Source organism: Salvelinus sp. IW2-2015, linkage group LG33 (assembly GCF_002910315.2).
Source record: "Salvelinus sp. IW2-2015 linkage group LG33, ASM291031v2, whole genome shotgun sequence".
Taxonomy (NCBI): domain Eukaryota; kingdom Metazoa; phylum Chordata; class Actinopteri; order Salmoniformes; family Salmonidae; genus Salvelinus; species Salvelinus sp. IW2-2015.
Window position 1 is genome coordinate 13,361,163 of NC_036872.1, and position 71,126 is coordinate 13,432,288.

The window sequence follows — 71,126 nt, forward strand, 5'->3', positions numbered from 1 at the left end:
TAAAACTCACCTCACTATGATTGATCAATTTGAAGAAAGAAGTTCAACAACCTGTTGAAACTGAGTGGAAAACATGGTTGTTGTGGATGTTGTTTCAAAGCCAACGAAATGGACAGTGCTTTCTAAGGTGACGATTAATTCAAAACACCCATACGCATATTAGAGCTGATGCATACTCATATGCCTATATACTGTATGAGATCAAGCCTGAAAAAAACGCTGAATTTAAAAAATGATTGTGCCATTATATAATACATAGCCTAATAGCGTACCGCATATTACGCATGGCAGAAAAACGAAATTATTTTAAGATGTAATTGGTCCAGCCTATACTCCAGAATTAGTAATCACCTTTGAGTGTGGACTGTATTATCATGCATACTGGATAGACTGGTTACCTCATGCTATACTCCAATCTTTCTATCCATGAGTCTGGGAGAGAACATATAGGCCTAGGCGATGCCGTTGGTTCATTGATTGTGCAGGGTGGCTTACAGAGTTAGCCTACAAGTGTAGAGGATTTGGATTTGATTTTGAATAGCTTAGTATTATGGATTTTTATAATCAATAGGCTGACCTATTACCTTTAGCTACAGAATATCTCAAACCTCCACTGATATACCATCAGGTGATGAAGGGGGTCTCATTGTCATGGAAACCCCTCACAGCGAAGCCTTTTATCAGACTGGGACATTTCCAGGAGCCTGTATGGAGCTTGCTCTCCGGTTTATACAAGCCATGACCTTCTCTCCTTTATACCATCCCCTCCCCTCTCTCCTTCATTCCTTTCTAGAGCGAGCAGAGAGTCAGGGTCTCAACAGTTTAATGAAATATGTTTTGTTACTATTGATGTTCCCGAACAGATTTCACTTGGTTTCCCAAATTTAAGCACTGGGTAACTGCACGAACAGGGTTAGAGAGCCCATGGCATAGAGTTTGGGCGGAATATCACCTGTCATGCAGCGAGAGGCTGCATGCTCCTCAAACAGTAGTTGATGAAATAACCGGAGTATGTTACCCGGCATGAGTGGAAAATGAATTTGAGTGCATACAGGTTACATCTATTTGTTCACCTGCTCGTGTTCCTGCCCATTTGATAATGGGCCATTGTAAATTTAAACAAATTTAACATAATATTGAAGACAAAATTAAATTGAGAATAGTCTGATGGGTGAAAATATGATCACTTGATGAGAGAACAGCTGTGTGTAGCCTGAGGCAAGGAACAGAGCGCAAGCTTTTTTTGCGACTTTCTCAAATCATCAATAGACTATAGTCYCATCATGCAGCCCATATATGTTTTGATTTCTAATACATTTGTATCATTCTCAACTAGAGTTACCAAATAACTCTAAATCTAGCATATATAGGACCTGTTTCAAATGATAACTTTTACACTCAACATAGCCACTTCAAATGCACACTCTCTCCAGAATGGGAAAAATATCCTTCCTATTTTATTCAGCTAAGTTCAATTATATTCTTACTACTATAAAGTCATATAAAATAATGGCACAGAACTTATAAGCATATCTTGTCTGATAAATGATCAAGCCTATGGCATGGCGCATAGCCAGATAACATACAGTAGGCCAACTCGTATTCTGTTCTTCTAAAAAACATTTTCTTCATATCATGTTTTTTTAGGCCTGCCTAAAATACTGGATTTATTGTGATGGTGTATATTAAATAGATTTATTTGAATTTTTAAAATGTAGATGTTCCAAAGGCACGCATCAGTGACTTGTATGCCTGGAGATGCTAAACATGTTTAGGCTAATTGACGGTCAATTACCGTGAGACTGGTAGTCTATTGCATGACGATAACTGGCTGACAAAATGTAAGGACCGCCACAGGCCTCCATCTGAGTCATGTGCTTGTTTTGTCTGTACAGGATATAGGCGACGCCACGTCTCTCTCCCTCCTGAACCTGGCACCCAGTGAGCACACACCAGAGGTAAATGATAAACCTCACTCCTAGTAGGCTGCTAACTGTAGAAAAATGTCCTCTCACAGCATCTGGAGCTTATTCAGAGGGGTGCGACATTCTCCTGTCCTATTTGCCCCTTCTCTCCAGTGCAGTATGTGTCATGTATGTAATGGCTTATGACTCTCCTCTCTCTCCTGCAGGTGAGCCCTCAGACGCGGCCGCGAGCGCGGGCCTCTCTCTCAGACATCTCCAGCCTGAGGGACATCGAGGGCCTGTCCGTGAGACAGCTGAAGGAGATCCTGGCCAGGAACTTTGTCAACTATTCAGGCTGCTGTGAGAAGTGGGAGCTGGTAGAGCGCGTCAGCCGCCTGTACAGAGAGACTGAGGAGAACATGAAGTCATGTGAGTAGCAGTGAGCCTGGTCCCAGATCCGTTTGAGCTGGCTTGCCAACTGCTATGGTCACTACCACACCATGTTTGCCCATCAAAATGGTGTGCAGTAGTTATTTTATCTAAATGTTTCTTTCTTTCCTTTAGTGGAAAACGTGAACACAGCTATAACTGCAGGTAAAATGTCACTCCTCTGTCTGTCTTTTGTGATGATATGTATCGTCTGTGGAACAGGAATGGAAAGTACAGCTACTTGACATGTAAACCCTTCAGTCCTCGTCAATGATATTCTAGCTCAGGATGTACAGTATCTTCATTACTGTATTGTAAAATTGTACCATCAGAGTTCCTGTATACCATCAATGCTTTGTACCAGGGGTAGATGCTGAGTTGATTTCTTTAGTACAAAAATAACATCAGTATTTACTGACTGTTGCTTTACTCCTTCCACACAAGTGGTGGCCTTGCCCCCTCCTCCCATCTGCAATGGAGGGATTGGAGGTAAGGTATCTGAAAAGGGCACATTTTCCCCTGGTCTCTCTTACTGTTGACCTCGTCACTCCTACCATCTCATGGCCCCTCAGCCTGCATGTAACACCGGCATCCAACCTCATACACAGCCCTCAGCCCTCAGCCATGCATGCAGGAAGTATCACCTTACTTACTACATGTGGTCCCACTACTACTACAGCACATCCATCGTGCTGTCTTTGTATCTCATCCATACCAAAGGTACCTTCATGCCATCTGAGCATGTCTAGTTGTTGGAGGTTCTCATTGCCCCTATTCATTGCCAAGTAAGAACCAGTCACCCAAGTGCCATCTTTAAGTTTATTACCTAGAAAGCCAAGATGTCTGTTAATAACTTCACACACACATTTCTAATAAAGCTAAATCTATACAGCTGCAAGAAGTCTGGGGTCTGAATTCACTGATACACCGTCAGGTGATGAAGGGGGTCTCATTGTCATGGAAACCCCTCATAGCGAACATTTCCAGGACCCTGTATGATGCTTGCCCTCTGGTTTATACCAGCCATGACCTTCCTAAGATAAGGCACTCTGGATACAAGAGCGAGGAGATATTTTAGTGAGCTCTCTCACTGACAGTGCCAGTCTCTTCTACCTCTTCAGGGCTTGACATCATCATTGCTCTCCTCCACTCTGATCTGTATGGAATGTCCTGTTCTTTTGCTTTCTTCTCTGATTCCTCCCCTCTGTCTTCCTCCAGATGGGGAGAAGGCCCAGCTGACCAACGTGGATGACAACCTGTGCAGGATCTGCATGGACTCTGTGATCGACTGCGTCCTCCTGGAGTGTGGTCACATGGTCACCTGCACCAAGTGCGGCAAGCGGATGAGCGAGTGTCCCATCTGCAGGCAGTACGTCGTGAGAGCCGTGCACGTCTTCAAGTCTTAATGTCTCAACCCACCACTTCCACCATGTCCCATCTTCAAAACATTCACCTCCAGAGAAACAGATCTGTGTTGTTCTGTCCTAGTTGTGGGTGTTCTGTTGTCATCCCCTGAAACGCTTACATTATTTGTAAACTTGATCATGAATTTGAGAAATGCAGTGTGTTCATTTTTTTCTTGGGACTAATCACTGTTTGACCAATGAAAAGAAGGGCAGCAGTCTACCCTTTATATTAACCCATTCCATTTCTAAACACATCCTTGACGTTTTCTCATCTACCGTATTTTATGTTATGCGTTTGCTTACTTATGTTGACTTTTAAACAAGAATGTGAGCTGTGTGTGCGTACCATCGTTCCCAGGTACCTACAGAGTGAACCACTAATTGTGACTGGTAACTAACTCCCTGTCCCAATGAACAAACCGTATCATGTAAAGTCTGCCCATATAGAGGTCTGTTTTGATTTGGAAGGAAGTCTCACATTTTTTTAAATTCTGTCATAACGTCTTAGCACTGAATGTTAAGATAAGAAAACGGGTGCTAAATACGTTCAAATGTTTTTCCTGTTTTCCGTTTGTTAGTATACCAACTTAAATTGTGGATGTCGTCACTGTCTGAAAACCTTACCTCCAAAACAAACTTCAGGAAATGACCTTATTTTCCCATTAACGAACATACAATTATGAAACTTCAGAAGCTATTTCGAATACATTTTCTTGGTCCTAGAGTCAAATGTTCAGAGTACAACATTGAGGGGAGTTACTGCTTTCAATAGATGAAAAACATAACACTTTATTTTTTTATGCATTATGAGCATGTAATTCCATCAGACAGCAAAAATATGCTTAGAATATTTTGTTATCTTTTCTTGGAAGTGGAGGGAATATTGTCTTTTTAATTAATACATTGTTGTAGTTAACACAACTAATCAAATATATAGCTGCAAGTTAACTGCCACTTGTGGAATATAAAGTATATTGAGGAAAAGTGACTTGCTGTACAGTTGCATATAATGTTTCATATCAGTATGAGATGTACATATCTATTTTTGTCCATTTGATTTGAATGTGTAATTGAATTGAAGATTTCCCTCAGATTAGTTTATTAAAGAGTAAGGTTTCACTGTCAGGTGGATTGAAATGTGTTACTACATTGGTTTGCTTGAGTGGTATGTCCTCAAATGAGAAGCAGAGCATGATGACGGTCTATGGGTGCGTCCAAAATGGCACCCCATGCCCTATGGGTCTTTGAACAGTAGTGCACTATATAGGGTTCCATTTTGGACATAGACACTGAGATTGGGTGGAGAGGTTTCCTGTATCACACAGTCAACTACCCTTTGGAAAGGTATGCTAAATAAATTGTGCAAGGTCTGGTCTTTGTATTTGGGAATGTTTAACCTTTTATTTTGGTAATTAAAGATGAATTATATTAGTTTGACTTCATCTACTTGTCTGGTATGTTGTGATGCCCAGACCAACTTGTTCTTGGCAGGCCTTTGAAAAATGCAATTAACAATTTGATAAATGGGAAAATTAATGCAATCCTGTAGGATGAACTAGTGTTGAGTGCTAGATTATTCCGTTGCCTAGGAGAAGACAGCTGCAGAGAGCAGCTTCCATGTGACAAATGCTGAATGGAAAAATACAAGCATGGTTGATACATGATCTCAGAGTTGGGTGAGGGGGTTCCAAAAATATGTTCACATGCCAATGTTATTTCCTGCTCATTGAAAGCGAAGCCACCCGAGGTCACCAGTGACCCTGGCATTTAGTAAATACTCTGCTGTGCCCTATCAAAAAGGTCACAACTGAGGGTAAAAAATGTCATAGTATGAAAAGTCAGATTTTATACAGAGAAATATACTTTTAATGACAATCATTACAAATATAAAACTACATCATGTGCATCTGTGTGGCCAATAGCATTCACTTGACATTGTATGCCACAACACATAAATAATGACAATTATATTATTTGCACAAAACCACAGATATGATTATGGATGATTACTCAAATATAAATAAAGAAAATGTAAAACAATGAGTAGATCTGTCAATCTTGGAATTAATGATTGGATGAGCAAATGCTCTTTCAAAAGAAACTTACTGCACACCAAGTCTGGAGGCCACTTATTGTATGCATGGGTGAAAAATGATTCAATTACTTTACACACTCACATTATGGGCTCTTGCTAAAACATGTTAAACACGAGATTGCATTTTCCTGTTTCAAACAAATTTCAAAATGTATCACAGAGATTTAAAAATACATTTGACTAACTTTCCTTATGTCAATATTGATTGACTGATTAATTTCAAGCTGTATTAATTTAATCACTTGTGCAACATTTATTTAAAGATGCAGAAATCGCCCCGCCATTTCCTGGTTGCAAAAATTCTAATAGTTCACACAAATTTTAGTTTGTGACAAAATAAGCAAGTATAGTCTAGAATACCATCTAAACCACTGTGAAATATATTTTCCATAATCAAAAATATTGTATTTTCAGCTGTTTAAGGCTGGTGCACAAAACCGAAAGCAAAAGACAAAAACAAAACTTAAGAACGGGAAGCATAGAAAGAACTGAACTCTACCGCTTCTTAGACTTGCTTTCAATGACAGGTCTATAACTCACATTTCTATGTGAAATTGGTCAGGTCACCCCAAAAGTTACATTTTGCAGCTTTAGACTTTTATAACATGTATTTTATCATGGTCTTATTTGCATGTTTTATGTAAAGTAAATCCAGTCCAAGTCAGTAACTACCGTTAAACTGTAATGTCAACTTCAGAAATTGGCACATATCAGGTAAAACACAGCATCCAAAAATATATATTACCATCGGTGTCAAGGCAAACTGATATAATGGATCTGTAGGTCAATATTCAGTTCTATGACATGTCATCTGGGGTCTGTTCATTAGGTTGAAATCTGGAGTGTATCTGGTACTGCATACATAAACTTTCACTAACTTAAAAATGTTTTGCCCAATGCATGAATTGTTGTATAAAACAAACCTAAATAATAGAAAAATTCCCCAACAAATTCAATATAACAAACCTTTAAAATATATATTTTTTACAAACACAAAAAGAAACACTCACGCAGGATGTTTTCCTTCACCATCTCCTTCTGTCCAGTAGCTTTACATCTTCCCCTTTCAGTACAAGGATTCTACAACATCCAGAAAGATCGATGCAAAAATCTGCCCAGTCCATTTACACACCTCTGCTTCTCTCATCAACTCATGTGACATTGTTCGTTCAGAAATCTAACACGGTATATTCTCCATGAAGAGGAAATAAACATACAAAACCAACCAGTCCAGGCTTGATGGGGAAACCTTGTCTTGCTCCATTTAGTGCAAAAGGTAGTTCTTATGTTGTGTACATTTTGGCCCGTGTAAGTGTCCCTCAATGAACTAGCCGAGTTTCTGCAGTAATTTGTCCTCTTTGAGGCCAAACTGTACACTCACGGACATCTCTGCTATGAACTGTTCACAGGCCGTCTTGGTCACCTGTTTGCAGTAGCGTAGGTCAATGTGACAGATGCTCCCACAGCGCTTGAAGAAGGTAAGGGAATGGTCTGTCACCCTATTACAAACTGGAGGCGGAGACAAAAACACAGCCAGGCATGAGGAAACGTGTACAGAGCCGGATTGAATATTATGTACGCTAAAATGCAACAAAGACTACAGTTAAACTCTTAATATAAAATCGAGATAACAGTTTAAGAATAAATACCTTTTCTATACCCTCTAATATTAACAGACATTATAAAAAGGGAAATAGCAGAGTAACTAAAAACATCCTCTGTGCTGTTGTCTTCGCCCCCATTGCTCATAGTGACTGGCTGAGGGTTCCTACCTGACAGGTTGATCTCTGTGAGGGAGTCTCTGGTTGTGGTCCCTGCGGCCGTCAGCAGGTTGACCGACTGGTCGTTGACGTGGTTGCAGTAGCTCAGGTCCAGTTGTGAAAGTACCGGCATATGTCTGATAATCAGACGCAGAGAGGCGTCTGTGATGTCCAGTCCGGCCAGACGCAAGTCCACAACGTTCCTCAGCTTACAACGGTTGTCCAACTGGCCTGAGGGTGGAGAGGAGGAATAAAATAGGAGTGATTTCCTGTCTCGCAGTCAAACATGGCAAGTAATGGCCTTCATTTTGGTCCTTTTAATAAACACATGTGAACTATCTAAAGATCCCCTCACATTTTCTTCCTAATGGGTTTTAAAAAGAGGAGCCACACAGTCCTGTCACACCCAGGATAACCACCAGGGGGTGGTTATAAGGTAGCCGCGTCAATTTCATATAACTTCCCCTCCTGTTGCCGGTGGTTACCTGGTCTGTTGTCGGTCGGAGGCGAGAGCAGGTCCCTCATCTGGGCATCTTTGAGCCCCTCCACCCACTGCACATCAAGGGTGCGCAGCAGAGGGCAGCTAGAGGTGCAGAGGGCAGACACAGCCACCCATGAGCAACCTGAGAGCAGCAACACCCGCAGACCTGCAGGACAGAGTGGAGTAACGTCAGAAGAGTTTCAACGCCGAGACAGAGAGGGGTGGACAGTCTCTAATCTCGACCCAAACCATATTTCGCTCCCATAGATCAGTGTGACATGGCCATGGTACATACCCGGTAAGCGGTTTATAAGCCAGCTTAGTTGCTTCTTGGAGATGTTGGTCCAGCTGAGGTCCAGTGAGAGGGGCTGTCTGCGGATGATGCCACTCAGCATAAGGGGAGTAATAGATTTACAGCGGTTCAGATCAATTATGGTCCACAGTCTTTTATCACAGCACCTGTCAGAGATAGAGACAATGGAGACACACACTCACTATTTGTAATGGACAGATTAAGGTTTTAGATACCTAGATTCAAATATACCAAGTGTTTATGTTTTTAAAAGGCCTGCGATGTGAAGTAACACAGTTTGAGTAGAATGGAGCTCTTACCATCGGTTCCATGTCTTGCAGACACGCATGCAGACACACAGCTCCTTGTGTGTGACGTGTCCGAAGATCTTCACCCAGACCTCTCGCTGCACCGCGTGGGTTTTCCCGTCCACCAGGGGCAGTCTATCCGGTGGGGGGCTGATGGGGGGCGGCCGGATGACGTGGCGCTCCATTTGGACACACTTGGGTGGGGAGCGTGGGGGCAGGGGCCGGGTGCCAGGGGAGCTCCTGTTGAAGCCCAGAGGGGTGATTTGGCTGGGGTAGAAGTGGCGCAGCTCCCAGGGAGTGCCGTTAATTTCCTTGGTCCAGAGGTGTGGCCGCTCCCCTCCTAGGTCACTGCCATTGCGGAAGCTCCTCTTTGGCTCTTCATTCTCACTCTCTGGCTCCACCTTCAGGGGCTGGCGGTTCTCATTGGCAAGGCAGTCCTCGGTCTTCTGGATCTCCTGGTTCAGTGCTTTGCTCAGCTCTTTGCTCAGCTCTTTGTTTGGTAATCGGCGTTTGCGGCACGCTTTGGGACGTGGGCCCTTCTCCTGGGGTTCACTGCCCCCCTCGCTACTGGGGCCAGCCCATGGAGAGCTGCAGTGAGACTGGTCACTGTCTAGAACAGAAGTTTTGAGAGGAGGCCTGGGCAGGCTTGTCTTTGTGTCCTCGTCATCCCCGTCCTCTGCCTCCTCCTCGGTATCTCTTAAACGCCCTCTCCTCTCCAGGCCTCGCCGGTACAGAGAGGCCTTCTCCTCTTCATCTACCTCCTCCTCCTCTTCAGTCTTGATCTGATTAATGAACAGATGTCCATCTGACTTTCCCTGTGGGAGATAGGAAGGTTTAGTTAGAGAGTATGTTCAACTATGTATACCAGAGCACATAGCATCCAGACATTTAACAAAAGGAGTTGCTTGACATAGCATGAAAATTGCCACCCATAGTGAGAGTGTAACGTTATACACTGCTCAAAAAAATAAAGGGAACACTTAAACAACACAATGTAACTCCAAGTCAATCACACTTCTGTGAAATCAAACTGTCCACTTAGGAAGCAACACTGATTGACAATACATTTCACATGCTGTTGTGCAAATGGAATAGACAAAAGGTGGAAATTATAGGCAATTAGCAAGACACCCCCAATAAAGGAGTGGTTCTGCAGGTGGTGACCACAGACCACTTCTCAGTTCCTATGCTTCCTGGCTGATGTTTTGGTCACTTTTGAATGCTGGCGGTGCTTTCACTCTAGTGGTAGCATGAGACGAAGTCTACAACCCACACAAGTGGCCCAGGTAGTGCAGCTCATCCAGGATGGCACATCAATGCGAGCTGTGGCAAGAAGGTTTGCTGTGTCTGTCAGCGTAGTGTCCAGAGCATGGAGGCGCTAGCAGGAGACAGGCCAGTACATCAGGAGACGTGGAGGAGGCCAACAACCCAGCAGCAGGACCGCTACCTCCGCCTTTGTGCAAGGAGGAGCACTGCCAGAGCCCTGCAAAATGACCTCCAGCAGGCCACTTGGAGTTACATTGTGTTGTTTAAGTGTTCCCTTTATTTTTTTGAGCAGTGTACTAACAAACACAAACCACATGATGAAATCGGAGTATCTCTACCTTCTTCCTCACATCAAAGTCCTCTTCGTAGTCATCGTCGAAGAGCTTTCTCTTCTTCCTCAGTTTGTCCTCAGGTCTGGGCCGAGGCAGGGTGCTGGGGGACAGGACAGGGGGTTGTCTGTGAAGGGGCTCCCATTCCTCAGGTCTGTGTCTGGGAGTCTCATCCCTCTCAGGCTTCCTCTTGACTGTAGACGTAGAGGTGGACTCGCCCTCCTCCTTGACCGCCTTCTGCTCCCTCAGCAGAGAGCCAGGGAGGTTGGACGCGTACTTGAACCCTGGTCCCCTTTTTTGCTTGCAGACCAAAAGGAGGAAAAAACAGGAGAGAACTTTATACCTTTTGCTTATCACAACGTTGTCAACAAACTGAGCTACTGTTTCACAAGAGTTAAACTAGATAGACTGTGACTACCACTTCTAGAGAATTAGGTGTTGGTTTCCCCTGTAACAGAAAGGGAATTGGTAAGTAGCACAGTAAGTAAATGAACAGGAAGTAAAAACCACAAAGTAAATGCATTATGAAATGCCTCAGACTTGAAAGAATTTAACTCTTTGGGGAATGTTTTCCAAAGTTCACAGCCCTGTTTATTAAGTCAATGCAAATCCAACACCAGACTACAAAATATGTTGTGGCAACTGAAATCAGTAAAATACGCAGTAACATGTACATTTTATATTTCTGCATATACTTGAGGATAAATGATTAATTCATATAGGTACTCACTTTTCCTGTTTTCCCAGCTGAGTTGCATTTGGGACATTCCCAACAGTTGGGAAGTTCATCATTCACCACGCCAGACGCATCTTTAACCTGAAAACCATGAGGTAAAAGAGTTAGTTGACAAGAAGGGCAGACAGGGAGTCAAGACTAAAGTACAATGTTTTCACCACAGAGAGAAAGCGGGAACTGAAAGCATGACCGTGTCCACTTAACGTGAGGCGGTGAAAAACAAGTCATTTTTTCCTCAGACAATTAAAGTGAGAATCTCTGGACAACCGACAACCTCCAACATCTGATATAAAGACCTTCACACAAATTCCTATTATCAAAATGAAAAATGTATATTCTTCAGGAATACTTTACCTATCACTTTAGAGTATTATGTGCATGGAATACCAAAGGCAGTCACAACTTCCCTTCATTAGAACAGGTTTGAGCAAGATCATGCTATGGTTTGGCAGAATGGTTCCTAAGAGTGCATGAGTCACTTTGCATTTTATTTGCATCCGGCTCGACCTGGCAATGTCAACAACACTGCAAAGTTGTATTCTTATGCCATGTGATTTCAGCTGGACACTTCTCCTTCCCAGAGACTATATTAGCCTTCTGTAAGTCAATCTGGAGGAAGGAAATTGATGAGCTGGTTCAGTCAGTGTCAAACAACAACAGGAAGTCCCCACCACACCAACGCCTCAAGCTGCCTTGTAAAACTGTCTGAAAGTCAAACACAGTGAATCACCTACCACTGGTACAGCAGCAAACATTCCAGGATATAGTATTGCCCTCATTTCAGTCACAAAGGATATAAAACATTCAGGTGAATCTCACTCACACAAATGATGAGTCATCAAACTCATAAAGTGGAGGCTTGGCCTCGTGTTCAGTCATGACTTGACATGCTCATCCTAGCTCACCTTTAAGCAGTTGGGGTGAACAATCTCACTGCAGATGGAGCACTCCATGAGCATGATGTTGAACTTGTCCTCCTCTTCCTCCAGGGAGTCCTCCTTACCTGCTTCTCCACACACAACACACACAGCCGTGTGGGGCAGGACAGGCTGCAAGGGACAAACACACATTCAGTGAAACTCATTGAGTCAGACACATTGGGTCTACTATGCCAGTGTGCAATAGAATTCAGAAATGGTGTCCATAAGTTGCAACTGGTCATTCTATGTTTCCTGTTTTAGGAGAATCATTAACAGACATTGGCGACGACGCCAAGCTGTAGACAAATATCCACTGATTGGACTCAACAGAATCTAGAGACCATAGACACATGAATGAGTCATACTGTGCCAAATAAAAATGTTAGCACTCACTTCCTGTTGTCTCGCTCTGTATCATTGTACTTCTGGTTGGTTCTCTTACGCTGACCCTTGTTTTAAACCCTGAACCTATCATTATGGTTTGTATGTCAAATGCACAGTCTTGCATGTGGCACAGCACTGCATCATTGAATAAGACAATATTGGCTAACTGAACTCTCTGCTAAATAGTATGGATAATGAAAAGCCTGTGTGGTTTCTTTGGCTTTACTCACTGCAATGCACTGCCTCATGATACAGGACTGCTTCATGCGCCCTGGTCCTCCAAACTTCTTCATGTCTTTACAGAAGTGACAGTCTCCACACTCGGTTCGGAGGCACGCCTCACACTTTCGGCAGCGTGTTCTCCTGCGTCTGGCGCCAGACGCACTGCGATTGGACGGCAGCTTGACCGCTGCTGACGTCCCCATCTTGGGCTTTGGCCGGTTGGCTGCATGCTGCTGCAGAGAGAGAAATTATACAATTCAAGTTGAGGTGGGAAATTTAATGGACACTGTTGCCTAAGACAGTAAACTACCTTCGACTTCATTACTGAACACAAAACATTTAGTACTGTATGGTCTAATTCTGACATTCATAAAGCTAGTGAGACAGTAGTGCAGAGGCCACCGGCTGTGAGCCACAAACATTTCTAAATGACAATGCCAAATCTGTGAATCAGCGTTTGTCCCCCCCAACAAAAAAGATTCTCCCAATGCTCTTCACCCAAGCCTAGAGCCACCAGAACAATAAAACCATCCAAATGAGAGATTCCCTATGCAATTACTGAGAAGAATTTTTGTGCTGCAGAGGCTAGTGTTTCCTTGGAAACACAGTCCCCCTGCTTTTCCTAACCATTTGAATAGAATAATGAGAGAAGGTGGAAACTAGCAGAGACATACTGTACTTTAACGGGAGGGGGGGGGGGGGGGMTYGGATTATTTTGAAATCGATCATTTTCATGACTCCTCTTGCAGCAGTAAAGTACACATCTGGAGGCCGTGGGAGATATGCTGGGGAAAAAGTTAGAGATGAATGTGTTGTAGATTGGGTTATTCATTCCCCTGGTGGCTGTTCTTACTGGCACTAAAAACACTTTGTTGTGGGATCGATGAGTGAAAGAGCAGGTAGATCCTAAGAAAGGACCATTCTCCTTCCCTGGCAGGCTATAGCATCGGGAGTGGTGGATATGGACCTATAGTGATCCCTGAAGGGAAACTAAACCGAATAAAAATACACCTCAAGTAGAATCTGCTGGTTGTCACAAAGAGCCCGCAGTCCCAGTCGAGCATGGTGTCCTGCCTACCATCTCCTGCAAAGGACATCAGTGACCAGCACAGCTCATCTATAAGGCCTATACAACGTTTAAAACAACCTACCAATTGCATGGTGTCAAATACGACAGCTTTAAAATCAATAGACACCAAATCAGTTTTTATCTAGAGGTTTGGAGGAAATATATTCTGTTGAACATACAGAACATGACTCTTGATGACATAATCAATGCTTTTCAATTAGAGAACACAAATAATGAAATAGCACAAGCTCAGTAACAAGAACTTCAAGGCACAGGGAGGGGTGGGAGGACAGTTGACTGCAGAAATCCAAAACAACCACAATCTATTATCAAGCACTGCAAAATCAGAAGGCTATCACACTCCTGTTAGGCTTAAGCACGCATGTCAACACTGCATGCATGTGTATTTATGGCCCAAGAATATCTGCCACTGTATTAGTCAGTAAGTCCATCAATGAAAATAAACATGAATCACAAGACAGCAACACACACAGGTTCACCGAAAACATCTTACCACCTAGCAATGCTCCTCAACTAAGGATGAATCTACAACAGTGAAAACCTTCCACCCCCGAACTAAACACGTCACAGCCCTTACATAATCATCCTCCTGGACTATCCTGGCTAATAAGGACAAAAAACTCCGTTTTATAAAAGCAGATGGAATTCTTGCTGAGGGCTTAAAGAGAGAGAGAAATACAAACAAAAACACTACAACGGGGTCATTGAGAACAAAGTGTCCCTTCATGAATACCAAAATAACATTTCACCGGGGACGGGAGACATACCACAAGAACATTCTTTATCAGGAAGCTTTTCTTCAGGTTTGGAGAGAGAGTTGTTTTGATGACATTTCATCTTTGGCCATCCTCAAGCATATTTCCAGATCCAAACAGATTCTCAAACGTATACCGTTGTTGACGACACAACATCTAACAGGGATTGGGAAACACAGACTACAATGCTTTTCAGAATAAATAGGATTGACCAATAAGTGTATGTGAAGACATGAGAAAAACGCTGTGACTATCAGAATTGCACAACATTCAAGTGTGATTGCAACATTTTCCTGGCATTGTCTTGAACTGTTGAACTTCCTAGAACAGATCATTTGAGACCTTTGAGCAGAACTCTACAAAATGGTATCCAACACATCAAACGGCACTAATAGACCCACAGGATCAACGTGTAGGCCCACTAGAATCCCATGTGTGCTGCATGACCTCTTTTCCCCCGGGACACCCTCATCTTCACCCTGACAGAGTCCTTGAGTAAAGTATCTGATACTCTCTTACTCCAAATATTCAAGCAATGTGTGCAACAGCGTCAGCATGACAAAATGCTTGACAAAGTCTTCTGTGTTTGATGTAAATAAACGTTCTTCACAATTCTGTTCGACCAAGGGGGCATGAGTTTGTGTTGGTTAAAACAAATAAAATGAGTACTTACCTAACAAGTGGGTGAGTATAGTCTATATAAGCCATGTTATGTAAAACATCTAAATTACAAGAGAAAGCAGCAAACAGTGTGGCTAGATGACGAGTGATCCTCTCTGGATGACACATCCATGAGTCAGGGGAACTGGTATTCACTGAGCCAAGTTATTCTCCTTCTCATTTGACCCTCTTCCAAGAAACACAAGTGTAATCTTTAATCTTTAACGACATAATGCAATCCAACGTGATTTTGCTGTGTTTATGACACACACACACAATTGCCAAAGGTATGTGGACACCTGCTTGTCGAACATCTCATTCCAAAATCATGGGCGTTAATATGAAGTTGGGCCACCCTTTGCTGCTAGAACAGCCTCCACTCTTCTGGGAAGGCTTTCCACTAGATGTTGGAAGCACAAAATTGTTTAGAATGTCATTGTATGCTGTAGCGTTAAGATTTCCCTTCACTGGAAATAAGGGGTCTAGCAGGAACCATGAAAAAACAGCCCCAGACCATTATTCCTCCACCAAACTTTACAGTTGACATTATGCAGTCGGGCCGGTAGCGTTCTCCTGGCATCCGCTAAACCCAGATTCGGAGGGACTGGTGCACTTCACAATAGATGACATCATGAGGAAAGCAAAATGATGTGGATATATTGAAGCAACATCAAGACATCAGTCAGGAAGTTAAAGCTTGGTCGCAAAGGGTCTTCCAAATGGACACTGACCCCAAGCATACTTCCAAAGTTGTGGCAAAATGGCTTAAGGACAACAAAGTCCTTATTGGAGTGGCCATCTCAAAGCCCTGACCTCAATCCTATAGAAAACGTGTTGGCAGAACTGAAAAAGCATGTGCGAGCAAGGAGGCCTACAAACCTGACTCAGTTACACCAGCTCTGTCAGGAGGAATGGGCCAAAATTCACCCAACTTATTGTGGGAAGCTTGTGGAAGGCTAACCGAAACGTTTGACCCAAGTTAAACAATTTAAAGGCAAAGCTACCAAATACTAATTGAGTGCATGTAAACTTCTGAACCACTGCGGAAACTGTGAGAAATAAATAAAAGCTGAAATAAATCATTCTCTCTTACTATTATTCTGACATTTCACATTCTTAAAATAAAGTGGTGATCCTAACTGACCTGAGAGAGGGGATTTTTACTAGGATTAAATGTCAGGAATTGTGGAAAAACTGAGTTTAAGGTATTTTGCTAAGGTGTATGTAAACTTCCGACTTCAACTGTACACACACACACACCAAATAAAAAAGCAACATGCAACAATTTCAACGATTTTACTGAGTTACAGTTCATATAAAGAAAACAAATAATTGAAATAAATTCATTAGGCCCTAATTTATGCATTTCACATGACTGGGAATACAGATATGCATCAGTTGGTCACAGATGGGCCTCAGGACCTCATCACAGTATCTCTGTGCATTCAAATTGCCATTGATAAGATGCAATTGTGTTCATTGTCCGTAGCTTTTGCCTGCACATACCATAACCCCACCATGGGCACTGTTGACAACGTTGACATCAGCAAACTGCTCGCCACACAACGCCATACGTGTGGTCTGTGGATGCAAGTACGGTCGCACACTCCCTCAAACAACGCACATTTTAGAGTGGCCTATAATTGTCCCCTGCATAAGGTGCACCTGTGTAATGATAATGTTGTTTAATTAGCTTCTTGAGATGCCACACCTGTTAGATGGATGGATTATTTTGGCAAAGGAGAAATGCTCACTAACAGGGATGTAAACAAATTTGTGCACAACATTTGAGACAAACAAGCTTTTTGTGCATCTGGAAAAGTTCTGGGAACTTTTATGTCAGCTCATGAAAACATGGGACCAACACTTTACATGTTTGTGTTTATATTTTGTTCAGTGATCTATGCTCGCTTCGAGGCAAGCAACACGGAGACATGCAGGAGAGCATCGGCTGTTCCGGACGACTGTGTGATCACGCTCTCCATAGCCGACGTGAGTAAGACCTTTAAACAGGTTAACATACACAAGGCTGCAGGGCTAGACGGATTACCAGGACTTGTGCTCCGGGCATGTGCTGACCAACTGGCAGGTGTCTTCACTGAAATGTTCAACATGTCCCTGATTGAGTCTGTAATACCAACATGTTTCAAGCAGACCACCATAGTCCCTGTGCCCAAGAACACACAGGCAACCTGCCTAAATGACTACAGACCTGTAGCATTCACATCCGTAGCCATGAAGTGCTTTGAAAAGCTGGTAATGGCTCACATCAACACCATTATCCCAGAAACCCTAGACCCACTCCAATTTGCATACCGCCCAAAGAGATCCACAGATGATACAATCTCTATTGCACTCCACACCCTTTCCAAACCAGGACAAAGGAACAACTACGTGAGAATGCTATTCATTGACTACAGCTCAGCGTTCAACACCATAGTACCCTCAAAGCTCATCACTAAGCTAAGGATCCATCACTAAGGATCCTGGGACTAAACACCTCCCTCTGCAACTGGATCCTGGACTTCCTGACGGGCTGCCCCCAGGTGATGAGGGTAGGTAGCAACACATCTGCCACGCTGATCCTCAACACTGGAGCCACCCAGGGGTGCGTGCTCAGTCCCCTCCTGTACTCCCTGTTCACCCACGACTGCATGGCCAGGCACGACTCCAACACCATCATCAAGTTTGCAGATGACACAACAGTAGTAGGCCTGATCACCGACAATGACGAAACAGACTATAGGGAGGACCTGGCCGGGTGGTTCCAGAATAACAACCTATCCCTCAACGTAACCAAGACTAAGGAGATGATTGTGGACTACAGGAAAAGGAGGACCGAGCACGCCCCCATTCTCTTCAACGGGGCTGTAGTGGAGCAGGTTGAGAGCTTCAAGTTCCTTGGTGTCCACATCAACAACAAACTAGAATGGTCCAAACACACCAAGACAGTCGTGAAGAGGGCACGACAAAGCCTATTCCCCCTCAGGAAACTAAAAAGATTTGACATGGGGCCGGAGATCCTCAAAAGGTTCTACAGCTGCAACATCGAGAGCACCCTGACTGGTTGCATCACTGCCTGGTACGACAATTGCTCGGCCTCCGACCGCAAGGCACTACAGAGGGTAGTGCGTACGGCCCAGTACATCACTGGAGCTAAGCTGCCTGCCATCCAGGACCTCTACACCAGGCGGTGTCAGAGGAAGGCCCTAAAAATTGTCAAAGACCCCAGCCACCCCGGTCATAGACTGTTCTCTCTACTACCGCATGGCAAGCGGTACCGGAGTGCCAAGTATAGGACAAAAAGGCTTCAACAGTTTTTACCCCCAAGCCATAAGAGTCCTGAACAGGTAATCAAATGGCTACCCGGACTATTAGCATTGTGTGCCCACCTCCCCCAAATCCGTATTTTACGCTGCTGCTGCTACTCTCTGTTTATCATATATGCATAGTCACTTTAACTATACATTCATGTACATATGTATATACTACCTCAATTGGCCCGACCAACCAGTGCTCCCGCACATTGGCTAACCGGGCTATCTGCATTGTGTCCCGCCACCCACTACCCCCTATTTTACGCTACTGCTACTCTCTGTTCATCATATATGCATAGTCACTTTAACCATATCTACATGTACAGTCATGGCCAAAAGTTTTGAGAATGACACAAATATTAATTTCCACAAAGTTTGCTGCTTCAGTGTCTTTAGTTATTTTTTTCAGATGTTACTATGGAATACTGAAGTATAATTAGAAGCATTTCATAAGTGTCAAAGGCTTTTTATTGACAATTACATGAAGTTGATGCAAAGAGTCAATATTTGCAGTGTTGACCCTTCTTTTTCAAGACCTCTGCAATCCACCCTGACATGCTGTCAATTAACATCTGGGCCACATCCTGACTGATGGCAGGCCTTTCTTGCATAATCAATGCTTGGAGTATGTCAGAATTTGTGGGTTTTTGTTTGTCCATCCACCTCTTGAGGGTTGACCACAAGTTCTCAATGGGATTAAGGTCMGGGGAGTTTCCTGGCCATGGACCCAAAATATCGATGTTTTGTTCCCCGAGCCACTTAGTTATCACTTTTGCCTTATGGCAAGGTGCTCCATCATGCTGAAAACGGCATTGTTCGTCACCAAACTGTTCCTGGATGGTTGGGAGAAGTTGCTCTTGGAGGATGTGTTGGTACCATTCTTTATTCATGGCTGTGTTCGTAGGCAAGATTGTAAGTGAGCCCACTCCCTTGGCTGAGAAGCAACCCCACACATGAATGGTCTCAGGATGCTTTACTGTTGGCATGACACAGGACTGATGGTAGCGCTCACCTCGTCTTCTCCGGACAAGCTTTTTTTCGGATGCCCCAAACAATTGGAAACGGGATTCATCAGAGAAAATTACTTTACCCCAGTCCTCAGCAGTCCAATCACTGTACCTTTTGCAGAATATCAGTCTGTCCCTGATGCTTTTCCTGGAGGGAAGTGTCTTCTTTGCTGCCCTTCTTGACACCAGGCCATCCTCCAAAAGTCTTTGCCTCACTGTGCGTGCAGATGCACTCACACCTGCCTGCTGCCATTCCTGAGCAACCTCTGTACTGGTGGTGCCCCGATCCCGCAGCTGAATTAACTTTAGGAGAGGGTCCTGGCGCTTGCTGGACTTTCTTGGGCGCCCTGAAGCCCTCTTCACAACAATGCGACCGCTCTCCTTGAAGTTTTTAATGATCCGATAAATGGTTGATTTAGGTGCAATCTTACTGGCAGCAATATCCTTGCCTGTGAAGCCCCTTTTTGTGCAAAGCAATGATGACAGCACGTGTTTCCTTGCAGGTAACCATGGTTGACAGAGGAAGAACAATGATTCCAAGCACCACCCTCCTTTTGAAGCTTCCAGTCTGTTATTCGAACTCAATCAGCATGACAGAGTGATCTCCAGCCTTGTCCTCATCAACACTCACACCTGTGTTAACGAGAGAATCACTGACATGATGTCAACTGGTCCTTTTGTGGCAGGGCTGAAATGCAGTGAGAATGTTTTTGGGGGATTCAGTTCATTTGCATGGCAAAGAGGGACTTTGCAGTTAATTGCAATTCATCTGATCACTCTTCATAACATTCTGGAGTATATGCAAATTGCCATCATACAAACTGAGGCAGCAGACTTTGTGAAAATGAATATTTGTGTCATTCTCAAAACTTTTGGCCACGACTGTACATACTACCTCAATCAGCCGGACTAACCGGTGTCTGTATGTAGCCTCGCTACTTTTATAGCCTCGCTACTGTTTTTCACTGTTGTTTTTATAACTTTACTTACCTATTGTTCACCTAATACCTTTTTTGCACTATTGGTTAGATTCTATAAGTAAGCATTCCACTGTAAGATCTACACCTGTTGTATTCGGCGCACGTGACAAATAAACTTTGATTTGATTTGTAGAGCCCGAACGGTTTGGCGCACAAAGTATTATGGAAAGATGAGACGCTCATGAACATGTCGGTTGTTTTGCAACAAATTCTTTCTGGTCTTTCATATATCTCTCTGATATAGGAGAGACACTTCAGAACAAACTTCCTTTTGAGACTATCTGTTCCATGTAGTGAATCTGTTCTTCAATGTGTTTATATAGGCTAATACAGTGCATTCGACAAGTATTCAGACCCCTTGACTTTTTACACATTGTATTCTAAAATTGATTAAACTGTCCCCCCCATCATCAAAATCTACACACAATACCCCATAATGACAAAGCAAAAACAGGATTTTAGAAATGTTTGCAAATGTATTAAAAATAAAAAACTGAAATCTCACATTTACATAAGTATTCAGACCCTTTACTCAGTTGAAGCACCTTTGGCAGCAATTACAGCCTTGAGTCTTCTTGGGTATGACGCTACAAGCTTGGCACACCTGTATTTAGAGAGTTTCTCCTATTCTTCTCTGCAGATCCTCTCAAGGTCTGTCAGGTTGGATGGGGAGTGTCGCTGCAGAGCTATTTTCAGGTCACTCCTGAGATGTTCGATTATGTTCAAGTCCGGGCTCTGGCTGGGCCACTCAAGGACATTCAGAGACTTGTCCCGAAGCCACTTCTGCGTTGTCTTGGCTGTGTGCTTAGGGTTGTTGTCCTGTTGCAAGCTGAACCTTCACCCCAGTCTGAAGTCTGAAGTCTGAGCGCTCTGGAGCAGGTTTTCATCGAGGATCTCTCTGTACTTTGTGCCGTTCATCTTTCCCTCGATCCTGACTAGTCTCCCAGTCCCTGCAGCTGAAAAATATCCACACAGCTTGATGCTGCCACCACCATGCTTCACCGTTGGGATGGTATTGGCCAGGTGATGAGCGGTGCCTGGTTTCCTCTATACGTGACACTTGGCATTCAGGCCAAATAGTTCAATCTTGGTTTCATCAGACCAGAGAATCTTGTTTCTCATGGTCTGAGAGTCCTTTAGGTGCCTTTTGGAAAACACCAAGCGGGCTGTCATGTGCCTTTTAATGATGAGTGGCTTCCGTCTGGCCACTCTACAATAATGTCCTGATTGGTGGAGTGCTGCAGAGATTGTTGTCCACCCTGACCAAGGCCCTTTTTTTATTTCACCTTTATTTAACCAGGTAGGCCAGTTGAGAACAAGTTCTCATTTACAATTGCGACCTGGCCAAGATAAAGCAAAGCAGTGCGACAAAAACAACACCGAGTTACACGTAAACAAAACGTACAGTCAATAACACAATAGAAAAGAAAAATAAAATAAAAATCTTTGTACATTGTGTGCAAATGTAGAAGAGTAGGAAGGTAGGCAATAAATAGGCCATAGAGGCGAAATAATTACAATTTAGCATTAATACTGGAGTGATAGATGTGCAGATGATGATGTGCAAGTAGAGATACCCTCTTGCTCTTTTGCACCCCAGTAAGTAATAATATGGGGATGAGGTAGTTGGGTGTGCTATTTACAGATTGGCTGTGTACAGGTACAGTGATCGGTAAGCTGCTCTGACAGCTGATGCTTAAAGTTAGAACGGGAGATATAAGTCTCCAGCTTCAGTGATTTTTGCAATTCGTTCCAGTCGTTGGCAGCAGAGAACTGGAAGGAAAGGTGGCTATACCTGCTGGAGCGCGTGCTACGGGTGGGTGCTGCCATTCTCCCCTGATTTCTCAGTTTTGCCGGGTGGCCAGCTCTAGTAAGAGTCTTGGTGGTTCCAAACTTCTTCCATTTAAGAATGATGGCGGTCACGGTGTTCTTGGGGACCTTCAATGCTACAGACATTTTTTGGTACCCTTCCTCAGATCTGTGCCTCGACACAATCCTGTCTCTGAGCTCTACGAACAATTCCTTCGACCTCATGGCTTGGTCTTTGCTCTGACATGCACTAACAACTGAGGTACCAACTAGACAGGTGTGTGCCTTTCCAAATCAGGTGGACTCCAATCAAGTTGTAGAAAAATCTGAAGGATAATCAATGGAAACAGGATGCACCTGAGCTCAATTTTGAGTCTCATAGCAAAGGGTCTGAATACTTATGCAGATAAGGCATTTCTGTTAATTTTTAATACATTTGCAAAAATGTCTGAAAACCTGTTTTCGCTTTGTGTGTAGATTGAGGGATTTTTGTTAAATCAATTTTTGTTAAATCAATTTTAGAATAAGTCTAATGTAACAAAATGTGGAAAAAGTCAAAGAGTCTGAATACTTTCCAAAATAATATTCATCAAATAATTCTATATATTTTTCATCATGGAGAATTAAAATTATAAATCAAATAGCTAAATTATCATTGGTATAACCTTCTTACAACAATTCCATAAAGCTTAGTTGACCCCCCCTCCCACCGGCTTAGACTGAAGGTTTAATTAAAGAGTTTCATTCCTCTCTGCCAATAATAGCTAGTTTTCAGGTTACAGATCCCTCTTGTTAGGCTCATCCAATTAGGCCCCTCACTCAGACCACTGCTAGACAGTCCTAGCAAAATTCTTGCTTGAGAAATTGCTCTTGGCTAAGAAGCTATTTTTGTTTCCTTTTGACCACTAATTCAAGAAACAAAATAACATAATTATTTTATTGCATTTGGACTTTAAGACATTTTTATAGTATTTTTTCTTTTTAACCAAAGTGGTCTCGCTGGTATGAAATATTACAGAATCTAGTCAAAAGTACGAAGACTAATGTGTTTGTCTACAGAGTCTTGACCTTTAATAGTTCCAGACAAGGAACAGAAACAAAACAACTGACCAGCATTTACTGTAACTTGGCTGACTAATGTGCTAGGAATGTTTGGTAGGTTTGTTTTGAGGCCCTCAAACACTAGGCCTAGATGGGGGCCTGATCTGAGTAAGGCCCTCTGACTCACAGTTTCACTGTGGATATCAGTGCTATGGTAGGAAGTCCCATGGTTCACCATCTGCCTAGCTCCAGTGGACCCCAGGACGCCACAAAGGGGAGGAACGTCTATGACATCTTTACAACTGTGCCAAAAGAATAAGATTGAAATCATCTCCTTCATGAACAATGACTGTGTGAGTGGGTGTTTAAAGGGAAAATGTCAAAATTGTTCTACTTCATATTCATCATCATCTTCAGCACCACCCCAAAATCACCAATGTGAAAATGGTGCGTTTCTGTGTGTTTTAAAAAAGATGGAGGAAGAGAAATGTTTCCAATGATGTCGGTGGGCATCATGTGATTTTAACCAATTATAAGTAGGCATGGCCTACTAATTGGTTGATGTCATTGGAATTGGATGTCACTCTTATCTTTTTTACTACATCACATATGTTAATGTTGGCGTTGTGCTGGAGATGATGAATATGAAGTTACATGTTATTTACATTCCCCTTTAATGTATTGTGCTTCCTAGCTCATATCCCCCCAGGAAAACAGCATTTGTCTTTCAATTCAAGCTGAGAGAGCAAGGAGTTAGAAGCTGGGTTGTGTTTGAATCAGTAGTCAATGAAACAATCCTCCATCTTCCTCCATAAGGTCCTGGATCCCACTGGTCTAGCGGGTATTTTCTGCTGGGGGGTAACCTACAACTAAAAGTAGCCAAACAGGCAAGAGCGGTCAAGTAGTGTTGTAAGAGCTAACCGTTTTTCTGTAAAAAAAAAAAGGGGGGGGGGGGGGGTTAAATCGGTTACGGAATTGGCGACAGAGAGAAAAGTAAATGATGTTTTTTTCTCCAAACATTTCCCCTTGGAGTTAAAGAATTTTGCAGTTTGAAATCTAATTACTGCAATTCTACATATTTGAGCATGGCTAATTCTGTGTTCTCATGCTCAAACATAACAAAACCAATGGGGAACCCAATCGGGGCCCCTGGGCATGTACCCTGCTTGCCCTGTCAGTAATCCAGTCATGCCAGAAATACTCCTACATTTGTTTTTAGAAATGTCTATTCTCCCTGACTGTTAAGCTTTTATTTTCGTGATTTCTAATTCTCAAAGATTGTACATACAAATACAGTGCATTTGTAAAGTATTCAGACCTTCACTTTTTCCACAATTTGTTACGTTACAGCCTTATTCTAAAATACATGTTGTTTTCCTCAATCTACACACACTACCCCATAATAACAAAGTGAAAACAGGTTTAGACATTTTAGCAAATGTATAAATAAATAAATGCAAATACCTTATTTACACAAGTATTCAGACCCTTTGCTATGAGACTAGAAATTGAGCTCAGGTGTATCCTGTTGCCATTGATCATCCTTGACATGTTTCTACAACTTGATTGGAGTCCACCGGTGGTAAATTCAATTGATTGGACATGATTTGGAAAGACCCACACCGGTCTATATAAAAGGTCCCACGATTGTTAGTGCATGTCAGAGCAAAAGAAACAAGCCATGAGGTCGAAATAATTGTCCGTAGAGCTCCGAGACAGGATTGTGTCGAGGCACAGATCTGGGGAAAGGTACAAAAATATTTCTGCAGCATTGAAGGTCCCCAAGTACACGGTGGCCTCCATCGTTCTTAAATGGATGAAGTTTGGAACCACCAAGACTCTTCCTAGAGCTGGCCACCCAGCCAAACTGAGCAATCAGGGGAGAAGGGCAGGCCTTGGTCTGGGAGGTGACCAAGAACCCGATGGTCACTCTGACAGAGCTCCAGAGTTCCTCTGTGGAGATGGGAGAACCTTCCAGAAGGATAACCATCTCTGCAGTACTCCATCAATCAGGCATTTATGGTAGAGTGGCCAGATGGAAGCCACTACAAAGTAAAATGGCACATGACAGCCTGCTTGGAGTTTGCCAAAAGGCACCTAAAGAACTCTCAGACCATGAGAAACAAGATTCTCTGGTCTGATGAAACCAAGATTGAACTATTTGGCCTGAATGCTAAGCGTCACGTCTGGAGGAAACCAGGCACCCCTCATCACCTGGCCAATACCATCCCTACGGTGAAGCATGGTGGTGGCAGCATCATGCTGTGGGGATGATTTTCAGCAGCAGGGACTGTGAGACTAGTCAGGATCGAGGGAAAGATGAACGGACCAAAGTACAGAGATCCTTGATGAAAACCTGCTCCAGAGCGCTCAGGACCTCAGACTGGGGCAAAGGTTAACCTTCCAACAGGACAACAACCCTAAGCACACAGCCAAGTCAATACATGAGTGGCTTCGGGACAAGTCTCTGAATGTCCTTGAGTAGCCCAACCAGAGCCCGGACTTGAACCCAATCTAACATCTCAGGAGAGACCTGAAATTAGCTGTGCAGCAACACCTCCCATCCAACCTGACAAGAGCTTGAGAGGATCTGTAGAGAAGAATGGGAGAAACTCCACAAATACAGGCGTGCCAAGCTTGTAGCGTCATACCGAAGAAGACTAGGCTGTAATCGCTCCAAAAGTGCTTCAACAAAGTACTAAGTAAAGGATATGATTACTTATGTAAATGTAATATTTCCATTTTTTTTATTTGATAAATTTGCTAACATTTCTAAAAACCTGTTTTTGCTATGTAATTATAGGGTATTGTGTGTAGATTGTTGAGGAAAAAAACAATTTAATACATTTTAGAATAAGGCTGTAACATAACAAAATGCTGAAAAGGTGAAGGGGTGAGAATACACTTTGAGAATGATATTTTCTACATACTTTGTGTGGTTTGAGTCGTTCAAGTTTACACTGAAAGCATTTTTCTGTCCCGAAAATGTATATTTTGTTTATGTGCGGTGCGCCTCTGCTAAATGAATACAGGGTAAACACTGACTCCTCATTGTTCCCTCTCCCAAACCCCCTTTTAAAAGGCACAGAACATGGTGAGGCCTGAGCAATGAGGGTCAAGAAAATCATCTTATGTGAGAACAATTCACAGGATATAAAGTATTTTCTTAGTGATCCAAATAGTTGAGACATGGAAGAAATATGTATGTGTGTAAAGCAAGCTAAACCTGAATGTGACATAATGGAGCTACAGCAGGCATGGTCTGAGGAAATGTAATCAATTTACTTTAGTTTAAGTAACAAACCAAGCCTGAGGTTAAGTGGAGTGAAAGGCCCCAAATGTAGTCATGCTGCCTCCTACACTACTCTCCCACACCCTCACTGTTCACACAAAAATACCAGTCACAATGGCCCATCATTTTCCATAATCACAGTCGCTCGACCAAGAACACAATCTGACAGATCAGTGTGTGACAAAAACATCTAGTAGTCAGAGAGACCATGTATATATTCACTGTGTCCTCTTCAGGTTTGATTTAAAACACAAAAACTGAGCTCTTAGGATACTGGATCACATAAGAAAATCAAGTATGGAGATCAAATAACTACTTTGGTGGGTAGCTCATTCCTTTCTTTCTTGGGTCTGTCTGACACAAGTCGTCTGGATACAATAGCCAGGGACAGGAGAAGGCCTATGTCTAAAACCTGTGAAATAGCTAAGCTAGCTCTTGCCCAGTGGATTAGTTACCGAAACAAAATATGTTTCCCTTTTCCCTCCATTCCGCTAATCAAATTACTACCCTATTCCTGCTCATGATGGCCAAGTGAGCAGAGATCGAGAGAAAACGAGGACGGTGGGGGGAGAGAAAATACGTTCGACTCACGATTACAGCTCTAAAGTAAAGCCCCTCTTGAAGAAAAACAACAGCATGCCGATTAGAAACCCAATGTGTTAATGTTCTGTTGTCTAACCTGTTCAGATTCTGATTCATAATCCTCTTCATCTGCACTCAGTGACAAGGCCATGGTTCCTCTCTTCTCATCGTCTGTCCAGCGTTGTAGAGAAAACTGACATGGCTGAATCCTCCAGCCCGGCTGCTGTTCTGTTCTCTGTTCACCGCTCTCTCTCTGTCGCCCCCCTCTCCCTCTCTTCACACACAGGAACAGGCAGCTGCATAGGCATACACAAGGCGGCAGGAAGCCTCATGAATATGCGTTGGGAAGGTCAGGGGGAACAGGCCAAGCCAATGGAGAGACAGATGGCATTCGGTTATAAGAGTTGGTTAGAAAGGGCGACCAGAGTCAGAAATGGTGGTGGAACTGGAGGGGGTAGGGAGGGAATGGTCAGGAATAGCACAGACCGATGGTCATTAGAGAAGACAGGGGCAAGGGTACGACATCCTGGTCGTTGGGAATGATGAGGGCGGTTGCATGTTCTAAGACAATATTTTTCATAATGATTGAGGATGTATTTTACTTGGTGACAGATACAGGAAGCCATCAGCTGCTCTGGGTTTGATTGCTCTTTCTTAATGTCTACGGATAGGCCATTTGCTCCTCTGACTATCTCGTGATTTCTTGGTGTTCCAGTAAGTACTCATGTAGGACATTGAGTACTTTCTTTGGAATAATTAAATGAATTGCTGCAAAAGTATTACCAATTTCACAAAAGTGTGTCATCATCAACGTTATACTGTATGTCTGTTTTAATAATGTCCATAACCTTATTTTGTTGTTGTTCAATTCATTTCTTGCATCTGTGCATATGAACAAATGAAATGGAATATTACAATACAATTGTTAGATTAAAAGAGACAGCTGCACACGCCCCCCCTCATCCCACCGAGTACCCCACAAAATAGAAACTACTGCGCAATGCGCATTATACTGGAAAACGATTCTACAAACCTCTGAAGAGTTTGTTTAGGTGAGAAAGACTCACGAGCCTTTGATTTTCTCATCTGCTTGTTCAGAAACATTTAATGTCATAGGAGACTGAAATGACACATTTAGTGCCATAGCCATCGGTCACACTCTTTAAATACGTCCATATGAAACTCTTGAAAATGAGGCAGTATATGCTGTTGTCCTTTTCTGGTCACAAGGGACTTCATCTAATTTCTGTTTCTGGGAGCTTTGCCAGGACATTTAGTTCAACACCGAGTTTGACTGGCTGCAGACTGCCCCCAACAACTGGCATTAACAGATACAATAAGATTGTTCTGCATGCCTAATTGAGCCTTGTCTTGTTTGACATCAGGGACATAGTACATGAGTGTCCTCACCCACCTTGTCTTGAGTACTTGGTCAGTGCATAAACCTGTCACCAAAACCAATTAGAATAATTTTAACTGGCAGATATGCTCAAAGCCAGCAGCAGCACTTGTGTGAGGTGAGAGATGAGTGTGAGAGCGCACATACAATCAAAGCAATATAAAAGGGAAGAACACATTGCACTAGTATAAATGTGCACACCAAATAGCTTAAAAAGGGAGACCAATAAAGATAAGTTAAACACATTAAACTATTTGATAAAAAAGCAGTCCTTACAGAATTATTTCTAAGCCTTCATTCTCAGGCTTCATTGATTTGTCATAATATAGGATATGGCCTCCACTAGGTGGGAGTCAAATAGCATGTTTCCTATCAAATCCAGTAATTGGATAAAACATTAATAAAATGTGCACTAATGAACACGACCAAGCCAATAGCACATTGAGACAGTTTACAACACGTCCAAAGTCACAGATGCATCGAACTGTTGCAGATGGAATTCTGGTACTAGAATCTTGTCAATCTTCTATGGCTGAAATGCAAGAAGTGAAAAAGTATGTTATACATTTGTGCAATTCTATAGACTATGGATGGGCAAACAAATATAATCATCCCATGGTATTTAACACATTGTATGCATTATTTAGACGAAGTTGACGTGGGCTATTCAAACATTCACCCATACAGATCTAGACTAGACACACAACCCACAAAGAAATGTTCATAGGCGCACTACAACTTCCGCAAGAAGGCAAACAGAAACAGCATTGGATTGTGGGTAGTATCGTGTCATTTCCTGAATTAGTTTAGAAGTACAATTGTATGTCAAGTCGCATGAGTCCGCAGCTCGTGTATTTTTAGTCGACTCTTCCACTTGGAAGAACTACAGGTTGACTGCTTGCAAAGTTATTACCAGTAGCCAGCAATGAGTTTGAACGAGCATTCTTTGCAAGCTCTGTCTTGGAGAAAACTTTACTTGAGTCGAGCAAAGCTGAAGGCTACGAGCAGAACTTCAGCTCTCCTGTCGGGTTTCGCAATGGTGAGTACCAGGACCCAGTCATATGGGTTGGAGCGGATGACAACTTTGACAAAATGTAGTTATGACGCACTATTTCTTAAAACTACACCTACCGGTAGACTATCCTACCAGCCCGGTCTCATAGACGACGTAACGTAGTAAAGTAAATTCTAGAAACTGAAATTAGTATGATTTGCAGCCTGGTCTCAGATTAGATGTAATATAGTCAAATAAATCAGACATTCAAAATAGTATGATATGTTACGTTTGGTATAGTTATAAGACAGCTGGTTACCTAAGGCAAAAATGAAAGTAGGGTTGTTGGATGGGTGGGTGTATAACGCAAGTTTAAATCTTATTACGGACAACTTTAGCATTTTAGTAAATTAGGAACTTTTGAACTACTTACTACTTTGCAACTACTTAGCATGTTAACTTCTCTGGGATATGTGGGACGCTAACGTCCCACTTGGCCAAAAGCCAGTAAAAATGCAGAGCGCCAAATTCAAATAAACTACTATAAAAATCAAACCTTCATGAAATCACACATGAAAGACACCAAATTAAAGCTACACTGGTTGTGAATCCAGCCAACATGTCAGAATTCAAATAGGCTTTTCGGCGAAAGCAAACGATGCTATTATCTGAGGATAGCAACCCTGCACAAAACGCAGAAATAAAAATATAATCCATGCTTTACCTTTGATGAGCTTCTGTTGTTGGCACTCCAATATGTCCCATAAACATCACAAATGGTCCTTTTGTTCGATTAATTCCGTCGATATATATCCAAAATGTCCATTTATTTGTCGCGTTTGATCCAGAAAAACACCGGTTCCAACTTGTGAAACTTGACTACAAAATATCTCAAAAGTTACCTGTAAACTTTGCCAAAACATTTCAAACTACTTTTGTAATACAACTTTAGGTATTTTTTTACGTAAATAATCGATAAAATTGAAGACGGGATGATCTGTGTTCATTACAGGATTAAAACAAACTGTAGCTAGCCTTCTGGTCATGCGCCTCTAACAAACAGGACACAACAAGTGACCCTGATTCAAAATGGCTGTACTTTTTCATTACACAAAGGAAAAACCCTCAACCAATTTCTAAAGACTGTTGACATCCAGTGGAAGCGGTAGGAACTGCAAGAAGGTCAATTAGAAATCTGTATTCCCAATGAAAAGAGAGTGACCTCAAAAAAAAAAATTCTGAATGGTTTGTCCTCGGGGTTTCGTCTGCTAAATAAGTTCTGTTATACTCACAGACATTATTCAAACAGAAAACACTCTGAAGTTTCTAAAACTATCCAAATATACTAACAATATGCATATCTTATCTTCTGGGGATGAGTAGCTGGCAGTTGAATTTGGGTATGCTTTTCATCCAAACGTGAAAATGCTGCCCCCTATCCTAGAGAAGTTAACTAACCCGTCCCCTAACCTTACCCTTTTAGCTAACCCTAACCCTTTAACCTAACGCCTAAACTTAACCCTAACCCCTAACTTAGCAAACATTAGCCACCTAACTAACATTAGCACCTGGCTAACGTTAGGCAGGTGGCTAACGTTAGCATAACAAATTTGAATTCTTAACATATCATAAGTTTGCAATTGTAATTTGTATCATATCGTATGATGGACAGCCACAAATGAATACATACCATACTAATTGGAGCGTCCTCGATTTACGTTTACTATGTTATGTCTACCCCTGAGTCCAGGTTGCAGCATCCTACCAGTATTTGACTACAATGCTGGATAAACCAAGACTGTTTTGATTGAAAATAACTGGCAAACATATTTAACGATATGCATTAGGCCTACAATTAAATGTATTTCTGTATGAAACTGGTTACATTGCAATTTTGATGCATAGATTTGCATATGCATAGTTGAGTGCATTTAAATGTCTGCAAGTTAAACCACTATGCAAGGCCAGATGCAAATTAAGGATGGCATTAGTGAGTCATATCTAAACCTTAACCTACCACAAATAAACTGCAGCAAATCTGACAGTCACTCACCCACCAGAAAGTTGGACCCAGTACAGTTGTCAGCTGGTCACAAACGCTAGGCTACATCTTCCTGTACAGTCCTGCACCCAATAGAGGGTTGCTAGGTGATGTACGACGCCTCCTGGCGGCCATGTTTGGAAGACCACCGCATCAGTTCTTCTGACAATAACAGCTGAGTGGCTACCCCAAGCTGCATGATAACAGTGCCTAAAACTACTTCATTCATCACCATGGTACATTTTTGTGCAGTATTTGGCTGCTCTAACAAGGCTGGAAAGACGACGTGAAAAAATATTTTTACAGATCATGAAACACCAAGGAGATAAGACTCAAGAACTGTCAAAAAGCAAAGACCCCTTTTTCCCGTCAAGACCTGAACTCAGACAGCTGTTAGTACAGGAGCTGCTCTGATCATTTCATCATTGGAAGAAGCTAATCTCTGCTTCAGTTCCACAATGCCAAGGGGCCTTTGTAAATGCCCATAAGGCTAATGTCATCATACTGATGGTCCAGTGGTTCCCAACTCCAGTCCTCAAGTAACCCCAAAAGTACACCTTTTTATTGATGTCCTGAACAAGCACACCGGATTCAACTTGTCAACTAATCGTCAGGCCCTCAATGAGTTGAATCAAGTATGTTTGTCCGAATCAGGTATGTGTGCTGTTGGGTTGCACTCGAGGACTGGAGTTGGGAAACACTGCTGTAGGCCTATGGCTGCAATGACATAGCCATTATCATCAGCTGCAAAATGGGTTCACATGGCTGTCACTCTCTCTGGATATCAATCAAATAAAACTATTTGGGGCACTTACAACTGATCAAAAAGGTCATGTTCATTTGAGAATACAACACAGCAACAGACAAATCAGAGACAGATTCCCTTCCCCTCTTTATTTCAGGATTGTGATCTGTGATTAATCAACACTGACACTAGTTCATCTTGTATAATAGTTTTAAGTTAAATTTAAACACTTCACTTCGAAGAATCAATACTTTGACTATATGAAATAAAAAGTGTACAGGTAAGCTAACTCGTATGTAAAGGTTTAGACATTTTAGTAACAAGTACCTAGGCTATTATTATGAAAGCATAATTTCATCTTTACAAAAAAGTCAATACCAGAGGTAGCCAACCTCACACCACTGATCCCCAATCTACTTGGTGAGCAGACTTCTATTCCAGCCCAGCAATAGCGCACTTGATTATCAACTAATTTGTTTTGAGAAGTTGAATCAGGTGTATTAGTGCTGGGCTGGAATAGAAGGGTTGGCTGCTCCAATTGTAATAGGTTTATTCGTGTTTGACTTTTTTGAAACTATTTTTATTTACAACATTTACACACAACACATGGTATACAAGGATGTACCCTTATTCTCTTGGGACATTCATTGGGACCTCTTCATCTGCATACAGGGTTTCGCAGCTTACTTTATCTGACGACAGAAAACATCACAAAGAAACAGGCTTAATCATACTCAAATAAGACGGTACTGAATATTATGTTTCTATATCTCTCTTTCCTCATAGTTTCTCTCGCTAGGGACTGGAGCTGGAGAATCTTTTCATAATGTCCTCCTACAACAGTACATACCCTATCCAGAGTAGCCTATTCTATCCCTTTGACAACTGGTGCTGTTAATCCTTTCATCCTCTTCCATGCCATGGCTGTTAGCTAGCTAGCTACAAATGGCTTTCCAGTTTGTTTTTAATTTACGACGATGATGATGATGATGATAAATACAGTGTGTTCGGAAAGTATTCAGACCCCTTGACTTTTTCCACATTTTATTACGATACATCCTTATTCTAAAATTGATTCAATTGTTTTTCCCCCCCCTCAACAATCTACACACAATACCCCATAATGACAAAGCAAAAACTGGTTTTTAGAAATTTTTGCAAATTTATGAAAATAAAAAAAACGGAAATCTAATTTACATAAGTATTCAGACCCTTTAGTCCAGGGGTGGGCAACGTCAGTCCTCGAGGGCCTGATTGGTGTCACACTTTTTCTCCATCTCTAGCAAACGCAGCTGATTAATCAAATTGTATTCTAAAGTGAAGAGCATGATTAGGTGATTATTTGAGTCAGGTGTGTTAGCTGGGGCTGGAGCAAAACTGTGACACCAATCAGGCCCCCCGAGGACTGGAATTGCCCACCCCTTTTTTAGTCAGTGTTTTGTTGAAGCACCTTTGGAAGCGATTACCTTGGCACACCTGTATTTGGGGAGTTTCTCCCATTCTTCTCTGCAGATCCCCTCAAGCTCCCTCATGTTGGATGGGGAGCATCGCTGCACATCTATTTTCAGGTCTCTCCAGAGCTGTTTGATCATGTTCAAGTCCGGGCTCTGGCTGGGCCACTGAAGGACATTCAGAGACTTGTCCCGAAGCCACTTCTGCGTTGTCTTGGCTGTGTGCTTAGGGTCGCTGTTCTGTTGGAAGGTGAACCTTCACCCCAGTCTGAAGTCCTGAGCGTTCTGGAGCAGGTTTTCATCAAGAATTTCTCTGTACTTTGGTCCGTTCATCTTTCCCTCAATTCTGACTAATCTCCCAGTCCCTGCCTCTGAAAATCATCCCCACAGCATCCCCACAGCATGATGCTGCCACCACCATGCTTCACCGTAGGGATGGTGCCAGGTGTCCTCCAGATGTGAACGCTTGGCATCCAGGCCAAAGAGTTCAATCTTGGTTTCATCAGACCAGAGAATCTTGTTTCTCATGGTCTGAGAGTCTTTTTAGGTGCTTTTTGGCAAACTCCAAGTGGTCTGTAATGTGCCTTTTACTGAGGAGTGGCTTCTGTCTAGCCACTACCATAAAGGTCTGATTGGTGGAGTGCTGCAGAGATGGTTGTCCTTCTGGAAGATTCTACCATCTCCACAGAGGAACTCTGGAGCTCTGTCAGCGACCATCGGGTTCTTGGTCACCTCCCTGACCAAGGCCCTTCTCCCCCGATTGCTCGGTCTGGCCAGGCGGCCAGCTCTAGTAAGAGTCTTGGTGGTTCCAAACATCTTCCATTTAAGAATGGAGGCCACTGTGTCCTTGGGGACCTTCAATGCTGCAGAAATGTTTTGGTACCTTTCCCCAGATCTGTGCCTCAACACAATCCTGTCTCGGAGCTCTACGGACAATTCCTTCGACCTCATGGCTTGGTTTTTGCTCTGACATGCACTGTCAACTGTGGGACCTTGTATAGACAGGGCAAACTACCTGCCCTGTATGACACCTACTGCACCCGATGTCACAGGAAGGTCAAAAACGACATCAACAACCTGAGCCACGGCCTGTTTACACCGCTATCTTCCAGAAGGCAAGGTCAGTACAGGTGCATCAAACCCGGGACTGAGAGACATAAGCTTTTTTTTCTAATCTCAAGGTGACTGTTAAATGGCCATCACTAGCCGGCTACCACCCGGTTACGCAACCCTGGACCTTAGAGGCTGCTGCCCTATATACATAGACTTGGAATCACTGCTACTTTAATAATGGAACACTAGTCACTTTAATAATGTTTACATACTGCTTTACACATCTCACAACTAAATATACTGTATTCTACTGTATTTTAGTCAATGCCACTCTGTTGGAGCTAGGAACACAAGTATTTTGTTACACCCGCAATAACATCTGCTAAATTTGTGTATGTGACAAATAAAATGTGCTTTTATTTAATTTTGTGTTCCTTTCCAAATCATGGCCAATCAATTGACTTTACCGCAGGTGGACTCCAGTCAAGTTGTAGAAACATCTCAAGGATGATCAATTGAAACAGGATGCACCGGAGCTCAATTTCAAGTCTCATAAGCAAAGGGTCTGAATACTTACAGTACCAGTCAAAAGTTTGGACACACCTACTCATTCCAGGGTTTCTTTATTTTTCCTATTTTCTACATTGGAGAATAATAGTGAAGACATAACTATGAATTAACACATGGAATCATGTAGTAACCAAAAAAGTGTTAAACAAATCAAAATATATCAGTGATTCTTCAAAGTAGGCACACTTTGTCTTGATGACAGCTTTGCACACTCTTGGCATTCTCTCAACCAGCTTCATGAGGTAGTCACCCGGAATGCATTTCAATCAACAGGTGTGCCTTAAGTTAATTTGTGACCCGATTTCAGGAAACTAGGTGTATGTCGCAAGTCACGACTTCACAGGAGAGCTGTTTGAACGTAAAAAATATTTTCTTATCAAAATGTGTTTTTTGCCAGAAATGCCTTATCGAACATGTGAACATTCAGGTGCCTTAACAATTTTTATGCCATCTGTAAATACAAATAAAGAAGTTAAATTACGATCCTAGTTGGTTTATGTTGCTACTGCTCTCAATAACATTGCTGCCCTGAATTTATCAGGCGCTATCGACAAAGGTCAGTGGGAAAAAGTTGTGATGGACTACTTTCTGGAGGACGATCGTGCCATGATGATCTGAAAATGAATCAGACGATGAGGAAATCCCTGATTTTAGGTAAAAACATTTTCATTTTGAAGAAGACATTTGTAGAATCTTCTGATGACGGTGATGGGGAAGAAACGGCGATCAACAGTGTTTTTGTCACGGAAGAAGTTGACCAAGTTTTGATATCCGTGGAACACAACGGGCCAAACAAGCTGTGCAAACTAAACAGAAACGACACAGGATGTCTTATTTAATGAAAGGGGTTGCAGTCTGCCCTGATGCTTTCATCCATGTATATGGGTAAGAATCTAGCTACAGTTTCAGCTATTATACATTTCTAATTTTGTCAGAAAGTTGTTTTTATTGCAAGTTAAGGCTTGCTGTTAGCTAGCCAGCTGGCTTTGATGGCTGATGTTAACGTTGAACCTAGTTTATTCGGGTAACTTTAGCTATGACAATCGGTTTGTATTGCTAGTAATGTTACTCTATGGATTGGGATTATAGTTACATTTTTAGCTAGCTAACATTAACTGGCTGGCTTGCTAGCTAATATTAATTTATGTGTATGAATTGTGTGTGTTTTTCTCAAATGCCATTTCGCATTGCTAGTTATAGCCTAATGTTAGCTAGCTAACATTGAACCTATTTGGTTAACATTAGGTAGCTATGACAATCTGTTTGTATTGCTAGTTAAAGCTTGCTGTTAGCTAGTTAGCTAATGTTAGATGGCTGGCTATCTAGCTAACATTACGTGTATGAACTGTGTGTAGTGATATCTCAGAATGCCATTTCGCAATCTATTGTATAATAATGCTAAAATATTTTTTTCTGGAATTTCTCTTTCAGCATAAGTAGAACACGACTGGTCTCCTCCACCAGTCATACAAGGAGAATGGTCTAATGCCTCCCATCAAAAAGAGAGCTGGCCCAAGCAAGCAAAGGCAGCAGCGCAGTCATCAACTACATGCACCATTTCTTCACCAACTACAGAGTTGGGGAAACACGGGTGGACCTGAATTGTGATAACTGCAGTGGCCAAAACATGAACACATTTGTGCTCTGGTATTGTGCCTGGCAGACCATGCACGAACTCCATCACAGTCTGGACCTTCACTTCCTGATCACGGGCCACACCTAGTTTGCACCCGACTGGTGCTTCGGCCTCATCAAGCAGGGCTTCAGAAAGACTAGAGTGAACACTTTGTCTGAGATTGCTGGTGTTGTGAAGGACAGCAGTGACAGGGGTCAACATCCAACAGCTGGTTGGACTGGAGGACGGTACGGTGTTGGTGGAAAGCTATGTCTGGCAACAACACCTGACTCCGTACTTCAGGCCGCTGCCACAGATCAAGCAGTACCAGCACTTCAGGTGAATGTCATTTTCATTGTATTGCATGAGGTTGTTCTTCTTGGGAGGTGAATTGATGTTGTAAAGGGTTGTAATGTCTTCAGATTTTTTTGTTGTTGTATTCCCCGTTTTACAGCTTCGATGCTCTGGAGCCTGGTGTTGTCGCCAAGGAGCATTCAGACTGTCACGACCACGTTTCAACTGCTGCGCAACGCTGACATCCTTCCTCCCATAGGTCTGCCTGTACAAGCACCACCTGGACTGGACACAGCTAGACAAACTTATCTTTTTGAGAAGATCAGGGAGTTTTGTGACGAAGAGGCTATGGACATCACATGACCTTCACCAAAGTCAAGGGCAGAACAGAAACAGGCTCTCCGACTATAGATTCCCTTGTTCATGGCGTGGTTCGGGCGGACCAGTCATCAGCACTATGCAGTGCCTCTATTCACATGACACTCTCCTAACACACACGCATACGTTGCTGCAATTTTTTTTATCCTGCTGCTCCACCACTTTACCCCTGATTGTATGCGTGTAACTACCTCGTCTATCACTGATATCGTTATTGATATTGTTCTTGTACATACTGTATATTTTATTTTGACAATATCTATTTCTGATATTGCTACTATGCAAGTAACCATTTGGCTGTACCGTTTACACCTTCTGTTGAGACCCATCCACTTAGCAAGACTTTGATATTGATATACAGTTGAAGTCGGAAGTTTACATACACCTCAGCCAAATACGTTTAAACTCAGTTTTTCACAATTCCTGACATTTAATCCTAGTAAAAATTCCCTGTCTTAAGGATCACCACTTTATTTTAAGAATGTGAAATTTCAGAATAATAGGAGAGAATGCTTTATTTCAGCTTTTATTTCTTTCATCACATTCCCAGTGGGTCAGAAGTTTACATACACTCACTTAGTATTTGGTAGCATTGCCTTTAAATTATTTAACTTGGGTCAAACGTTTCGAGTAGCCTTCCACAAGCTTCCCACAATAAGTTGGGTGAATTTTGGCCCATTCCTCCTGACAGAGGTGGTGTAACTGAGTCAGCTTTGTAGGCCTCCTTGCTCGCACACACTTTTTCAGTTCTGCCCACAACTTTTCCATATGATTGAGGTAAGAGCTTTGTGATGGCCACTCAATACCTTGACTTTGTTGTCCTTAAGCCATTTTGCAAAAACTTTGGAAGTATGCTTGGGGTCATTGTCCATTTGGAAGACCCATTTGTGACCAAGCTTTAACTTCCTGACTGATGTCTTGAGATGTTGCTTCAATATATCCACATAATTTTCCTTTTCTCATGATGCCATCTATGTTGTGAAGCGTATCAGTCCCTCCTGCAGCAAAAGACCCCCACAACATGATTCTACCACCCCTGTGCTTCACGGTCGGGATGGTGTTCTTCAGCTTGCAAGCCTCCCCCTTTTTCCTCCAAACATAATGATGGTCATTATGGGCAAACAGTTCTTTTTTTGTTTCATCAGACCGGAGGACATTTCTCCAAAAAGTACGATGTTTGTCTCCATGTGCAGTTGCAAACCGTAGTCTGGCTTTTTTTATGGCGGTTTTGGAGCAGTGGCTTCTTCCTTGCTGAGCGGCCTTTCAGGTTATGTTGATATAGGACTCGTTTTACTGTGGATATAGATACTTTTGTACCTGTTTCCTCCAGCATCTTCACAGGGTCCTTTGCTGTTGTTCTGGGATTGATTTTCACTTTTCGCACAAAAGTACATTCATCTCTAAGAGACAGAACGCGTCTCCTTCCTGAGCGGTATGGCGGCTGCATGGTCCCATGGTGTTTATACTTGCGTACTATTGTTTGTACAGATGAACGTGGTACCTTCAGGAGTTTGGAAATTTCTCCCAAGGATGAAGCAGACTTGTGGAGGTCTACATAAAAAAAAAATTCTGAGGTCTTGGCTGATTTTCTTTTGATTTTCCCATGATGTCAAGCAAAGAGGCACTTGGTTTGAAGGTAGGCCTTGAAATACATCCACAGGTACACCGCCAATCGACTCAAATGATGTCAATTAGCCTAATAGAAGCTCCTAAAGCCATGACATAATTTTCTGAAATTTTCCAAGCAGGTTTAAAGGCACAGTCAACTTAGTACATGTAAACTTCTGACTCACTGGAATTGTGATACAGTGAATTATACGTGACATAATCTGTCTGTAAACAATTGTTGGAAAAATGTCTTGTCATGCACAAAGTAGATGTCTTAACCGACTTGCCAAAACTATAGTTTGTTAACAAGAAATTGGTGGTTCGGTTGAAAAACTAGTTTTAATGACTCCAACTTAAGTGTATGTAAACTTCCGACTTCAACTGTATATATAAAAATGAATATTGATATGTGGTCGTAACATTTTGTGACATACGGTCACATGATATCGTTGCGGTATCAAGTGTCCACCACACAAACATATGGCGCATGCATCTGTTTATGTACTGTACATGTGCACCTCACTCTGGTTTCAACTCAGTTTGCATGGCCTTAACTTATGTATGGAATACTATGTGATATGTGCAACAGTACTGGTGTGAAGGCATTTGGGCATACTTTAAAGTATTTTTTGAGGTTATCTGTACATTATTTATATTTTTGGAAAATTTTACTTCACTACATTCAGAAAGAAAATGTACTTTTTACTCCATACATTTTCTCTGACACCCAAAAGTACTTGTTACATTTTGACAGGAAAATTGTCCAATTATCACACACGTAGAGAACATCCCTACTGCATCTGATCTGGCAGACTCACTAAACACATGCTTTGTTTGTAAATTTTGGAGTGTGCCCCTGGCTATCCTTCAATTTAAAAAAAACTAAATAAATTGTGCCATCTTGTTTAAGATAAGGAATTTGAAATGATTTATACTTTTACTCAAGTATGACAATTTTGTACTTTTCCACAACATGATGTGGCTGGGGGTTATAGCAATTATTTCACATGACCCATCAATTCAGACAAGTGTGTCTGGGTAAGCGTCATCTAATATTTATAAACTATTTTTATCTGGACACTTTCTGTTTACCTGGAATTTTTTCTTGTAGGCTACCACCATTTTTAGTCTTAATCTTTACTACACTACTCACTGTTTAGTGCATGACCTCATGTGAATCCTTAAAGAGATGGGTGGGGCTTGCTTAAGAGGGTGTGAACAATGCTGAATGGGCGTAGACAAAGGAGAGCTCTCCAGTAGGTACCAAAACATTCAAGGGCCCTTTTCTCAAAAGTGAGTTTACAAATGTATCAACTTTAAAAGCAAAATTACTTTCCCATTGTTCCAAAATGCATGCTGTGTATAATATACCATTTTGTAGCTTTGAGTCTACTTTTATCCAATGTAAAAAAAAAAATATATTTTTTTTTTAAAACATCAAATTTTGCTACGTAAGACCGAAACCAGGTGGTGAGTCACATTTGTGGAATTTCTTTCCTTAATGCATTTCAGTCAATCGGTTGTGTAGGGGAGGTATACAGAAGATAGCCCTATTTGGTAAAAGACCAAGTCCATATTATGGCAAGAACAGCTCAAATAAGCAAAGAGACAACAGTCCATTACTTTAAGACATGAAGGTCAGTCAATCCGGAAAATTTCAAAAACTTTGAAAGTTTCTTCAAGTGCAGTCGCAAAACCAGTCAAGCGCTATGATGAAACTGGCTCTTATGAGGACCTCGACAGGAAAGGAAGACCCAGTTACCTCTGCTGCAGCCCAAATAAATGCTTCAGAGTTAAATAACAGACACATCTCAACATCAACTGTTCAGAGGAGACTGCGTGAAGCAGGCCTTAATGGTCGAATTGCTACTACTAAAGGACATCAATAATAAGAAGAGACTTGCTTGGGCCAAGAACACAAGCAATGGACATTTAGAATGGTGAAAATCTGTCCTTTGGTCTGATGAGTCCAAATTTGAGATTTTTGATTCCAACCGCCGTGTCTTTGTCTTCCAACATGGCGCCCGGTGTGGTTGCTAGGTGATTTGTAACACAACTGCAACCCCTCATATAGAGAAAAAACATGGAATTGTCACATGCAGTTGTTGAGATTTAAATTACATCATTGTCTTTGTTCAGATTGTTCTGATTCCTCATCCTGTTTGCACGTTGCTCTTTCAGTCAAGCTGTAACTGTGTGAAATCGTGTCTCTTTCAGGTGGCTATGGTGGAGGTGCAGCTGGAAGAAGATCATGTGTATCCCAAAGGGCTGCTGATAGCCTTCAGCGCCTGCACCACTGTCCTTGTGGCAGTGCACCTTTTCGCCCTGATGATCAGCACCTGCATCCTGCCAAACCTGGAGGCCGTCAGCAACGTTCACAACTTGAACTCGATCAACGAGTCGCCCCATGAGCGCATGCACTGCTACATTGAGCTGGCCTGGGCCTTCTCCACTGTCATCGGCACCCTTCTCTTCCTGGCTGAGGTGGTTCTGCTGTGCTGGGTCAAGTTCCTGCCCCTCAGTCCCTCAACCGTTAAAAATAGCACCGACAATTATGGAAGGGAGGCAGCCATTGTCTCCACCTCCATTATGGTGCCGTTTGGACTGGTTTTTATTGTGTTCGCTGTGCACTTCTACCGCTCTCTTGTCAGTCACAAAACTGACCGTCAGTTTCAGGAGCTGGAGGAGCTGTCCAATATCACTCGGCTGCAGAACCAGCTGGACTACAGGGCAGAGACAACCAGTCTGCAGCCCTCCTCCGCCGACTTCCCCTAACGGGAGCACACACAAGTAGGGAGTTGGAGCAGTACACAGCTGTAAGAAATGTATTATTGACTCGTTTTTTTTGTATCTTTGCATGAGCACCATGAAAGGATACTTTATATAGTAATATCATATTTCTTCAGATGTTTTGTATTGGGATTTGGACTCTGCTCTAGGCTTTTTTCTACTTGTGTAAATAGTTGGGGAGAGGTCAGAAGAATTTGCTTTGTATTGTTCACTAGTTTGGACTCAAGCCACTTTTTTTTTTATTTTGCTGCATGTCTATTGTCTTCCTAATGGCTTCAGAAACAGATCTGAATAGCTGAATGTGAGTGAGCATCTGTGTGAAATTGGTTTTTAAATGTTTTGTACATCTTCATTACATAGATGATATTTGTAGTTATGTCACATACACAACTACACTAAGTTCTGTCTATGGTGGCTGGGAAACACAAAGTGTGGGATGAACATACTGTAAGATAACATTTTGTGAAGTAGTTCGATTTTAATTTAACAAAATGATAACCGGCCAATTTCCATGAAAGGAAAACTGGTCAGGAGAGCATAATATGTAATAACTGCTGTAATAGTGCTGGTGCAAGGGAAGAGCAGAATTTAGATTTTTAGTCAGTCTGGAATATATATTTTAATATTTTAAAGTCAGTACAATTGATCAGATTTGCTCTGATGGTCATTTGATGAGTTAATGTATTTTAAGCACGCTACTGTTACATGATAGACAAATGCAAGTGTGGAATTTGAAATGTACACTACCGTTCAAAAGTTTGGGGTCATTTAGAAATGTCCTTATTTTTGAAAGAAAAGCAAATTTTTTGTCCATTTAAAATAACATCAAATTGATCAGAAATGACTTGGAAACGTCAGATTTTTTATGGAATATCTGCCCATTATCAGCAACCATCACTCCTGTGCTCCAATGGCACGTTGTGTTAGCTAATCCAAGTTTATCATTTTAAAAGGCTAATTGATCATTAGAAAACCCTTTTGCAATTATGTTAGCACAGCTGAAAACTGTTGTGCTAATTAAAGAAGCAATAAAACTGCCCTTAGACTAGTTGAGTATCTGGAGCATCAGCATTTGTGGGTTCGATTACAGGCTCAAAATGGCTAGAAACAAAGAACTTTCTTCTGAAACTCGTAAGGCTATTCCATGTGAGAAATTGCCAAGGAACTGAAGATCTTGTACAATGCTGTTTACTACTCCCTTCACAGAACAGCGCAAACTGTCTCTAACCAGAATAGAAAGAAGAGGAGGCCCCGGTGCACAACTGAGCAAGAGGACAAGTACATTAGAGTGTCTAGTTTGAGAAACAGATGCCTCAAGTCCTCAACTGGCAGCTTCATTAAATAGTACCCGCAAAACACCAGTCTCAGCGTCAACTGTGAAGAGGCGACTCCGGGATGCTGGCCTACACTACACTGTGTTTCTGATCTTTTTAATGTTATTTTAACAGACCAAAAATGTGCTTTTCTTTCAAAAACAAGGACATTTCTAAGTAACCTTAAACTTTTGAACGGTAGTGTATTTGTTTATCCTTTTCCTCGACATTATGTAATTATTAGACTGGTTGGGATATGGTTCCCAATTCCTCATGTCAGGTTGAAATACCATCTTCAATGTGAAGTACTTTTCTTAAAGATATTGTAAAGCTCTGTTTGTTTTGCATTTATGACAAATCACAAGTAGCTTCTAGAGAAAATACTTCAAACTAGAGGTCAAATTAATAAATGCATTTTTATGGAGGCAAAATATTCAGATCTTTGTCTTCGACCTTTTAATGTGATCCAAGTGCACATATTTACTTTCATCAAATAACGGCACATGATCTTCTGTTTTTATTATTTATGAGTCAATTGTGAATAAGTGTTCTCTATTTCATATGGTTCACCAACCAAAGGACATCCAGCCAACTTGACACAACTGTGGGAAATATTGGAGTCAACCCGGAACGCTTTCAACACCTTGTAGAGTCCATGCCCCGACAAATTGAGGCTGTTCTGAGGGCAAACGGGGGGGGGGGGGGGTGCAATTCAATATTAGGAAGGTGTCCTTAATATTTTGTACTCAGTGTATACTGTATGATGATTGTAACATCCCCCTTAAATGCCATTTGAGGCCAAGATTTGTAAGAGGTCTTTGAGTGCCTGGGGCTTATGAAACCCCACACAGTTATGTTTACTATATGAATACACTGCATTGTCTGGTGCCAAATCATTGTCTTATACTGTAACTCTGTTACATTGTGGTGAGACTCCAAAGGGCAGAGGATTGGAATGACCTCTTTATTAGACAATCATTATACATTTTGTATATTTGATTACGTTATGCATAACAACCCTATGCCTACTGAAAATCCGTCTTATGTTGCTTCATTTATTCATATTAAAGTTTTAAAAAATACTTATGCGATGTACTTTGAATTACTGTTTGAGTCAACCTTCTTTTGAATGAAAAATATTGGATGCATCAATATGGAAAACAATGGTACCTTCAATTATTTGCAATGTCCTGCTCATGTATGCTCAAATTGTTGAAGACCCAATTTCCTCATTTGTGGGTCTATAACTTGAGGGCATTGTCCGTTTCTTTTAAAGAAATACATTTTGAAGATATGTCAAGAAATAGCAGGAAGGAAAACCACACAAAGGAAGTGGGTTAGCAGAGGGGGAAATTCAGTGGACAGGCAGCATCAAAAGTGTAAGAGGACTTGTCGTAAGGGAGGAGTCATCTGTGTTTTCCCTGAGAGTATAGGGCTAGAGCACTGTCTATCAGGAGCTCACGGTGGTGGATAGCATTATCTCTTGGGTCACAGAAAGGCACAGAATCTTTTCCATTTTGTCTTCCTTGTTACTGCAATGGCTCGTTTGATAGCCTCTCTGAATATGTCCTCCACATTCTCCTTGTATTTGGCTGAACACTCCAAGTAGAGGTCAGCGTTGATCTTCCTTTTGGTCTCTTCACCCTGCTCAGATGGAGGGAAGAAAAAAAAAGTGATATTTTTAATTGAGAGAGGCCAACAAAACATTACATGACTATTCTGAGCTAACTCTTCCTGTTGAGTTTTTCATCTGATTTCAAATGGAAAATATTGCATGACAAAGGTTCCCTGCCTGACACAAACTAGCCAAAAATAAAATGTCAGAAATAAATTTAGTCCAGGAGAAAGGGTGATTCAGAATTTTGATTATCACTCACAGATTTGGGGTGAGTGGGGATTTGCATTGTCATTAACATCATCCCATTACTGCTATTGATCTTTTGAAGGTGTTTTTGATTCAACCCTTCTGCTCAAAGTCTACCTTTCCCAACAAACCACTTGTATTGCATTTTCAATAAACCCAATACTAATGAGATATGTAAATTGTACGGCAGATAGACATTGAATATACTGTATAAATTATACATAAGGCTATGTAGGAGATCTACCTGGATGTATGTGATGGGGTTCTCGCCTGAAGACCACAGTTTCTTTTCCAAGACCTTGTCTTTCCGCAGGTCTGTTTTGCATCCTACCAGGATAATGGGCACGCCACGGCAGAAGTGATGCACCTCGGGGAACCACTGAAAGATATGCTAAACAGAGTTAGATATTCGAAACATTCTATGTCATGCAGTGAAAATACATGTATAGTCAGTGGGATCTTTGTACAGTCCATAGAATAATCCCTGTGAGGGTGACTGCATCTACTTGAAATACATGTCTGATTGTCAGCTGACATTGTCACCTATCTTCAGGTACATTAATTATGTTGTAGATGTCATGAAATTTATGGCACTGTATGTTCATGTTTCTTCCTCCTGTGGACTGAAACAGACAGATGAGTAGTAAAGTATGAAGAGAAGTGAGTGCAGTACCTTGATTAGCAAATTGTCATAACTTGAGGGGCAAGTGACATCATAGCAGATCAATATCAGGTTGGCACTCTGATAAGACAGAGGGCGTAATCTGTCGTAGTCCTCTTGACCTGGAATACACAGAAATAGATGTGTATTATTAATCTGTCATGAAAATCGCATAGCAAAAAAAATAAAAACTCAAGACTAGTTGGCTACTTAAATCAATGCCAGCCTTATCTGTTATTCCTTTATCTTTATTTAAAATCTACTATGACTCAGTCACCCTCACTTAAAGTACAGTACATTATTATGATTCTTTAACAACCAGAGGGTGTCTGTTATTGCATTTCTAAGATACTGTAGATCTGACTACTTATGAGCACAACACGCCCACTAAAAACTCAGGATACCTGTTCAGCCAAGTGTTAGTGCACTGGTGCTCTCAAAAGCATGGATATGTAAGACCTAACCTGCAGTATCGTAGATGTTCAGACGAAACTCAGCGCCTCTGTACCTCACGTTGGCGACACATTTTTCGAACACAGATGGAACATATTTCTGAAAGATATAGACAAATTGAGTTAAGGCCAGTTATTTCAGAGATGGTAGCTAAAAAGGTTTAAGTTAACTTTGCTCTTTTTGTCATCTCATGTGCATATATAAAATTGTGTTGTCACTTACATTCCTCACAGTAATTTGTCTACATGCAGAGTAATAATAGTACCTGAATAAATAATGTAAATAGATACCCTTTTCCCTGAAAAGTGTAATAAGAGAAGAGAAGCAGCCAGCTTTGTCAGTTGTCTTACCTCTGGAAAGTCTCCTTTAGTGCAAACCTGGAGTAGAGAGGTTTTCCCACATCCACCATCACCTACTATCACAACCTTAAATTCCTCTCGCGTCCTGGTATGCCCACTGCTCCCCCCGGACATCTTCTCTGAGAAGCTAGATGAAAATGTGGCAAAAAAGCCTCCACTTGTTGAAGGAGATAATGGAGGCAGACACTTGAGAACAATAAATGGCAGAAAAACCTGAGTAAGAAAACTAGCTTAACCTAGTGAGTTAATAGCACTGGACTACCGGTCCATTGTCACCTTCTACCAGTGGTTTTAAGGAGGCTCCTCTTGATTGAGTACCTACCCCTCCTATGAAAGAAACCCCCCTTCTTTCCATTCCTGAATGGACACATTACCAACGCCTCATCAAGGAACACAAAAGCCAGAAAAGATTTAATCAAAAGGAAGATTAACCTATCTACCTGACAATCTCTTGTTCATTAGCTGCAGAACTAAATCAACTGTTAGCAGGAGAGTGAACAAGTGGAAACACTTAATCTATGTCCTGGAAACCAGCCAAGTAGCATTATGGCTATATGGTAGAATTGGCACTGTTCCTCCCTTTCAAAACAGATTGAAATCATATGTCACCTAGTGGATCAAATGTTAAGGGATGATGTACATTATTCAGATAGTAGATCCTTTATGTGCTAATGTCTAATGCATAGTGTACTTGTTTGTAGAATCCAATAATTTCTATCTTATATAAAATCGAATAAAAAAAAAACAGTGATCCCACCTCACTGTAAGATGTTTGTTTTCATTTTGCCACCTGATGAATGACCACACGGAGCGCCAATTCTAGGACCAAAAGGGTTCTTAACAGCTTCTACCCCCAAGCCTTAAGACTGCTGAACAATTAATCAAATTGACCCCCCTATTTAGCTCGTCCTCCCTGCAAACAATAATGAATCATTAAGATGTCCCCGGGACGTCACTAAATGGTCACCCAAAGTCATCAGGATGTTGAGTCCCCTGGAGTTTTTGTCTAGTTCCCGGTTTGTCTTGGGGAGGTTTTTAGAACATTCTTGGGATGTTGTGTCATAACCCCCTGGAGGTTTTTGTCCTAGTTCCCGGTTTGTCCCAGGGACGTCCCCTGATGGTTGCAAAGAAACGTTCTCCCCCCACCAAAAAAAAAGTTTTGCCCAGGGCACGCACATCCTAGTTTCATTAGACATCACCCCTCGTTACTGTCACCAAGTCTATCAAGGCCCTGATTGGTGAACCACTGATCCAGCTTTTAACATAGTGTTTTCAGCTTACATATTTGACACACAAGATTACATTGTGTATGTTTACATGTCCTTGCCTGGGATTCAACCTCACAACCTCTTGGTTCACAGCATGTCAATCTTCCTGCTACACCACCATGTCTGTATCATTGACTGATTTCATCTGTAGGCATTTTCCTATACTTTGCACTTCAAAGTACATCTCAGCTCTTAAAATACACTGAATAAAAACGAATATATCTATCAGACATAGGGATTCAGGAGTAACATTAAAAGAGAATAATATGCCCCACCAACATTAAACAACTATGCTGAAAACTCTAACTGAAATGCAGTGGTGGAAAAAGTACCCAATTGTCATATTTGAGTAAAAGATACCTTAATAGAAAATTACTCAAGTAAAAGTGAAAGTCACCCAGTAATATACTACTTGAGTAAAAGTCTAAGTATTTGGTTTTAAATATACTTAAGTATCAAAAGTAAATGTAATAGCTAAAATATACTTAAGTATTTCAAGTAAAAGTAAAAATAATTTAAAATTCTCTATATTAAGCAAACCAGATGGCACCATTTTCTATTTATGGATAGCCAAGGGCACACTCCAACATAATTGACAAACAAAGCATGTGTTTAGTGAATCCACCAGATCAGAGGCAATAGGGATGACCAGGGATGTTCTCTTGATAAGTACATGAATTTGACCATTTTCCTGTCCTGCTAGCCATTCAAAATGTAACGAGTACTTTTGGGTGTCAGGGAAAATGTATGGAGTAAAAAGTACACTATTTTCTTTCAGAATGTAGTGAAGTACAGAACCCCAAAAAACTGCATAAGTAGTACTTTAAAGTATTTGTCCTGAAGTACTTTACACCACTGCTGAAATAAGTAAATTAAATCAATGAGATAAGTGTCAGATTAACAGATAACTAAAATACACACGTATGTGGACACCCCTTATATTTGTGGATTTGGCTATTTCAGCAACATCGTTGCTTACAGGTGTATAAAATCGAGCACACCGCCATGAATCTCCATAGACAAACATTGGTAGTAGAATGGCCTTACTGAAGAGCTTAGTGACTTTCAACGTGGCACCGTCATAGGATGCCACCTTTCCAACAGTTCGTTAAATTTCTGCCCTGTGAAGTGGAAACTTCTAGAAGCAACAACGGCTCAGCCACGAAGTGGTAGGCTACACAACACTCACAACCAAGTTCCAAACTGCCTCTAGAAGCAACATCAGCACAATAACTGTTCATCGGGAGCTTTATGAAATGGTTTTCCATGGCCGAGCAGCCTAAGATCACCATGCACAATGCCAAGCTTTGACTGGAGTGGTATAAAGCTCACCACCATTGGACTCTGGAGCAGTGGAAACCCGTTCTCTGGAGTGATGAATCACGCTTCACCATCTGGCAGTCCGACGGAAGAATTTGGGTTTGGCGAATGCCAAGAGAATGCTACCTGCTCGAATGCATAGTGCCTACTGTAAAGTTTGGTGGAGGAGGAATAATGGTCTGGGGCTGTTTTTCATGGTTCGGGCTAGACCCCTTAGTTCCAGTGAAGACAAATCTTAACGCTACAGCATACAGTTACATTCTTAACAATTCTGTGCTTCTAACTTTATGGCAACAGTTTGGGGATGGCCGTTTTCCTATTTCAGCATGACAATGCACAAAGCGAGGAATACAGAAATGGTTTGTCAAGATCGGTGTGGAAGAACTTGACTGCAATGCACAGAGCCCTGACCTCAACTCCATCGAACAAGTTTGGGATAAATATGAACGCGAGCCAGGCCTAATCACCCAACATCAGACCTCACTAATGCTCTTGTGGCTGAATGGAATTGAGTCCCCGCAGCAATGTTCCAACATGTAGTGGAAAGCCTTCCCAGAAGAGTGGAGGGTGATATATGTTATAGCAGCAAAGGGGGGGACCAACTCCATATGCCAATGATTTTGGAATGAGATGTTCGACAAGCAGGTTTCCACATACCTTTGGTCATGTAGTGTAGCAAAAGAGTGCAAGCTGCAAAGCTAAGTGCAGAGAGGTATTATAGGTAATGAATGTGTAGGAGACTTCTGAAATTCTACAGACTTTGTGGCACAGAACTACGAAAAGCATAACCCAAATCCACAGGTTGTGAGTTCAAATCCCAGGTGTGGTCATATTGAAAAATCAGTACTAAGTGATCATGTATTCATACTGTCATTGATGAAAGGTTTCTACACTATTTTAGCTGAACAGCGTACCACTTACGTTAAACCCCCCATACCATTTCATTACTTATAATGGTAGGGGACACCTAGGACCATCACATGACAACAACCTCCAGGGGAACATTACACAACGTCCCAAGAACGTCCTAAAAACATCCTTGGGGACGTCACCGTGACAAACCGTGAACTACACAAAACCTCGAGGTGACCATGACAAAGTCCCAAGACCGTTTAGGTGACCTCCAAGGGACCATTAAACAACATCCTAAAAACGTCCTCTAGTCGTCCCCGGGACAAACCAGGAACGAGACAAAACCTCCAGGGGGCCATGACACAACATCACAAGAATGTTCAGGGGACAAAGTGGGTACTATAAAAAGGTCTCCCAGAGAATGTTCCCTTCGGACCATCACATGACTTCCTACTAGTAAAATGAAAGTCTTGAGAACATCCTGACATGGTCCTCAGTGACGTCCTGGTAACTTACAGTGAACGTTCCCTTGGGACCATCACGCGACGTCCTAAGGACTAGTAAAATGAAAGTCCAGAGAACATCCTTTAAAAAGGTCATGACAGGGTCCTCAGTGACATCCTGGTAATTTACAGGGAACTGCACTAAGGTGCCCCAGAAAACATTCCCTTGGGATCATTACGCAACGTTCTTAGAACGTTCTCAGAACGTCAGTGGGATAACTTCGATTTCTAAATGGCCCTGTTTTTCAACAATAATTGTGTAAAGGCGGGGATGCAGAGCTGTGTTTAAAGAAAAGTGTTTTCTTTAGTTCCTCAACGGCACATCTAGGAGAGCTCAGAAAACCACCTAATAGTTGAAGACGCTTCTTTGAGTCATAAAAGTGCATTGAACTTATTTAGGAACTGTGCACACTTTGAAGAGGTGAGGACCTCACTGAAACATTTTGTGTCTCATGTTGCACTTATTCCCTATTTTCCAAGAATATTCTTATCCCCTATTTTCCAAGAATATTCTTATGTTACAGAATATATCCAGAATATTTAAAGACTTTGTAAATCAACAAATGTGGCAAAAAGTACAGTACATTTCAAATGCACATAAAATCAACAGTGTAATGTTTGGATTCAGGTGAACTGTTGTGTACTGAACTGGTCTAATAAGTTTCCCATAATCTTCAAACTTATTTTTCAATTGCTACCATGCTTATGCGTTTCATATTTATTTCTGTAAGAAACATTTCAATTTAGCCCTATCCATATAGGCTAATACCAATGAGTATAAGGGGTTATTAAATATTCCTTCGTAGACAAAATGGAATTAAAGCCAGACTAAGTCAGTGGCACAGATGGAAGCAGAAGATACAGTACATAGCCCACAAATGTTGATATTTGGTAGTGTTGACAACCAAATCCAAAATTAAATCAAATGTTATTTGTCACATGCTTCGTAAACAGGTGTAGACAACAGGGGAATCCTTACTTGGCCCTACCCAACATTACAGAGATAAAAAAAAAAAGAGAACTAAGAGAAAAATAATAACTGAAGGAATAAATACACAATGAGTAATGATAACTTGTTTATACACGGGTTAGCAGTACCAAGTCGATGTGCAGGGGTACGAGGTAATTGAGGTAAATACAGTGCCTTCAGAAAGTATTCTTACCCCTTGACTTCAGTGGAGGCTGCTGAGGGGAGAACGGCTCATAATAAAATGCTGGAACGGAGCGAATGGAATGTATTTGATACCTGTCACATGTGCTCCCTCTCCGGCCTCTATGTCACCAGGCTGCTCGTTATGGCCCACACCTGTCATCATCGTTACGCGCACCTGCGCGTCATCATCACCATCTATCACTCCAGTGCTTAATTGCTCAATTGTAATTACTTCGCCACTACGTTATTGCCTTACCTCCCTAATCTTACCTCATTTGCACACACTGTATATAGACTTTTCTATTGTGTTATTGACTGTACATGTCTTTATTCCATGTGTAACTCTGTGTTGTTGTTTGTGTCGCACTGCTTTGCTTTATCTTGGCCAGGTCGCAGTTGTAAATGAGAACTTGTTCTCAACTGGCCTACCTGGTTAAATAAAGGTGGGGGAAAAAAGAAAACAAAATCAGACTCACCTGGACTCCATCACTTCCCTGATTACCTTCCCTATATATATCACTCCCTTTGGTTCCTTCCCCAGGTGACATTGTTTCTGTTCCAGTGTCATGTCTGTGCGTTGTTTGTGTTTCTTGTTTTGTATTTAATTTATTAAAACACTCACTCCCTGAACTATCTTCCAGACTCTTAGCGCACTTGTTACAATACCATTCCGCTTCAGCCACTACCATGAGCCCATCCTCCCCAATTAAGGTGCCACCAACCTCCTGTGCTTGACTTACTCCACATTTTGTTGTGTTACAGCCTGAATTTAAAATGGGAGACATTTTTCTCACCCATGTACACTCCATAGCCCATAATGACAAAGTGAACATTTGTAGTTAGAAATGTTGGAAAATGTATTGAAAATGAAATACAGAAAGATCTCATTTACATAAATATTCACACTCCCAATACTTTGTAGAAACACTTTTTGGCAGCGAATACAGCTGTGAGTCTTTCTGGGTAAGTCTCTAAAAGCTTTCCACACCTGGATTGTGCAACGCTTGCCAATCAAATTGATTGTTGATCGTTTCTAGACAACTGTTTTCAGGTCTTGCCATAGATTTACAAGTAGATTTAAATCAAAACTGTAACTCGGCAACTCAGGAACATTCACTGTCTTCTTGGTAAGCATCTCCAGTGTAGATTTGGCCTTGTGTTTTAGATTATTGTTCTGCTGAAAGGTGAATTAATCTCCCCGTGTCTGGTGGAAAGCAGACTGAACCAGGTTTTCCTCTAGGATTTTATCTCTGCTTAGCTTTATTCTGAAAAACTCCCCAGTCCTTAACGATTACAAGCATACCCATAATATGATGTAACCACCACTATGCTTGAAAATATGGATGTGTTGTGCTGGATTTGGAATATGTTTTATTCTGTACAGGCCTCCTGTAATTACGAGTAGCCATTAAACTCTGTAATTGTTTTAAAGTCCATTGGCCTCATGGTGAAATCCCTCAACGGTTTCTTTCCTCTCCGGCAACTGAGTTAGGAAGGACGCCTGTATCTTTGTAGTGACTGGGTGTATTGCCACAGGAGGCTGGTGGCACCTTAATTGGGGAGAACAGGCTTGTGGTAATAGATGGACTGGTATAAGTGGAATGGTATCATATTTTTACCCATCTACCAATAGATACCCTTCTTTGCAAGGCATTGGTTGGAAAACCTCCCTGGTCTCTGTGTTTGAAATTCAATGCTCGATTAAGGAAACTTACAGATAATTGTATGTTTGGGATACAGAGATGAGGTAGTCCTCCAAAAATCATGTTCAATACTATTATTGCACACAGAGTCCATACAACTTATATGATTTGTTAAGCACATTTTTACCCCCAAACTTTTTTATGCTCGCCATAACAAAGGTGTTGAGTACTTATTGACTCAAGACATTTCAGCGTTTCCTTTTTATTTAATTAGCAAATATTTCTAAAAACATAATTCCACTTTGACATTATGTGGTATTGTGTGTAGGCCAGTGACAAAAAACATCTCAATTTAATACATTTTAAATTCAGGCTGTAACACAACTAAATGTGGAAAAAGTAAAGGGGTGTAAATACTTTCTGAGGGCACTGTATAGATAGGGTTAAAGTGACTAGGCAACAGGATAGATAATAAACAGTAGCAGCAGCGTATGTGATGAGTCAAAAGAGCTCTCGACCCGCACCACTACAGCCCTGTCGATGTGGATGGGGGCGTGCTCCGCCCTCCATTTCCATTAGTCCACAATTAGCTCCTTTGTCTTGCTGAGTTGAGGGAGAGGTTGTAGTCCTGGCACCACACTGCCAGGTCACTGACTTCCTTCCTATAGGCTATGTTATCATCTTCGGGGATCAGGCCAACCACCGTCGTGTCGTCAGCAAACGTAATGATGGTGTTGGAGTCATGCAGTCGTGGGTGAACAGGGAGTACAGGAGGGGACTAAGTACACAACTCGGAGGGGCCCCCGTGTTGAGGGTCAGTGTGGTGGGTGTGTTGTTGCCTACCCTCAACACCTGGGGCCGGCCCGTCAGGAAGTCCAGGATCCAGTTGCAGAGGGAGGTGTTCAGTCCCAGGGTCCTGAGCTTAGTGATGAGCTTGGAGGGCAATATGGTGTTGAATGCTGAGCTATAGTCAATGAACAGTATTCTCACGTAGGTGTTCCTCTTGTCCAGTTGGAAGTTTGCAGTGTGGAGTACAATAGAGATTGCATCTTCTGTGGATCTGTTGGGGTGGTATGCAAATTGGAGTGGGTCCAGGGTGTCTGGGATGATGGTGTTGATGTGAGCCATGAACAGCCTTTCAAAGCATTTCATGGCTACAGATGTGTACAGAGTGCTACGGGGGGATATTCATTTAGACAGGTTACCTAGGTGTTCTTGGGTACAGGGACTGTGGTGGTCTGGTTGAAACATGTAGGTATTACATACTGGGTCAGGGAGAGGTTGAAAATGTCAGTGAGAACAGTTGCCAGCTGATCAGTGCATGCTCCGAGTATTTTGTCCTGGTAATCCGTCTAGCGCAGCGGCCTTGTGAATGTTAACCTGCAGTGGAAAACTGTGACTATTCGACCTTGGCCTTCAGGTTAGAAACAATGCTTTTTGATGACAAAATCAAACAGGCCTGAGCTGTACTTCGGGCTGCAGCTCACACAGACACAACAGTGACACATCAACAGTAGCGGTGCGTGTAGATCACCGGGGAACCAAGTCAGGAAAAAAAGCCATATTACAAACCACAGCCCCCACACCACTAGAGGGATATCAACAGACCACCAACTTACTACCCTGAGACTAGGCTGAGTATAGCTCACAAAGATCTTCTCTACCGCACGAGCCCGATGAGGCGCAAAACTGGACAGGAAGATCACGTCTGTGACTCAACCCACTCAAGTGACGCTCTCCTCCTAGGGATGGCATTGAAGAGCACTAGTAAGCCAATGACTCTGCCCCTGTAATAGGGTCAGAGGCAGAGAATCCCAGTGGAGAGAGGGGATTCTCTGAAGTTTATTTAGTGCTTTATCCAGGTAGCCTGAGAGTAGAACATTGCAGAAGTGAGAAGTGACAAAAGCATGGATTCGCTTTTCTACATAATTTTTGGACAAAAAGTTTCAGATTCTCGTCAAAACAGAGATCAGGGTCCAGAGTAACGCCAATGTCCTTCACAGTATTATTTGAGACGACTGCACAACCATCAAGATTAATTGTCAGATCCAACAGCAGATCTCTTTGTTTCTTGGGACCTAGAGCTAGCATCTCTAGCATCTAAAACATGTGCCGCCATCCACTTTCTTATGTCTGAAACACATGCTTCCAGGGTAGGCAATTTTGGGGCTTCACCATGTTTTATCGAAATGTACAGCTGTGTGTCATCTGCATAGCAGTGAAAGTTGACATTGTGTTGCCGAATGACATAACCAAGACGTAGACTATATAGTGAAAACAATAGTGGTCCTAAAACGGAACCTTGAGGACAAATCATCCACAGAGATTAATTGATATCTTTCCGACAGATAAGGTCTAAACCAGGCAAGAACTTGTTTTTCTTCGTGTTGGATGTGATGTCGGGTCCGGGTGTCAGAACCGGAGCTACCTGGGAGGCTGATATCTGGTGTAATTCTCCTGTCTTATCTGTTGTTCTGTGTGAATTTAAGTATGCTCCCTCTAATTCTCTCTCCCTCTCTCCCTCCCCTCCCGGAGTACTTGAGCCCCAGGATCATGCTTCAGGACTACCTGACCTGAGGACTCCTGGCTGTCCCCAGTCCACCTGGTTGTACTGCTGCTCCAGTTTCAACTGTTCTGCCTGCGGCTAGGGAACCCTGACTTGTTACCGGACGTGCTACCTTGTCCCGGACCTGCTGTTTTCGACGCTCTCTCTCACTCTCTCTACTGCACCTTCTGTCTCGACCTCTGAATGCTCGGCTATGAAAAGCTAACTTACATTTACTCCTGAGGTTGCACCCACCTGTTGCACCCTCTACAACCACTTAGATTATTATTTGACCTGGTCATCTATGAACGTTTGAACATCTCGAAGAACAATCTGGCCATGTACTCTTATAATCTCCACCCGGGCACAATCAGAAGAGGGCTGGCCACCCCTCAGAGCCTGGTTCCTCTCTGGGTTTCTTCCTAAGTTCCTGCCTTTCTAAGGAGTTTTTCCTAGCCACCATGTTTCTACATCTGCATTGCTTGCTGTTTGGGATTTTAAGATTGGTTTCAGTATGGCACTTTGTGTCACGACTTCCGCCGAAGTCGGTGCCTCTCCTTGTTCGGGCGGCGTTCGGCTTTCTAGCCATCGCCAATCCACCTTTCATTTTTCCTACACACCTGGTTTCAATTCCCTCAGTATTAGACGTGTCTATAACCCTCTGTTCCCCCCATGTCTGTGTGTGGAATTGTTTGTTGTTTCGTGTATGTGCACGCTAGACTGGTTTGTGCTGGGTTATGTCAACCCATATTGTGTTTAGTGTTCTTAGTGCTGTGTGTTTTGTTCGCCGAAATAAAAGGCTCCTTTGGCTACCCAACTTCTGCTCTCCTGCGCCTGACTCCCTTACAGCCAGTTACGCATACCTAACAAAATTGCACACCCGACCATGGAGTCAGCAGGAGCAGGTACCCCGGTTATAGGAGTCGAGGAGCACGTCAGAGAACACGCGGTGATCCTACAACATCTCGCCGTTGCGATGGACCGCGTTGTTCAGACCATGGACCACTGGGAGAGACAGAGAGTACCTCCTGCGCCTCCACCAGCACAACAGGGGTTACCACTACTCGTCCCTCCTGTACCCGGTCCCAATGGGATGCGTCTCGCTCTTCCCGGGGAGTATGATGGGACGGCGGCACGCTGCCAGGGTTTTCTGCTACAGCTGGACTTATACCTGGGCACCGTTTACCCGGCTCCCTCGGGAAGGGAGAGGGTGTCCGCCCTCGCCTCGTGCCTCTCGGGGAGAGCTCTGGAGTGGGATAACGCCGTGTGGAAAGAAGGAGATGCGGCGTTGGACGACTTCGAGGTGTTCACCCGCTGCTTCCGGGCAGTCTTCGACCACCCTCCCGAGGGTAGAGCGGCGGGTGAACACCTCGAAGTCGTCCAACGTGAACGTCTCTTCCACCTGAGGCAGGGGACGAGGAGCACCCAGGAGTTCGCCCTGGAATTTTGGACCCTAGCCGCAGGAGCGGGATGGAACGACAGGGCCCTTATCGACCACTACCGCTGCACCCTGCGCGAGGATGTCCGTCGGGAGTTGGCCTGCAGGGATACCACCCTCACCTTCGACCAGCTGGTGGACCTGTCCATTCGGTTGGATAATCTGCTGGTCACCCGCGGACGTCCAGAGAGGGCTCTATTAATTCCCCCTCCGAGCACCACTGCTCCGGTGCCTATGGAGCTGGGAGGTGCTGCGCTCAGGGAGGCCGGAGGAGGGGCTTTCACGTGTACCATCTGTGGCCGCAGAGGTCACACTGCTGGTCGGTGCCGGGTTGGTTCCTCTAGGAGTCGAGGCAGCAGGCAGGGCACTCTCGCTTCGCCCCAGGTGAGCCTGCACCACTCTCATCCAGAGCCCTCTGTTGTACACCTGTTTGTGCATGTTTACTTTCCTGAGTTTTCCCCGCATTCCCAGCATAAGGCGCTCGTCGATTCAGGCGCAGCTGGGAATTTTTCGGACAGAGCATTCGCCCATAGATTAGGGATCCCTATTGTTCCAGTGGTTAGGCCTTTCCCAGTTCACGCTCTGGACAGTCAACCATTAGGGTCCGGGTTGATTAGTGAGGCTACCATTCACCTGGGCATGGTGACGCAGGGGTGTCACGAGGAGAGAACCAGTCTCTTCCCCATTGACTCTCCTGTGTTTCCCGTGGTACTAGGCCTTCCCTGGTTAGCTCGTCATGACCCCACCATTTCATTGCAACAGAGGGCTCTCACGGGGTGGTGGCGAGAGTTCTCAGGGAGGTGTTTAGGGGTTTCCGTTGGTGCTACTACGGTGGAAAGTCCAGACCAGGTCCCCACCGTGCACATTCCCACCGAATATGTCGATTTGGCTCTCGCATTCACCAAAAAGAAGGCGACTCAATTACCACCCCATCGACGGGGGAATTGTGTGATAATTTTCCTGGTAGACGCCGCACTTCCCAGGAGTCACGTGTATCCCCTGTCACAGGCGGAGACGGGGTGGAGACATATGTCTCCGAATCCTTGCATCAGGGGTACATTCGGTCCTCCATTTCACCCGCCTCCTCGAGTTTCTTTTTTGTGAAGAAGAAGGATGGAGGTCTGCGCCTGTGTATTGACTACCGAGGTCTAAATCAGATCACTGTGAGGTACAGTTACCCGCTACCTCTTATCGCCGCGATTGAGTCAATGCACGGGTCGCGCTTCTTCACCAAACTAGATCTCAGGAGCGCTTACAACCTGGTGCGTATCCGGGAGGGAGACGAGTGGAAGACGGCGTTCAGTACGACCTCAGGGCATTATGAGTACCTCGTCATGCCGTACGGGTTGATGAATGCTCCATCAGTCTTCCAAGCCTTTGTAGATGAGATTTTCAGGGACCTGCACGGGCAGGGTGTAGTGGTGTATATTGATGACATTCTGATATACTCCGCTACACGCGCTGAGCATGTGTCCCTGGTGCGCAGGGTGCTTGGTCGACTGTTGGAGCATGACCTGTACGTCAAGGCTGAGAAATGCCTGTACCGCATTTCCACCTCGGGGGTGGAGATGGAGAGTGACCGCATTTCAGCCGTGCGTAATTGGCCGACTCCCACCACGGTATAGGAGGTGCAGCAGTTTCTAGGGTTTGCTAATTACTACCGGAGGTTTATCCGGGGTTTTGGTCAGGTAGCGGCTCCCATTACCTCACTGCTGAAGGGGGGCCCGGTATGTTTGCAGTGGTCGGCTGAGGCGGACAGGGCTTTTGGTCACCTGAGGGCTCTGTTTACTTCGGCTCCCGTGCTGGCCCATCCGGATCCCTCTTTGGCGTTCATAGTGGAGGTGGACGCGTCCGAGGCTGGGATAGGAGCCGTGCTCTCTCAGCGCTCGGGTACGCCACCGAAGCTCCGCCCCTGTGCCTTCTTCTCGAGGAAGTTCAGCCCGGCGGAGCGAAACTATGATGTAGGGGCCCGTGAGCTGTTGGCTGTCATCAAGGCTCTGAAGGCGTGGAGACATTGGCTTGAGGGGGGTAAACACCCTTTTCTCATCTGGACTGACCACCGCAATCTGGAGTACATCCGGGCAGCGAGGAGACTGAACCCTCGCCAGGCAAGGTGGGTCATGTTTTTCACCCGTTTTGTTTTCACCCTTTTGCACAGATCAGGTTCCCAGAACGTGAAGGCAGACGCACTATCCCGGCTGTATGACACAGAGGTGTATGACACAGAGGAGCGGCCCATGGATCCCACCCCCATTCTCCCGGCCTCATGCCTGGTGGCACCGGTAGTGTGGGAGCTGGACGCGGACATTGAGCAGGCATTACGTGCAGAGCCCGCTCCCCTCCAGTGTCTCGCTGGGCGTCTGTACGCTCCGTCTGCTGTCAGTGACCGGCTGATTTATTGGGCCCGCACGTCACCTTCCTCTGGTCATCCAGGCATCGGTCGGACGGTGTGCTGTCTGAGTGGGAAGTACTGGTCGCCCACTTTGGCTAAGGACTTGAGGGTTTATGTTTCCTCTTGCTCGGTGTGCGCGCAGTGAAAGGCTCCTAGGCACCTGCCCAGAGGTAAGTTACACCCCTTAGCCGTTCCACAACGGCCATGGTCACACCTGTCGATCGATTTCCTGACCGATCTCCCCCCATCACAGGGAAACACCACGATCCTGGTCGTTGTGGATCGTTTCTCTAAGTCCTGCCGTCTCCTTCCTCTGCCCGGTCTCCCTACGGCCCTACAGACTGTGGAGGCCTTGTTTACACAAGTCTTCCGGCACTACGGGGTGCCTGAGGATACCTAACACTTTGTGACATCTGCTGATGTAAAAAGGGCTTTATAAATACATTTGATTGATTGATTGATAACTACTATCAATAAATGTGATAAAAGATTATGATTTATGATTTTCAATTGACTTTTTATGTCTCCTAAATTACGAGAACCCTGGAGTGTTTATTAACTAGGAGGTTGCTCCATCTGACTCTTATGCTTAGGAGAAAACAAAATGTTGTACTTCCGGCTCCTTGTTAGTGGACTTTACAGCCCTTGGACATTGCCAGTGGGCAGTGATGAGCACACCCTCCAAAACTGGGAGTCTGCAAGTGATACATCTCTACTACTATGTTCCATTAGTATTTTTCCAACAGAGAATTCAATCTTGTGTTTATGAAACAATAAACATTGTTTAAATGGCTGTGAGGCAGTATTGAGTAGTTTGAATGAAAAGGTGCCCAGAGGTGCCCAGAGTAAACTGCCTGCTTCTCAGTCCCAGTTGCTAATATATGCATAGTATTAGTATATTTGGATAGAAAACACTCTGAAGTTTCTAAAACTGTTTGAATGATGTCTGTGAGTATAACAGAACTCATATGGCAGGCAAAAACCTGAGAAAAAATCCAACCAGGAAGTGGGAAATCTGAGGTTTGTAGTGTTTCAACTCATCGCCTATCGAATACACAGTGGGATATAGGTCATTCTGCACTTCCTAAGGCTTCCACTAGATGTCAACAGTCTTCAGAACCTTGTCTGATGCTTCTACTGTGAAGTGGGGCCGAATGAGAGTGGATTGAGTAAGGTCTACCATGACCTGAACATGCGCTGACCATGCGCGTTCATGTGAGAGCCAGCTCTGTTCTATCGCATTTCTGAAGACAAAGGAATTCTCCGGTTGGAAAATTATTGAAGATTTATGTTAAAAACATCCTAAAAATTGATTCAATACATCGTTTGACATGTTTCTACTGACTGTAACGGAACTTTTTGACATTTCGTCTGCTTTTAGTGAACGCGCTTCGTGACTTTGGATTTGTTTACCAAACGCGCTAACAAAAGTAACTATTTGGACATACATGATGGACATTACTGAACAAAGCAAACATTTATTGTGGAACTGGGATTCCTGGGAGTACATTCTGATGAAGATCATCAAAGGTAAGTTAATATTTATAATGTTATTTCTGACTTCTGTTGACTGCACAATATGGCGGATATATTTTTGTCTTGATTGGGCTCTGAGCGCCGACCTCAGATAATTGCATGGTTTGCTTTTTCCGTAAAGCTTTTTTAAAATCTGACACAGCGGTTGCATTAAGGAGAAGTGGATCTAAAATTCCATGTATGACACTTGATCTTTGATCAACGTTAATTATGAGTATTTCTGGAAATTGATGTGGTTCTCTGCAAAATCACCGGATGTTTTTGGAACTACTGAACATAACGCGCCAATGTATACTGAGATTTTTTTATATAAATATGAACTTTACCGAACAAAACATACACGTATTGTGTAACATGACGTCATATGAGTGTCATCTGATGAAGATCATCAAAGGTTAGTGATTCATTTTATCTCTATTTCTGCTTTTTGTGATGCCTGTCTTTGGCTGGAAAAATGGCTGTGTTTTTCTGTGATTTGGCGGTGACCTAACATAATCGTTTGTGGTGCTTTCGCTGTAAAGCCTTTTTGAAATCGGACACTGTGGTGGGATTGACAACAAGATTACCTTTAAAAAGGTATAAGATACTTGTATGTTTGAGGAATTTTAATTATGAGATTTCTGTTGTTTGAATTTGGCGCCCTGCACTTTCACTGGCTGTTGTCATATCGATCCCGTTAACGGGATTGCAGCCATAAGAATGAATACACACATGGTGTCTCTACATTCAGGACACCAATCCTCTGCAGAGACTGACTGATGGGAGTTCATAATTGACAAGGTACAGTGCATTCGGAAAGTATTCCCGACCCCTTCCCTTTTTCCACATTTTGTTACGTAACTCTTATTCTAAAATATAGATTAAATAAAAAAATTCCTCATCAATCTACACACACTACTCCATAATGACAAAGTGAAAACATATATTTTTTTGTTGCACATTTATAAAAAATTAAACAGAAATACCTTAGGTACATAAGTATTCAGACACTTTCCTATGAGACTCGAAATTGAGCTTAGGTGCATCCTGTTTCCATTGATCAGCCTTGAGATTTTTCTACAACTTGATTGGAGTCCACCTGTGGTAAATTCAATTGATTGGACATGATTTGGAAAGGCACACACCTGTCTATCCAAGGTCCCACAGTTGACAGATCTGGGGAAGGGTACCAAAACATTGAAGGTTCCCAAGAACACATTAGCCTCCATCACTCTTAAATGGAAGAAGTTTGGAACCACCAAGCCTCTTCATAGAGCTGGTCGCACGGCCAAACTGAGCAATCGGGGGAGAAGGGCCTTTGTCAGGGAGATGACAAAGAACCCGATGCTCACTCTTACAAAGCTCCAGAGTTCCTCTGTGTTCTTGGGGACCTTCAATGCTGCAGAAATGTTTTGATATCCTTCCCGCTCCCTGGACCCCACGGATACCCGGGAGGGACTTAATCCCGACTAAGAGAACACAGGAAATTCACCCTAGATAGCACTTTAGAAAAAAAGGTGCTATCTAGAACCTAAAAGAGTTCTTTGGCTTTCCCCAAAGGAGAACCCTTTGAAGAACCCTTTTGGGTTCCAGGGAGAACCCTTTCGGTTTCAGTTAGAACTCTTTGGGGTTAGGCCTCCCGAGTGGCACAGCGGTCTGCGGCACTGCATCGCAGTGCTTGAGGCGTCACTACAACCCTGGGTTCGATCCCAGACTGTGTCACAGCCGGCCGGGAGAATTGTCCGGGTTAGGGGAGGGTTTGGCCAGTCAGGATTTTCTTGTCCCATCGCGCTCTAGTTACTCCTTGAGGCGGGCCGGGAGCCTGCAAGATGACTTCGTTCGTCAGTTGTACAGTGTTTCCTCCGACCCATTGGTGCGGCTGGCTTACAGGTTAAGCGAGCAGTGAGGCTTGGCAGGGCCATTTTCTGAGGACTCATGGCTCTCAACCTTCGCCTCTCCCGAGTCCGTATGGGAGTTTCAGCAATGGGACAAGACTGTAACAATCAATTGGATATCACGAAATTGGGGAGATAAAGGGGTAAAATTATCAAAAAGAATTTCAAAAAGAATTCTTTGGGGTTCCATGTAGAACCTTTTCCACAGAGGGTTATACATGAAACCCAAAGGGGTTCTACTTGGAGCTAAGAAGGGTTCTATATGAAACACAAAGGGGTTCTCCTATGAGGACAGCCGAAGAACCCTTTTGGAACCATTTTTTCTTAGTGTGGCCTCTTCACAGAGGACAATGGTGCTCCTCTATTCTAGCTTCCTCTCCTAGCAGCCTGTCTGTCATCAGCAGAGACTCCTAACCATGCGGATGTTTGGCTTAATCCTAATCCTGGGTCCCACAGGAAGATGTCCTTGTATGGCCTGGAGAACCAGCCAGGGCTGGTAGATGTGGAGAACCAGAGAGAGATGGGGAAGTGCTCCTGGAGGAGGGTACAATGGAGAATGAGGTGGAGAATGAGGCGGAAGATGGTTTGTCAAATGATTGCCTCGCCTGGTTCACCAACTACTTCTCAGATAGAGTTCAGTGTGTCAAATCGGAGGGCCTGTTGTCCAGACCTCTGGCAGTCTCTATGGTGGTGCCACAGGGTTCAATCCTCGGGCCGACTCTTTTTTCTGTATACATCAACGATGTCGCTCTTGCTGCTGGTAATTCTCTGATCCACCACTACGCAGACGACAACATTCTGTATACTTCTGGCCCTTCTTTGGACACTGTGTTAACTAACCTCCAGACGAGCTTCAATGCCATACAACTCTCCTTCAGTGGCCTCCAACTGCTCTTAAATGCAAGTAAAACTAAATGCATGTTCTTCAACCGATCGCTGCCCACACCTGCCTGCCCGTCCAGCATCACTACTCTGGACGGTTCTGACTTAGAATATGTGGACAACTACAAATACCTAGGTGTCTGGTTTGACTGTAAACTCTCCTTCCTGACTCAAATGAAGCATCTCCAATCCAAAATTAAATCTAGAATCGGCTTCATATTTCGCAAACAAAGCCTCCTTCACTCATGCTGCCAAACATACCCTTGTAAAACTGACTATCCTACCAATTCTTGACTTTGGCGATGTCATTTACAAAATAGCCTCCAACACTCTACTCAGCAAATTGGATGCAGTCTATCACAGTGCAATCCGTTTTGTCACCAAAGCCCCATATACTACCCACCACTGTGACCTGTATGCTCGCGTTGGCTGGCCCTCGTTACATATTTGTCGCCAAACCCCTGGCTCCAGGTCATCTATAAGTCTTTGCTAGGTAAAGCTCCGCCTTATCTCAGCTCACTGGACACCATAGCAGCACCCACCTGTAGCACGCGCTCCAGCAGGTATATCATAAGGTGAATGCACCAATTTGTAAGTCGCTCTGGATAAGAGCGTCTGCTAAATGACTTAAATGTAAATGTAAATGTATATTTCACTGGTCATCCCCAAAGCCAATTGCTCCTTTGGCCGCCTTTCCTTACAGTTCTCTGCTGCCAATGACAGGAACGAACTGCAAAAATCACTGAAGCTGGAGACTCATATCTCCCTCACTAGCTTTAAGCACCAGCTGTCAGAGCAGCTCACAGATCACTGCACCTGTACGTAGCCCATCTGTAAATAGCCCATCCAACTACCTCATCCCCATACTGTTATTTTATTTATTTTGCTCCTTTGCACCCCAGTATCTCTACTTGCTCACTCATCTTCTGCATATTTATCACTCCAGTGTTTAATTGCTATATTGTAATTATTTAGCCACTATGGCCTATTTATTGCCTTACCTACCTTATCCTACCTCATTTGCACACACTGTATGTAGACTTTTTCTATTGTATTATTGACTGTATGTTTGTTATTCCATGTGTAACTCTGTGTTGTTTGTGTCGCACTGCTTTGATTTATCTTGGCCAGGTTACAGTTGTAAATGAGAACTTATTCTCAAATAGCCTACCTGGTTAAATAAAGGTGAAATTAAAAAATGAATAAAAAGTGAAGCGATTACAAGGGATGAGGTCACTGCAGAGAGCTACGCCCTCCCCTGTCTCCTCGGTCCCTGCCTCTGTCATCGTTCTCAACATGAGGAGTTGGCTGTCCTTCACAGTGTCTGGAGGGAGGGCCTCAGCCTTCAGCCGTCTCAGTGACACTCTCTGGGTTCCCCCTCATAACACATCAAATCAAATGTTATTTGTCACATGCGCCGAATACAACAGGTGTAGACCTTACAGTGAAATGCTTACTCACAAGCCCTTAACCAACAATGCAGTTTTAAGAAAAATACCTAAAAAAATAAGAAATAAAGTAACAAATAATTAAAGAGCAGCAGTAGAATAACAATAGTGAGGCTATATACAGGGGGTACCGATACAGAGTCAATGTGCGGGGGCACCGGTTAGTCGAGGTAATATGTACATGTAGGTAGAGTTAAAGTGACTATGCATAGATAATAAACAGAGAGTAGCAGCAGCGTAAAAGAGAGAGGGGCGGGGTGGGGGGGGGGGGGGGGTGCAAGTTGTCTGGGTAGCCATTTTATTAGATGTTCAGTAGTCTTATGGCTTGGGGGTAGAAGCTACTCAGAAGCCTCTTGGACCTAGACGTGGCCCTCTGGTATCGCTTGCCGTGCGGTAACAGAGACAACAGTCTACGACCATGGTGGCCGGAGTCCTCGACAACATTTTGGGCCCTCCTCTGACACCGCCTGGCATATCCTTTACTAAAGAGCTGTTATTAACATACTGTCACTGGGGTGGGACTGTTATTAGGGGTTCAAGCAGCAAAGAAAAAGCAAATTCCCATGAGATGGTAAGGCCTAGGAGTTTGCAACCTTGCATGATGGTAAAGGGCCAAAGGCCACACCCTCTCATGGAATGGCATGCCAATTGGCCACATGGTGGCGCTATAACAAGCGATACAAAATGCTAACTTTAAAATAATAATAATTTAAAACAGTTCCTGACATAACCACAAACATTTCCTGCACCAGGGGTGGGCTCTGTGTTCCTCTCCTTTAGCATTTAAAATTACCGGGTGGGGTATGAAAATACCTTGACCTGGAAAGATGGTTTGTTGTGCAAACATGTACATGATGAGTTATGTGTACATGAGAGCTAATGGCGATGTATTCAGTTTGTGTCAAGCCTTTTACTGGGTTCTTATGGTAATTGTTTTCTCAGGTAGTTTTTTTTAAGACAGAGTGGAACTGTATATTTATAATTGATTTATTACATATTTTTGATAAGTTCACTCTCACACACAAACAAACACTGTGAATGATGAATGAGTCTCAATGCAGTTCTATTGTTTTATTACATGCTCTTAAATATTCATGCTAAAAGTAACAGTTTGAAGTGAAAGGATACAATAAACTGACATTTGTGTGTTCTTATTATGCATTATTTTCAGTTGTGGTTTATTACCTCCCTCCTGGTTAGGTTGTGGTTCATTTGTTATTATTTTTTCAGAAGTAAAGCAAATAAGACAATATAAAGCTAAGACTACAGAGTGAGGTCACATAAAAAAAGAATAAAGCCAGAATGCTAGATTATAGAGCTGGCTAAAATTGTATAATGATGTCTGCTCTGTTGCTGTTGCTATGTATTGTACATCAACATATCTGATTCTGATCAGTCACAAAAACAAATATAAAAATGTGGCTTCAAGTCAAATATATTTAGTATGTTCTTTTAGCATCACTATATTATTCTAACAATGAACAATCTTTCCTTACGTTTGACTCCACAAGCCGTATCAATCATAACTCCATTTATATATAGTGTGTAGATACAGCTCTCCAATAAATCATTGAACAAATTATATGCAAGCTCAAATATGGTTAGACACACCATTAGGGGTCAGGATAGTCAAGTTCCCTCTAGCATTCTGGTCTGCCTCGATGGCTTCGAAAAGAGCCTTGAAGTTTCCTGCACCAAAGCCCTTGGAAGAGTACAAAGACATGTTTTTACATCGTTTTCAGTCTAAATGTAGACCTGCACATCCACCTTTATCATCACTACATACTGCAAATAGATTTTTCAATAAACTAAGAAATCTCATATTCTTAAAATCATAATGGTTTTATATCGTTTCATTGGTAATGCTCTATGATATCTCATGCTAATGGTATCACTAGCCACTTTAAACTATGCCACTTTATGTTTACATACCCTACATTACTCATCTCATATGTATAGACTGTACACTATACCATCTACTGCATCTTGCCTATGCCGTTCTGTACCATCACTCATTCATATATCTTTATGTATATATTCTTTATCCCCTTACACTTGTGTGTATAAGGTAGTAGTTGTGGAATTGTTAAGTTAGATTACTTGTTGGTTATTACTGCATTGTCGGAACTAGAAGCACAAGCATTTCGCTACACTCGCATTAACATCTGCTAACCATGTGTATGTGACAAATAACATTTTATTTTATTTTATTTGCTACTCTCACCTGATGGTTGTGTCTCTGAATGACCTCCAGGAACACCGTGGGACGGTCCTGAACAGGCTTGGTGAAGATCTGGAGCAGGTAGCCATTGTCATCAAAATCCACTAAGATCTTCAGCTCCTGTCAAAGCAACAGGACATAAAAGTGCTTATCAGGCCGAATACCTAAGAACCGAGCATGGAACTTCAAATGAACTGATTGTAATTGCCATCATTATGCATTTAACTATCAGGTATTTGGATAAATTAAATATAATAAATAATTGGAAAATGTATTCAAACAGCAGGGAAAGTTGTGTCTCTGACCTCCAGAATGTCCAGGTCCTCAGTGATCCTGACTTGGGAGTGTTGGAGATTCTTTCTCAGCAGCTGGTAGTAGGTGTCTGGCACACACATGAACTCCATGCCACGCTCCTTCAGGTTACGGATCTACAACAAGGAGAATATACTAACCACACCAAGCTTTCATCTTCCATTGATGTGTATATAATAGTGACCAGGTTGAGCTTAGCCTTTATTTGTGAAAAGACTTACTGCAGTGATGATGTCTGATGTGTTCATGGCAATGTGCTGGACACCTGGGCCACCGTAGTATTCCACATACTCCTGTTAAATCCAGTGAGTTTAGCAAGGTACAAGCTCTACACTTGACTTTTTTGTAATGCTAAGTTTCTTAATGGTACAGTACTAAATATATGTGTATGGAGGACATTGGTATGTCTTTGTTACATAAGTAAATACCTCTTGATATACTTAATATATTATATATTGAATAACAAGGCATATGACTTGCCTGGATCTGGGACTTGCGTTTGCCCATGGCTGGCTCATTAATGGGCATTTTCACTGTCTCTTCATAATTGGCCACAACGATGGAGCGCAGTGCACTGAAATCTGTCTGCAGCTGCTTGTCATCCACCGACCAGAACCGGTGGAAGAGCAGGTTCTTCTGGTACCTATGGAAACAGAACCTACTACTCAGGAATCTTTGTGTGTTGAATGGATAGGTGAGAGATTACACTTGATCTATCCCACGGCCCTAATCCCTGGGCCTTCCCTTTAGAGATCAAACCCATCCCTGTTGTTCATCTCAGAGCTGCATGGTGGACCTCTAATTGACTCCAGATGTGGGGAGCCCCAGGGACCCAGCTCAAAAACTGCTAAGTAATATTAGTCCCTGACCTATGCCAAACAGCCTGGGTTATGTAATACTGACACATCCCCATCTACCCATCTAACCACCAACCTAACCACTGCTGTATGGAGAAACGTGAAGAGCAGTCAATTTGGCTTTACTTGCATTGGATGGAAAACATTCTAGAGAATGTCAAGTGATCCCTAAAATGTTGTCTAGAGGCTGCTGTTTTTTTATATTGCAATTAGTGTGTGGTAGAGTTTTTTTTAATCGAAGAGGAAACTGATATCCATGGCTGTTTTTGTCTGGAACAAAATGTACAGGCCAGGATGTGTAATAGTAGGGCAGCAGGTAGCCTAGCGGTTAACAGCGTTGGGCAAGTAACCGAAAGGTCACTGGTACAAATCCATGACTAGGTGAAAAATCTGTTGATGTGTCCTGGAGCAAGGCACTTAACCCTAATTGCTCCTGTAAGTCACTCTGGATAACACCATCTGCTAAATGACTCAAATGTAAATGTTGTAAATCCTCTAATCTAGACCTAGACAATGCCTTACCATTCCACCACAGGCACCATCTCATCATCCGGCTGGTTCCCCACAACATGGTCAATGAAGTTCAGTAATCCACTGGGTCTGTAATGTTAGATAAGGCTTCACAGTGACGCCAACTGCTTAACTGAAACAGTCATTCAAACTCGTTTACAATAATCTATAAAAGTTACTCTCATCTCTAACACCAGGTAAAATTGCTCGTACTCACAGCTTGGCCAACAAGGGGTCCCGGTGGAGAGGAGGATGGAACCCTGGGAGGAAAAGCCCTTTGTAGGCTGTCCTCTCCACAAATGTGTGTGTGGTGTCCCCATACTATAGTGATATAAGAGAAAATCCCAAATCTAGAGCATACTGTAAATCTACTTTCCTCTGCTCAGTTTCAGTAGATGTTGACTGACTTACCGTCTGGAGAACAGCTAGCTTTACCCTGCCATAATTGTCCTCCAATACATACGGCTCTTTCACTATGATGGCACCACGCTCTCTGGCTTTCTAAAGAGTATAATAGACAGATAAACATATGCACATATGATAAAGTTCCAGGAAGATTAAAATAATTATCCTATGGCTATGTGTCTTTTCAATAAATCCAAGAAAAATATTGCAATCCTTAATAATATTTTCAACCCATCTCATTAGGAAAGAAGCATTCTCCTCATTCCAGAAAAAGCTGATATTTTGGTTTAAATAGCAAGCATGCTTTGGTACCTGCACAAGGTAATCACAGTTCTCCACAGTGAATGCAATGTCCCTGGCTCCATCCCCATGCTTCACCAAGTGCTCCCCCATTTCTGAATAAGGGAGATGGACAAAAGTGCAGTATATTAAAATCAAAGTGAGTGAAGTAGCACACTAGTCAGTGACAACCAATCTCATCATATTTAACCATATGAACAGTGATGTTTTTGTCATACTGTACCTTTGTTTCCAGGATTGAGGGCGGACGCGAATACATACATAATCTGGGAAAATCAAAAAGCCCAAAAGTTACATGATGGACAACCACGGAACTTCCATCACTTGTAACAAGTTACGATCTATTATTAACATGTGCCATAATTAATTCGGAATGCTGCAATGCTCTGCTCACCTTGCCTTGTTTGACCACATGAGACACCACATCACGGCAGCCTGTCTCTAAACCCTGGTAGGCCAACGGTTCAAATCCAAGCTTGTTACAATAGTAAGATGCTGCCTGTTGAAACAGAAGAAAAAACACCTTTGGCACTCACAACCAAACACTTGTACATTTACTGTTTAGGCACAAAACCTTAATACAATTTCTATACAGTGTGTTGTTGTACTGTAAAGGACTGGTGTGCTGGGAGCGCCACCCCCTGGTGATGGAGTGGAAAAGCGTCTGGATCAAATTAGAGGATGATGGGGTCTACTCTGAGGTTTCATGCCTATTGCCTCTCCACCCCTTAAAAGAGCCAATAGCCATCCCCCTCAGTGAATAGTCCTCTAACTTTGAGATTGTTCAGGAAAAATGTAACAACATGCAAAACAATTGAAAATCAGCATATGAGCTTCATACCTGTTTGGCATTTCCAACCCAGAATGTGATGTGGTCGAAACAGATGAACTTGCCATGGTCATGCTTCGAACAAAACCAGAACAATTTAATACTGGTATGTGAGGGGGATACATCTAGCATACATCAGTCCATATGACAGCAATTAGAAAATATTAAATGTAAGAGAACGATTA

At 42.8% G+C, this 71,126-nt stretch overlaps 5 protein-coding genes across 9 annotated transcripts in view; 2 read left to right on the forward strand and 3 right to left on the reverse strand.

Moving 5' to 3' along the window:
- Positions 1-5,176, forward strand: part of rnf34a (ring finger protein 34a) — a 10,992-nt gene extending 5,816 nt beyond the window's left edge. For 2 of the 4 annotated variants that reach the window (XM_023979485.2, XM_023979484.2), the window contains exons 4-8: positions 1,896-1,958; positions 2,132-2,333; positions 2,469-2,498; positions 2,778-2,822; positions 3,552-5,176. In XM_023979485.2, coding sequence (XP_023835253.1) covers positions 1,896-1,958; positions 2,132-2,333; positions 2,469-2,498; positions 2,778-2,822; positions 3,552-3,739 — 528 coding nt within the window. In that variant the 3' untranslated portion in view covers positions 3,740-5,176. The remainder of the gene's footprint in view (positions 1-1,895; positions 1,959-2,131; positions 2,334-2,468; positions 2,499-2,777; positions 2,823-3,551) is intronic. The other 2 variants (XM_023979486.2, XM_023979489.2) reach the window with 2 other exon arrangements.
- Positions 5,177-7,131: 1,955 nt separating this feature from the next.
- Positions 7,132-27,700, reverse strand: LOC111958253 (lysine-specific demethylase 2B). The gene is made up of 10 exons (XM_070437012.1): positions 27,163-27,700; positions 12,541-12,765; positions 11,912-12,055; positions 11,001-11,087; positions 10,280-10,570; positions 8,688-9,490; positions 8,371-8,534; positions 8,080-8,241; positions 7,607-7,825; positions 7,132-7,343 (listed from the first exon to the last, which is right to left on the reverse strand). Exons 1-10 carry the CDS (start codon positions 27,214-27,216, stop codon positions 7,162-7,164), a joined length of 2,331 nt encoding a protein of 776 aa, XP_070293113.1. The 5' UTR covers positions 27,217-27,700; the 3' UTR covers positions 7,132-7,161.
- Positions 27,701-29,244: 1,544 nt separating this feature from the next.
- On the forward strand, positions 29,245-44,398 carry LOC111958192 (calcium release-activated calcium channel protein 1). The gene is made up of 2 exons (XM_023979390.2): positions 29,245-29,503; positions 41,431-44,398. Exons 1-2 carry the CDS (start codon positions 29,390-29,392, stop codon positions 41,986-41,988), a joined length of 672 nt encoding a protein of 223 aa, XP_023835158.1. The 5' UTR covers positions 29,245-29,389; the 3' UTR covers positions 41,989-44,398.
- LOC111957919 (rho-related GTP-binding protein RhoF-like) lies at positions 42,219-52,140 on the reverse strand. Of its 2 annotated transcripts, none has more exons than XM_070436842.1 (6): positions 51,760-52,140; positions 46,645-46,780; positions 46,306-46,393; positions 45,854-45,963; positions 45,425-45,559; positions 42,219-44,963 (listed from the first exon to the last, which is right to left on the reverse strand). In XM_070436842.1, exons 2-6 carry the CDS (start codon positions 46,765-46,767, stop codon positions 44,805-44,807), a joined length of 615 nt encoding a protein of 204 aa, XP_070292943.1. In that variant the 5' UTR covers positions 46,768-46,780; positions 51,760-52,140; the 3' UTR covers positions 42,219-44,804. The 2 variants fall into 2 exon arrangements, with proteins under 2 accessions (XP_070292943.1, XP_023834788.1); XM_023979020.2 differs by having other exon boundaries at positions 42,219-44,960; positions 51,760-52,136.
- Positions 52,141-67,004: 14,864 nt separating this feature from the next.
- LOC111958180 (4-hydroxyphenylpyruvate dioxygenase) overlaps positions 67,005-71,126 on the reverse strand; it is a 4,958-nt gene continuing 836 nt past the window's right edge. Inside the window, exons 4-15 of the mRNA XM_023979367.2 lie at positions 70,954-71,016; positions 70,507-70,611; positions 70,336-70,378; positions 70,125-70,207; positions 69,819-69,908; positions 69,625-69,728; positions 69,420-69,497; positions 68,521-68,683; positions 68,262-68,333; positions 68,034-68,156; positions 67,732-67,848; positions 67,005-67,209 (exon numbers count right to left, since the gene is read on the reverse strand). Coding sequence (XP_023835135.1) covers positions 67,099-67,209; positions 67,732-67,848; positions 68,034-68,156; positions 68,262-68,333; positions 68,521-68,683; positions 69,420-69,497; positions 69,625-69,728; positions 69,819-69,908; positions 70,125-70,207; positions 70,336-70,378; positions 70,507-70,611; positions 70,954-71,016 — 1,152 coding nt within the window. The 3' untranslated portion in view covers positions 67,005-67,098. The remainder of the gene's footprint in view (positions 67,210-67,731; positions 67,849-68,033; positions 68,157-68,261; positions 68,334-68,520; positions 68,684-69,419; positions 69,498-69,624; positions 69,729-69,818; positions 69,909-70,124; positions 70,208-70,335; positions 70,379-70,506; positions 70,612-70,953; positions 71,017-71,126) is intronic.

Bases quoted from the DNA above. Each gene is read 5' to 3' on its own strand.
- LOC111958253 (XM_070437012.1), bottom strand. From the start codon at position 27,216: ATGGCCTTGTCACTGAGTGCAGATGAAGAGGATTATGAATCAGAATCT. The intron at 12,056-12,540 runs GTGAGTAAAGCC...TGTCCCTTGCAG, and splicing joins TCATGAGGCAGTGCATTGCA to CCTGTCCTGCCCCACACGGC. The intron at 8,535-8,687 runs GTAAGAGCTCCA...TATCTCTGACAG, and splicing joins TGCAAGACATGGAACCGATG to GTGCTGTGATAAAAGACTGT.
- LOC111958192 (XM_023979390.2), top strand. From the start codon at position 29,390: ATGAGTTTGAACGAGCATTCTTTGCAAGCTCTGTCTTGGAGAAAACTT. The intron at 29,504-41,430 runs GTGAGTACCAGG...TGTCTCTTTCAG, and splicing joins TCCTGTCGGGTTTCGCAATG to GTGGCTATGGTGGAGGTGCA.
- LOC111957919 (XM_070436842.1), bottom strand. From the start codon at position 46,767: ATGTCCGGGGGGAGCAGTGGGCATACCAGGACGCGAGAGGAATTTAAG. The intron at 45,964-46,305 runs GTTAGGTCTTAC...TGTGTATTCCAG, and splicing joins GAACATCTACGATACTGCAG to GTCAAGAGGACTACGACAGA. The intron at 44,964-45,424 runs GTAGATCTCCTA...CCTCCATCTGAG, and splicing joins ACCCCATCACATACATCCAG to CAGGGTGAAGAGACCAAAAG.